At 39.5% G+C, this 72,089-nt stretch overlaps 3 protein-coding genes across 4 annotated transcripts; 2 read left to right on the top strand and 1 right to left on the bottom strand.

The window, feature by feature from the left end:
• The first annotated feature begins 6,782 nt into the window (after positions 1-6,782).
• Positions 6,783-12,189, top strand: LOC111655928 (eomesodermin-like). The gene is made up of 7 exons (XM_023407485.2): positions 6,783-6,978; positions 8,370-9,018; positions 9,195-9,349; positions 9,643-9,764; positions 10,238-10,396; positions 10,536-10,597; positions 10,847-12,189. Exons 2-7 carry the CDS (start codon positions 8,495-8,497, stop codon positions 11,631-11,633), a joined length of 1,809 nt encoding a protein of 602 aa, XP_023263253.1. The 5' UTR covers positions 6,783-6,978; positions 8,370-8,494; the 3' UTR covers positions 11,634-12,189.
• Positions 12,190-13,178: 989 nt separating this feature from the next.
• On the top strand, positions 13,179-47,211 carry LOC111655929 (ankyrin repeat and IBR domain-containing protein 1). Its single transcript, XM_023407486.2, has 20 exons — positions 13,179-13,343; positions 15,672-15,956; positions 17,073-17,373; positions 18,627-18,809; positions 20,678-20,795; positions 23,579-23,787; positions 27,964-28,052; positions 28,180-28,324; positions 29,180-29,346; positions 30,779-30,867; positions 31,724-31,854; positions 35,051-35,185; positions 35,956-36,042; positions 36,423-36,489; positions 37,000-37,145; positions 37,600-37,778; positions 37,961-38,012; positions 41,777-41,888; positions 42,891-42,934; positions 43,944-47,211. Exons 2-20 carry the CDS (start codon positions 15,769-15,771, stop codon positions 44,823-44,825), a joined length of 3,324 nt encoding a protein of 1,107 aa, XP_023263254.1. The 5' UTR covers positions 13,179-13,343; positions 15,672-15,768; the 3' UTR covers positions 44,826-47,211.
• A 330-nt stretch (positions 47,212-47,541) lies between these two features.
• Positions 47,542-55,330, bottom strand: LOC111655930 (protein lifeguard 1). Of its 2 annotated transcripts, none has more exons than XM_023407487.2 (11): positions 55,180-55,330; positions 53,921-54,029; positions 53,377-53,545; positions 52,913-52,991; positions 52,404-52,457; positions 52,016-52,106; positions 51,834-51,871; positions 51,110-51,197; positions 49,243-49,332; positions 48,558-48,605; positions 47,542-47,934 (listed from the first exon to the last, which is right to left on the bottom strand). In XM_023407487.2, exons 2-11 carry the CDS (start codon positions 54,023-54,025, stop codon positions 47,782-47,784), a joined length of 915 nt encoding a protein of 304 aa, XP_023263255.1. In that variant the 5' UTR covers positions 54,026-54,029; positions 55,180-55,330; the 3' UTR covers positions 47,542-47,781. The 2 variants fall into 2 exon arrangements, with proteins under 2 accessions (XP_023263255.1, XP_023263257.1); XM_023407489.2 differs by having other exon boundaries at positions 53,921-54,026; positions 55,180-55,284.
• Between the last annotated feature and the right edge of the window lie 16,759 nt (positions 55,331-72,089).

Raw genomic sequence — 72,089 nt, 5'->3', positions numbered from 1 at the left:
TAAGTATATGCATACAAATACACATGCACATACACATAGCCTACATACACACATAGCACAGGGAGCAAAGAAGCAGCCTCTCAATTATCAACCTCTCCTCACTGCTCTCAACACCTCATGTTTTTCTGTTAATGACTGGATTAAAGCTCTGATCAAGATGCACTTAACCTATAAACAGCAATTCCCATTCACATACCATCGAAGAGCCAATTAAAGCAAGCCGGGGACTTCAATTAAGCCTGACAAAGGCCAGACAATATCAGGGGTTTTTAGGTTTGGGGGTTGGGGGTTGGGGGGAGCAGGGACAGTGTGTCATGTTAGCTTCTGCCAAGAGCAAAAATTTGGGACAGAACATAAAAGTCAAATTATCTGATTCTGAGGTGATAATACTTTACTTCAGTTGAAAGTAATAATGTTTTTGCTTTATTTGGATGAAGAGGGCTGATTTAAGGTGCAAGCACAAGAATAAAAGCACAATGTGGGTAAGAGTACACTGTAAAATGCTTTTTGTTAAAATTATTGGAAAATACTAGGTTTTCCTTCTGCAATCTCACTGCATGTCAATTTTATAAACAATTTAGGTATTAAAGTGTTTATGTGTATTCTCAGATTGTTTGTTGTTTGGCGAGCACTGACTGGATTTTTGGATTGAATGATAACTTTTTAATGACTGTTCTGGAGTTTTTAACAAGATGCCGAAGAGTTTGTCTCCTGAAACATGACAAAATCCTGAATTTGAATTCGACAAGAAGGAAATTAAGGAAAATGCAAAACATCTAGTCCAAATCATCCAGACATAATTACGTCTGTTTACCTGCTTAGCTTTGATGTTTTGTTGTGGTTAAAGAAGAGATTCTGTCACAGAGGCTGTTGCCTTCCAAGCGGTTATCAATTCAGAGGGGCATTTCTACTTTCAAACTTCTAAACAAAGCCGATTAATTAACTCTCAGGCTTATACCTCTGAACCATAAAGAGCTTACAAATTACCTTGGGGGAAGTGATTACAACCATGGAAAACAATAAATCAATCAACAAATCTAATGAAGCCTGCGTGCCATCGCTGGCATTTCACTCTTATTCACAGTCATCTGTGGAATAACAATGGGAAAGAAGGGGATCGTAGTTAAATTGTTAATCATAATGTGATACCACAGTCAGCAGATTCCCCATATGAGAAAAATATGCTCGGGGTCCTATCTGCTCAGAGAGGGGACATAATGCAGAAAATATTCTTTCCACCCCACTGGACAAAGGGATATTCTTCAAAACAACATAAAATATGTATTTGTTCTTTGAGAGAATTGGTACATTACAGTGATTGATATACTCAGATTTATTGAAATGAATTTTTTGTTTGAATGTATCACAGAGGAGGGACAGCTGACCTACTATATCCAGTGTTGTCCTGATTATACAATGTTATGTTGTTATGAACCCTGTAGGGATTTTTCTCCAAAACCTCTTTTATACAGAGATCCCAATATTGTCATTAAGACGACCCCCTATAACAAGCCGCCATAATGCCGCCCCATTGTGTGATTTTCAGGATACACCTACACTGATGCATTTTCGTTTTAAAACACATCACTTTTTCTACACTACTGGAGTTTCAAGCCCCTAAAACTGAGACCTTTGAAAACAATGACGTAGAGACCCACGTTCGCTACCTGATGGGGTCTTATCAGCCTTGACTGCCAGAGTGAATGCAACAAATTACAAGCATTATTGATCTTGTTGTCTTTTCTAGCAGCTGTTGTGCAGTTAAATTCCGCATTTTATAACGCTACAACTGCCTTTGCTGTTACTCGTTGGTAGTATTTTTATTATTTTATGCTACTAACCAACTGCAGACTAAACAATCTGCTTCCTGTTTACACGAGCACATGCATGTCCAGTGTATGTGAATGGTTATGTGATATCTCAGGTGTGGTAGTATGGACGAAGATTGTTTTTGATACAGAGCTGAAACGGCTGCCTGGACGGAGATCGTTTTTGATTAAAATGAAAATATCATTGTGGAACTTGTTGATGCCGGTGTTCCTGAAACAGATGTGTGACGTGTAACACAACAGCATCACAATGCCGGCCTCCCCTTTTACACAGATGTCGATCTGGCTCTTTGACAACCTCTGCAGCCAGCTTATGCTCCCACCCCCTTATTGCGATGTCAGAGGTCAGCAACGACTTCTATGCAATGTATGCAATAACTTGCTCAGTAGCACTTCGGCGGAAACTGAGTTTTCTGGTTGAAAGTTGGTCATCCTAACCACTAACTGGTGAAAATGAAGCAGAAAGTGCATTAGAGTCTGGAGTCTCAAACTAGGTTTTTTAGGCTTTACACCTGCACATTTTAGAAGCTTTTGACGTGTGCTTATATCACTTGTCGATTGTTGTTTGATCTAGGAGTCATCGCTATCTTTGAAGATCAGCTTTTATCAAGGCAGTGGCTCATGACTGTGACCTGAGATCAAATTGTGATCGGGGGGCTGCTGCCACAGGCAGATTGGTGGGCAGGAATTCTTAACAGTACAGATTGGGTGATAACGAGAAAGTGCTCTAAACAGCCTTAATTGGCTTTGGCCTTAAGCTTCTACAACTTCCCAACAGATAAGTGATTTTGGGAGTCATGGCTCTTGGCTGAGGAAAGCTTCTGGGAAGATAAATCTCTCGTGTGAAGCTTGTGATCAGAGTGAGCTGAGGGCAGGCTCAGACACTCGATCATCAGTGAAATGGTATGCTCTCTTGTAGCAAATACAGATAATAAGAAACGAGAAATAAGGGGTGTTTTACTTTTGGTTTGAAAGAATTTCAAAGACTCAACTGGACCAGTTGATCACATGAAACTGTGCTTTGCCTTTGTTGAATCTCAACATAAGAGCTATACATAATATATAACATAATTGTTAGAGTTGCTCCACTAGTGAATCAAAGTGTATTGTGATACCATAAAATGGCCAATGTGCTTCCTGATCTACAAACATTTGAAAAATACAAAACTAAAAGAAGCTAAATGCCACTTACAAATACCTACAATTCTATTGTAAAAAAAAAACAAGAGTTTTTTTGAATCTGTCATTTTATGTCTGCAACATTACATTAGCATAATGCTACTGTCTCAGTCAGATCTTTCCTGCAAAAGACATCCACAATCTTAATGGGACTAGTTGGTTAATAAAGGTTAAATAAATAGAACTTAATTCGCCTTCTGTATTTGTAAAGAGATATTCAGAGAGATAGCCTTCCAGTATAAAGTCATGCAAACAGGATCTCATTAGCAAATGCAAATGAGAAAACACCAAATCTTCGCAGAGAGGCAGAAGTGTATCTCCATGGGATAGCTGGAACATGACAGCTCACCAACCGCCCCCACGCTGAGCACCAAATGTGATGGTCCGCTCCTGCTGCTACTCTTAACAGGATGTAGGACCAAACCATAAATGTAAGCGTAGGGGGGAGATTAAGGAAGAGTATCACCAGAGGCCTTCATCGCCTAACATTTGAAGCCCTGCTGTAAAAACTCTCAGTGGTTAACATTAGTTTGTGAAATAAGAATCCCGGTATTTGTTATGGCTGTATTTATCATAAAGCACAATTTGTCGCCACTATTATGGTTATATTAATTATTGATCAAGGTTCTAAGGTTCTAATGATATGTCCATTATTGTTTTCCATTTTTCTTCATATATGTGATGACCAAAGTCTTTTTTTATATGTAATAGCTACTTTTATACTCTACAAGCAAGTTAGTTTCGATCTGGCAAGAAGTCTGCTCTTTATGCAGTGGTAACTAACTACAACTATGAGCTGTAAACGTTATAATTACAAATGTACAAGTAGTGGCAGTAAGTTTTTTTTCTTTTTCTTTTTGCACAGGACAGATCGTATAAGGAAATAAGGGAATAACATTTCTGGATTTTGTCTATGATCTGTGAAGGCAGTTGATCAGTTACTATGGCAGAAAGCTGAGATCACATTCAATTAAAGCGATAATTAATTAGGTTTGTATGTCTGTAAGTTGTTGAGAGGGTATTTCCCAGGAAGTGAGAAAGGCAAACCTTCAGAGCCAATCATAACACTCCTCTGAGAGTGTGTCTGTCGTGACATCACAAGCTGTGGCGGGCAGAGTTCCTGGCATGGCTTCAGACCAACAGACCTTCTGCTACCGGCAGGGTGGCAGTGGCCTAGGGCAAGGCGGTGACGGCCAGGTCACCAGCTTTTTCCTGCCTGGCATGAGCACCGCGGGAGAGGTGACCGGCAGGATGGCAAGATGTCAGAAACAGCCCTTTAGATGTGTCAAAAAGCAGGCACAGCTAGGGGAAGCTGCTCATCGAGTGTGACAGAGTGAGAAGTGAGGCCAGTCAGAGAGGATGCCCAATAAATACGTAAAAGCCAAACAGCATTTTGGGATCTATAGAGGTGGTTTAAAAAAAAAAAAAAAAGGGATGATTTTGGCAATGAGATAAGCTGATATAAGATAGAAAATATGTTTTCATCTTTAAGGAGAGCTATAGTGAACAATCAATGGGCCCATGCCTGTATGTATTTTAAGTGAAGAGCAGGGGGAAAAGGCAAACAAGGGCAAAAGGTGTCAAAGATTCTCTCCAGACATGTTTCAATCATATACAGATACTCAGTTTTGAGTAATAATTTGTGTCTGGTATGGGTTTCCCACAGAAAGTTAAATTAACTCATTAAAAATTCTTTCAAAATCCAGATCCTCAGTGTATATGCAATCGAGGTTTCAAATTTCCACATTACACTTGTGTGACTTGCATTTTGGGCTGTGACTTATGGCACTTATGTCACGAAAAAAATCATATTCATACATAAACGTGTTAACTGAGATTTAAGGTGAGCAAAGACAAAAATTTCCCCCTTAAGTAGATGAATGTGAGAACAGCCTCTCTAGTGTCAAACTCTGCACATAAACTCTGCGCTGAATTCCAACTGAAGGAGCATTATGCAAAATAGATTTATGTGCACATTACGTCAGTAATGCGCGCTGCTGGGACAGTGTTTGTCCCTGCACTGCTGGGACAAATAAATGCTTATCTAGAAACTGCAATAGAAACTTTTCAAGACTCCACACATTCACACTTCTGAGTCACTGGTTTTACCATCAAAGCACGTGACCATATGAGTTTGCATGTCAGATGCGTGGTTTGCTAAATAAAGAGAGCGAGGGAGAGAGAGAGAGTTTAATGTGCTTGAATTGAGAGTCACCATTATAATATTTTACAGTAAATGTATGTAAATATATGTACGTATTTGTGTATTAATATACCGAAAAATGGAAACAGGCGAGCAGGGGAAAATGCTGCTTGTTCAGAGTAAATTCAGGATAAATGAAACTGCTTTGCACACCATGATCTGTGAATTCTTACTCTATATTCATGACTTCCTGAAACAATCAAACAACTCAATTAGTTTATCAGTGCAATCAACAGAAGTGTATTAGCTTTAGACTGTTTGCTGTTCAAATAGTTTACCCAAATAGTTGATTTGTCTTGTTTGATGTGCGGTGTGTTTATTTCAGAGGTGCTTCACTAATCCTCTCACTGCCTTTATCATGTAAACTTTTCTCCAAGCGAGCAGCAGCTGCAGCTGAGCATCGTCTGGTCTTGAGAGGGGAGCGGGTCTTTAAGCTGTGAAAAGGTATGCCATTAGCACCGTAATGTAGCAGTATTTTAACGTCTGTAACGGGTTTCCTTTGAACCGAAGAAGTGGGAAGTATCGAGAAACAGTCTGATATGGGCCCCTTTAAAAGCTAAAATTATCTGTGAATTCTTTGCACGTCTGTGACTAATCTTACTGTACACTGGGGCAGCGTTTGACATCAACACTGTACTCTGTGAGTTCAGGTGTTGTTGACGATGTCATGTGATCTTTAAAGTAGATCATTGTGTCTATATTTCTGTGTCTGTGAAGATAAACACAGGAACACATCTTTTTCTTCATAAAGTATTTACCTTTTTTTTCCCATCTAGTAGGGGCTCGTCACTCTTCAGCCCCATTAGCAATGATGAGTGAGATCATATTTATTGTATATCTGTACTCGTCTTTCACAGCTATAGACTGCGATGAGTTTCAGTCATAACAAGTTAAATATGTGTATAATATGTAAAATTAAAAAATCATATGTACTAATATAATGTTTGATATCTTTGTTATTATCAAAGAGGCACATTTACTTTCCCAGTTCTTACTTCACAGACACATTTTGTACATGTTATTGTAGGTAAAATATCACAATGGCTGAAGCATGAAATCTCTCTCTACTTAAAGTTGAAACCAGCAGTGATTTTCAAATTGTTGTTTTTTTTATACATTTTTGGAGCTAATTTTGTGGGTGAAGTAAATGTTTTTTTGTTTTTTTTTTAAATCCAGATCAGCACCTCCTTTCATAAATCTGAAGATGAATGTATTTTTCTCTTTGTGTTGAAATGGATTTCATGGCTTCTTAGACAAGGAGCAGTGTTCTACAAAGTCTTATATAACAATATAAGGCACAGTAAGGTCACCATAAACCGACAGACACACTCTGAGCCCTGATGGGAGTGTTATTTTGGTGATGTCTTTGTGAGGATGATAAGATGGAAACAATTCACGGATGGATTGGGAAGCAGCAGCCTCGCTCTCATGCACCTTTGGATAGATGCTGAGGATCCCCCGCCCCTCCCCTGGAGATCAGAGGAGAATCTGATAATAGGCTGCTATCTGTGCGTCATGGCCACAAGGAGAGAGCAGCGGTGAAAACGGGAGTGCGCCTCTACGCTCAGATAAGTCCGCCTCCACATGGCTCAGGTTTTATCTTCTGCTCCCTCCTCGACCTCAAACACAACATGATGTCATGTGCTGGTATGGGCTCAGCTTCGCAGGTTGTTTCGAGGGGTGCCTGAGAGAGTTTTTATTTTGTTAGAATAATTTTTTGTGCCTTGAACTTGATTTGCAAAAGGAACCAGGAGGAAGAATCGCTTGGTGAGTTTATACGTTTTGATATATTTTTTATAGGCCTATGTGATGTATGTATCTTAAGTTTTTATCACACTCTCTGATTAAATATTATTTTAAATGTAATAAATGAGAAATTAACAGATTATTTGCCACAAAATACAGCTAACAATGAATTTAGTGTTTTATATGTTGTTATTTACAGGGAATTAAGCCTCATTAAATTATTTTATTTGTCTATACACAGATGTAGGCTATTTGTAGCCAATTTCTTTATTCATTTTTCTCTATATGCCAGTTTAGATTTGTTTGTTGTCATTTGTCACATCGGACTGTCTGATCCAAGAAACATCACAGGTTTCTTCAAACGGAAAAATAATTGGCTATTTCCCTTTTTCACGTCTGGTGTCCCGGTGGGACACAGAACCGCATCAGATCTATGAATGAATGCAAATTCATTAACTCTGAATAATAACATAGGATTAAAAACATCACATCTCTTACTAAGAAAGTAACTCTACATATGTTTACAATGTGTTTTTCAAAAATATTTTTTATAAAGATAAATGGCTTGCTAAACTGATGACATGCATGTATTTTTGTAAATACTATGGGGTCAATAACTTTATGAAATGTTAAAAAATAAAATGAAATAAAACCAAATAAATAGCACGATTTGCTTTTACCGAAGAATTTGCCTTCATGAGATTCTCTCAAAATATGACACGGATTTCAAGAGTCGGGGGCGAGCTTTCACCTCACACAAAACAACCCCCAAAAATCTGTGCATTACTTCAAGTTTGTCAGATGACTTACAAGAAACTAGCTCTTAGCTGGAGGCGAATCATCTCCAATATTATCCAAATAGAACTACATTTTAAAAATTTATTTTTTAATGTTGACCAGACACGTAGCCAACTGTCCCATTCAGTTGCATTAGATAGAAAACAAATTTTTCTTGGTTTTGTTTGAACTTTTGACCTGAATCACATCGCGGATACTGTAGCCTCTGAACTCTAAAAATCAAAGTGCCTTACACTAAATTTAATTGAATAATCTCCCAAACCTAATAATCCTAATACGGAAGAAAAAGATAAGTAAAAGAAAATAAAGACCGAGGAGCCGCTTTTTAAGTTACAGTAAAGCCACAATGACCGAGGAAGAAGACAAAGACCGAAATTGAAAATTTCAAGTTTGGTATAGACTTGACAGCCATAGTCTGATACGCCCACACAGATGTGAAGCTTTGATATGACGGTCAATTTTTCCACACACATCTCTGTGCATTGTCGTGTAACTGTACGTGCACTTTCCCTGCTTGGCACTTGCATCGGGCCTTTCAAATGCTGGTGACTCAGGAAACCAGATGACTTGATATGTAGCCTATCGTCCCTAACTCTAACCTGTTTCTGTCTCAGGGACTCAGACTGCAGTGGATGCATGTTTTTAGAACAAAACATCTGAAATAAAATAGTTTCAGTGATTCCTGAGGGGGGAGAAAGCCATCAACCTGTGAATTAAGACTGAGTGAAGAACCGCAGCCATGCTTGGCGGTGAAGGAGAGAGCAGCACCTTCTCTTCTACGAAGGAGGCAGCGGATGAGAGGCGAAAGTCTCCAGCTGTGGATGGGGATGACCCGGCTGCTCGCAGCAGGTACACAGAGCACGGGATGGGTGCTGACCGGTACTACCTCCCTCCAGCAGTTTCTAAACAAAACCCAGAGGCAGCGAATCCCTGCTCTTTCCTCCCCTATACCCCTAGTGGGACGGTTTATACCCCGTCCGGCGCTGGCAGGTACGCCTCATCTCTCCACTTGGGCTCCGTGTTGCCTCCCGCGGGGTTTTCCCCCTCCACAGCCGGCCGCAGTCACTTCAGCTCGGCTTACCAGCTCGGGCAGAGCCCCGGCTGCATCTACCCGCCCTACACCGGCTCTGGTTCCGCTCTCAGCAACATGACTCTGCCCACCGGCGGCCCAGGGATGAGGGCCCAGGTCTACCTCTGCAACCGGCCGCTGTGGCTCAAGTTCCACCGGCACCAGACCGAGATGATCATCACCAAGCAGGGCAGGTGAGAAGTCTGCAATAATGCAAATGAAACTTTCCTTTCGATTCTTATTCACTTGTTTTGTTTAAATTCGCTGTCAAATTTCATTGATTTACTATAAATGCCTGCTATAATTATGTTTGAGGTGCATTATAGTTTTCAATACTGTTTGTTGATTTTATTTTGCTTTGTGTTTGCAGACGGATGTTCCCGTTTCTCAGTTTCAACATAGCTGGTCTGAGCCTGACAGCGCACTACAACGTGTTTGTGGAGGTTGTGCTGGCGGATCCGAACCACTGGAGATTTCAAGGTGGCAAGTGGGTCACCTGTGGGAAGGCGGACAACAGCAGCCAAGGTACGGAAACAGGTCAATATTTAGTTTAGTTCCATGTTGAATTTTTATTTGAGTTATTTACCTTTCAGTAAAAAAAAAAGAAAAAAAATGAAATTAGTAAAATTATCTAATTAGCACGTTTTTTATTTCCAAAATTAATTTACGCTATATATTCGAAACAAAATAAGGCCAGAGGCCTTTAGGTTATAGGTGTGCAATCTGAACCATTTTGTTTCAATGAATAACCCATTAAACTGATTACTTGAGGTTGGCTGCTGGGAGTTTGATGTCTCTAATGTCTTTCTTTATTTCAGGGAACAAAGTGTATATCCATCCAGAGTCTCCAAACACAGGGGCCCACTGGATGAGACAAGAGATCTCCTTCAGCAAACTGAAACTCACCAACAACAAAGGGACCAGTCACAATACTTCACAGGTAACTCAGAAATAAATGAAGCTAAATTAACGGCTTAAACCCTCATGGATGATTTAAATAGTCTGAATAATAGAAATATTAAAAATGATTTTCGTTGAACTGTGATTAGTTGCTTGTTTTTTGTATCAACGATATAGGCTTAGGCTTTTTGCAACTGAAGGCCATTTTCAGTTTTTATATTGTTGTTGGGAAAATCATTTGCAGGCTTTTATAAGCAGAGCTGTCAAGGAGGATATGACGCTTTTATTCTCATCAGAAGTTGTGCAATCGAATACATGAATTGAACACGTTCATCAAATAAAAAATAAAAAAAATCAAGTGCAAAATTCAATGAAGTACTAAACTCAAGACGCTGTGATAAAGTATGGCCTTTTCCAACTCTAGAAAAATAACCGTTAAGCACCAATCATTTGCTTGTTTTTAATAATTTACGGATGATTTTTTTTTTTTTTTTTTTTTTACCGTGTGTGTAGATGATTGTCCTGCAGTCGCTGCATAAGTACCAGCCCAGGCTGCACATCGTGGAGGTGACGGAAGACGGGGTGGAGGACATTAACAGTGACGTTAAGACTCAGAGCTTCACTTTTCCAGAGACCCAGTTTATTGCTGTCACTGCCTACCAGAACACGGATGTAAGCATGAAAATATATTGATTTTTTTTTTTTTTATCTTACTCAAACTTGCATGTTAAATGATCTTCTTCACAATTGTTCTCTCCGTATCTTCGCATAAAAATATGTTGCTTTTTCTTCCATTTTGCTTTTCTTTCAGATCACACAGCTGAAAATTGATCATAACCCTTTTGCCAAAGGATTCAGAGATAATTATGATTCGTGAGTATTTTACTTCAATGTCATGCAGTGCTCATAAGTTATAAATTGTGTATCAATATATTTTCACAATACATAAATGTATCAAATTAGATGTTTTATTGTATCAAGTTTATTTATTTAAAAACTTCAAATCAATTTTAAGTAGTATGAGTGTGCCAACTCCTTTCAATAGAAATTTTCACACCAGTTTTTTTCACCTATACATGGACCTTTCCTGACCTCAAGTTCATAAGAACGTGTGTTTTTCAGGATGTACACAGCACCAGAGAATGACCGACTCACCCCATCTCCAACTGACTGTCCACGTGCCCACCAGATAGTCCCTGGTGCCCGCTACACCATGCAGCCTCTCTTCCAGGACCAATTTGTCAACAACCCACCCCAGAATCGCTTCTACAACAGTGAGAGAGCAGTACCACAGACTACCAGCCTCCTCTCACCTCAGACTGAAGACGGAGCTTCGCAGAGGTGGTTTGTCACCTCCATGCAGCAAGGAGGAAACAGCACTAGCACCAGCAACAAGCTAGATCTGACACCTTATGAGGGTGAATACTCAAGCTCCCTGCTTCCTTATGGTATCAAATCCCTGTCCATGCAAACATCCCACGCTCTCAGCTACTACCCAGACTCTCCTTTCACCACCATGTCTGCAGGGTGGGGGTCCAGAGCAGCATACCAGAGAAAAGTGACTCCGAGTCTACCTTGGTCTCCCAGACCCAGTCCCACTGCTGGTTTCCCAGAAGACTCAGACAAAGTAAAACCACAGATAGAGGAGGAGGTGAATGGCAGTGGAAGCCTGATCTCCTCGTGGACAGAGACACAGGCATCAGCTCTTGGCCTTGACAAGGCTGATTCTTATTCTACAGCCTGCAAACGAAGGCGTTTGTCCCTTAATGGTCCAAGCACAGAGGACTCACCCGCTGATATCAAGTGTGAGGACTTGGCCTCAGCGGCCACCAACAGTAGCTCCTATAGCAAGGAGCCCCCTCCATCCAAAGGCATGGCAGCTTACTATTCCTTTTACACAAACCCTTGAATGATTTGTCTCTGACAGATACGGCGTCATGTTGTGATTTAGTTGTTCTTCATCTGCCACCATGAATAAGAATTATTATTTTGCGTTTTTGGTATGTGTGCACCCGGAATTTGTCTCGGTGTTGAAAAAATGTTTTTTTCCTTCTGTGGTGGCAAAGGAAATATCATGGACACATTAAAAATAATGGCATTAAGGGTTATGAGACATGTGTGGCATAATAAGCATTGCCCCCCATGAGATGTAGGCTTATTTTGTCTGTTTTCCTTGACAATATATTTTTTGAACCCCCCATTTATGTAACTCTGTATTTGCTATTCTGAAAGTGCCAAAGCATTTGTTTAAGTTTCCCCATTTTTAAGAACAGTGTTATGTATGTTCTATTGTTGCATACATTACTGTATCTGGCTTTAAACTGAGATTATGTGTTTACAGATTATTTATTGAAGGCCCGTTGATATGAAAGTTGTGCACTCTTAAATGTGAGAATAATATGCTGTATATACCTTCATTTCAATGTTCAGATATTTGATAATAAAAGGCATATGTGTTGTTTGGAGTATGTGAGTGATTATTTCAAGTTAACCTTTGCCCCTGTTTAAACATAGCATACTTTAGATATGATGGACTGGAGTGTACATTTAATCTTAAATTTTTGTTTGCTCTATGAATGTGCCACTTAAGGATTGTCTGTAATTACTCAAATTGTTATAGCCTATTTGATGCATTTATAAACTTTGATTTCATTGCACATTGGACCCAAAGCTTGCACAGGTGGAGGATAAAGCCACTTAAATTGACCTGACCCACCTTTTTAAGACTTCATTTAAATTATATTTTTTTCTTGATGAACAACAAGTGGCAAGGCACAAAACAAGTCATATTAAGAATCAATTGTTCAGGGTATATGCCACAGAGCATAACCTAATGTCCTCCCAGAAGTGTTATGTGTGTGTTCTGTGGACTATGTCGCACTCTAGTGGTCCTTTATTGTACTCACAGCCATTACAAACTAATAACGATAGCAGCCTGTTGAGTTGTGATGGAGACTGAGTGCCCCTGACATAATAGTGAGTTCTCCTCTCAATCTCCTCTTAACGATCAGCAGCCGAAAAGTGCAGAGTTTGAACTTTTTTTTATTTTGAAGAAACCCATTCCTACTCTGTCCATGGGAACCTGACTCACATTGAATAGCATAGGTTTGTCCTATATGTAACTCTTATCTCCACATAGCACCACAAATATACACAATTATTATCCTGAGCAGAGGATGAATTAGAAGACAAGAAGTAGATGAACTTTTATTTTAAAAAAAATCACGCACTTGGTTGGCCAGTGCATGTCTAGTGCATAATATTGTACGTTAGGATACCACCGATAAAACTTTTTCGTTTAAATATAACTTAATTAATGTCTGTGTCTCTGGAGTTATCATAAGCTTTAGCAGTATATGAACGTTTAGTGTTTGAGAAAAAAAAAGAATAAGCCGTCTTTCTCCGCCTGTTTTGGGGGTTGTGTTGAAACCTGGCAACCAGACTAGCAGCCAGCAGAGAGTCAACGGAGAGTTGACAGGAACAACATCACTGCTCTGAGCACACATTATTTATAGGGAAGCATTGCCTCACTCAACCACATATTCCCTAGTTTTCTTGCGCTTGCGACTGACAGTTAATTCACAAGGTCAGGCCTTCGACAGCGAGATGTACCATCTGTGTAAGTCGAAATACTTGTTACTCATTGTTTACAGCGAGTTTATCAACTGTGCTAGCTAAGTTGGCTAGAAGCACGGTTAGCTTGCTAGCTGACCCGCTAGCGTATGCACTGACGTTAGCCAACGCAAAAGCTAGCGTCATGATGTTTTTTGTTTTGAATAACATACAGCTGGCAAGCAAGATTGTGTATTATGATTAACACTAGGCCTTCCAACAAACGGGCTAGTTTGGAGCTGACGTTATCTAAGGTCAGTTGGCTGGCGAATGTTTTCACTAACCAGAAATGTAACAAAGCGTTATCGCGGACTCTTCATTAAGACAACACAACAACACTGCTATCAGCTTGAGCTAACTAGCGAAAATATAAACACCACACAACATGGAGAAAGGCCTGCATGAAGGAGTTTAGTGACAAGTGGCAACTGACAAACTGTTACATTTTTCTATTTTATAACGCAGCTGTTACCTTCTAGAGAGCTATACTCGGATATCGTTGGTTGGCGCTGATGTGGGGGAGTGTCGTTAACTATTGTCAGATAGGTTAATTAGTTATGTATTTGGAGAGTAACCTTATTGAGGAGTATATGTTACCAGGTTATATAACTCTGTTCAAAGATAAGGTGTTTACAAGTGTGGGACATTGTCTGTTGGTCTCGCCCTCTGACTATGTGGTTATGAGCGTGTCTGTCCTCACATAGCACAAGCTTGACACAAATTTATTTACAAGACAAGTTAAATTGTGCTATCTGCCTTCTCTGTTGACATGACAAATACTTTTTTGAACGTGTTAGTGGTATATTATGTAAATGTATTGGTTCCATTGCAAGGATGGCTGGATATTATGCACGATCATAATATTGGCAATTTTTTAACACATTTAAATAAATATACAGTATTTACTGTTTTAGGTAAAGAACAAATAATAAACAGTGCGTGTAAAGTGACCAATTGCAAGTCTGTTCTAGAGAGTGAGGAGGACACAAAGTCCTGTCCAGCCCCCTTTTCCCCTTACCTCCATTCTCCAATGGATTTTTTCATAGAGGGTTTCTAAAAGGCTGAAACTTGACAGTGGGAAGTTACGGTCATACTTTAAGCAGGTATCTGCCTGTGTATGTGAACCATGTTGACCACCTCAGAACTTTAAACATATATACTTATTGCTTTGGTAGAGTTAAATAACTAATGTCACCAAATGGAATCTTCATTGTCCAAATGTATTTATGCATGTAAATGTTTATTTTTTTCTTCAAAGTTTTGCTCATTGTGTCAGTGATGTTATTTGAACACTGAACATTTCCCAAATTACAGTGAATAATACCTTTTCCTGGAAAATGACTAAGGGTTATGAAAACTGCCTGGAATTAACTCCTTGTCCACTCTTATCTGTTACACACATGCACAGCCTCTTATGTAGTTTCAGATTGCTGTTATTGTGTAAAGATTGGCTGATAGGATGAGGATGAGTCAGACACTTCCATCCACACTTGACTCTGTATACATAAATGGAAAAAGGTCAGTTGTCCTGCAAGTGAAATGTTGAAATTTGCTTACCATTCCCTTTGTCATACTTGCAAACCTATAGAGAGTTGGGCATTGGGTTTGTACACTTGAGTGGTATTTTTTTCTTATTTCTTTTCTTATGTACACTGTTTGCCTACTTCAAGGCAGAAATCCTCGTGAAGAAGAATTTGCATGGTGGTATGAATGAATGAAGTAGTGCACACTGCTGTAGGAGACAATGTTGTTTTCTGTGGATTTGTGCTGTAGCTCACCAAAAATACAAAAAAGTATCACACTGGCCAAACAGTCATGACCATATGGTGCTCTGGTGGAAGCGAAATGCTGACTCGCTGCATGTTGTTCTTGAGTTGAGGATCTCTTGCTTCACAATGACTCCTGGCCTCAGTAGGATGGGCAGGATTGGCACAGAGAGGCGGAAGCACCTGGTGATGCCAGAGGAAGTCTTGTCCTTCTCTCTGTGTGAGCTTTGTTGGCATTATGTTTGGTCATACAAAACAAAAAATAAAAAGACAAACGCAGGGAGGTAGTTTACAGTTCTGTGGTGATGCTGACACAGGGGCTTGTGGCAGAGCAGCCTGAGCAACATTGGAGATGCATCTCTCATCTTAATGATACAGAGGGAGTGGAAGTAATTAAAATTCTTAAGACGCAGGGCTGCTTTTCCTTAAACAGTGATAGAAATACTGGCTTACTATATTGGAGTTTTTCAGTGACAGACGTGCTCAGTGACTATTTTTCTGCTAGTAAGGCCTTGTTGGACCCAGACAAAGCCATAAAGGAATTAAACCGATTTTTCTTCTTTTTTTAGGACCTTCAGTATGGTGGTCAGCTGGATTTGAGCAGGTTGAAGACAACTTAAGAGGCTGCTGTGTCAGTCAGAGCTTGAATCCACGGTAGGAGAAGAGATGGGAAACACAGCAACCAAATTCCGTAAAGCTCTCATCAATGGGGATGAGATGCTGGCCTGCCATCTGTATGAGAGCAACCCGCAGTTCAAGGAGGCTCTGGATCCCAACTCTACATACGGAGAGTCCTACCAGCACAACACTCCACTGCACTATGCTGCCCGGCACGCCATGACACGCCTACTCAGGTCAGGATGTGGCCTGGACAAAATCAGACAAACAAACAAGCAGATGTAATGCACACATTTGGAGTCACATCATTTTTGGACCCGCATCTGTCGCTGAGGGAAAAATGCACATCTAAGGGTTGATAGATCAAAGAATAATTCGTTGAGCTTTAGGTTGTTGCTATGATACAGATTTTTTTCATTATTATTAATTGTATTTTTTATGTGGTACCCGTTCAGATAAAAGCTGTCCTTTGAGCACTTCTCTTACTTTTTAGCAGTGTGTTTATCAACTGGTCCCATCTACTACTGTATTGCTGCATCGTAAGAGAAAAATTTTCATGTTTTATCTCTATATATCTCTGTCCCATCTGTCTCTCCACATAGCCATCTGTTAGCAGCTCTCAGGAATGCAACATGCTGGGGTGGAATAGGATGGGGCTCTAAGAGCTTCCTATCCGACAAGCTAACAATCTCGCATTTGTTTGCCTCTTCTCAGGCCCTATCCTTTCTTTGCTAATATGATCCTTGCTCACTTTTACATTCGCACATGACTTACATGCTAGGTGGATTTGTAAAATGGCAGCAAGTAACCTTAATGCCCAGTGGAAGCAAAATATATGGCTGCATAGATGGATGGATATGATTCTGATAATTCTAGTTTCCACATAAAGCACCAAAATTGTTAGACTCAAGACTGATTAACTAATTTCGATAATAAATTAGCTGATGCGCAATGTGCATTTCCACATGGGTCTTTACTGTGCAAGTCTGTACATTTGATTAAAAATTTTCTGCAATATACTTCTTAAAATGCTTTAGAATGTACAGTACAGCTCAAAACAGTTTTCTGTGATATAGGTTATTGATTATTTTCACCAATTTTTTGGTTTGTCGGATGATGAAATTATTTGGTTTTTTTTACTTTGTTTAACGTTATGGGCCCCCAATTAGGCTTACAAAATGAGACGAAAAATGCAGGGTTTAAATTGTAAACCCTAAAAGGTTAATTTGTGGACTAAAAAAAAGTAAAACTTTAACTAAAATGTGTTGGCTTTCCCCCCATACCAAGCCATTTCTGGGCCAATGAATTAAAGTTTGAAATCAACTGTTATTTCTCTCCTTGTCTTATTTTAGGTCTTTTCTCTTAAGCAAAGATGGAAATCCTAACAAGCGTAATGTGCACAATGAGACATCTCTGCACCTTCTCTGCATGGGGCCCCAGATCTTGATCTCAGAGGGGGCGCTGCAACCCTGGATCTCACGGCCATATGAGGATGAACACCGTCGGGCTGAATGTCTACAAATGATCCTGGCATGGACCGGAGCAAAGCTGGACCATGGAGAGTATGAGAGTGCTGATGTCAATGCCACTGACAACAAGAAAAACACTTGTCTGCACTATGCTGCTGCATCAGGCATGAAGACGTGTGTTGAGGTGAGATTATAAAATCCTGTGGATATAATTCAGTCTGGGTTTAAGTAAAATATTCACAAGCATGACGTTTTAGGTATAGATCAAAGGCTCCATAGATGGAAACTGAAGAGCCTCAGTAAGACAGGGAGCATTTGAGTGGAAGGAAGATAAAATAAGCCAGAGTAACCCTCATGTTAACACAAATTATTCAATATCTGCCCTTTTGTACTGTACTTATTTGTGGAATTGTGGCTGGTGTGTCGCCTTGTGTTAGATCCGGTTGTGACCCTGGTTAAGGGACAATAATTTGCAGACCCACATCCACTGTATTAAGTTTGATCAAAGCCTTCCCTGGTGAGTTTTGGGAAGATGCCGTTCAACACAGAACCTCTGTTAATCCCTGGGGCAGAATATATCACATACAAGTTACTCAGATGAATTAAGCTATCAAGAATGTGCCTTTGTTAAGACCCTTAGTTCAGTTTTGAAATGGGGCTTGTGTATAACCAAGCTGTGTAATCCCCATAATGAATAATTTAGTTTACAACATGAACAACCACAATTTTAAGTTGAATTCAACTGTGGCTACTTACCTAATTGTAGATAATCAAATTGAAATGCACTATATCATTCATTTACATGATTCATAATTATGTAATTTTCTACTGTTAAGTGTTCATTTTTTATTTTAGCATTTATAGCAAAATGCAATTTGCACCGTGTACGAAACAAAATGTTCAGTATTTGGATGTAGGCAGGTGACAGGCCTATTAGATATGGGCCTCTGTGTGATATAAAGATAGAAATCCTACATTGAAATTTGGAAAATGTAGCAAAAAGGCAAAATGGAAAATAATTAATCGGCAAAGGTTTTGGGAAGCTGAAATTACATATTCATACTTGAGAGTACAATTTTATTTGATTTTCTTAAAGTGGCTCAGCCATTGCTATTTTTTTAATTTATTTTGCTTTTAAATTTCTGATAAGATGCACAAGTGCACAAGGCCACTTATTGGTTCTGAAACAGGAGAATTGTAAATAATAATCATGATCACAGTTTATAACAAAATTATTGTGATTTGCGTTCCTTTTATAGTTGTGTAGCCTTTACCTCAAATACTATCACAGAGTTAGTGGTACTCCACTGTTTTTATAATTTAAGGTGTTTCAATGTATATACAGTATATAACAAGTGAGCTTCTGTACATGTTTCTACATACAGTGTGCGACCCATGATTCAAACACGGATTTTCCCTTTGTTTTCACTTGCTCAGTCCCTGGTGCAGAGAGAAGCGGACCTGTTTGCAGAGAACGAAAACCGCGAGACTCCATGTGACTGTGCAGAGAAGCAGCACCACAAAGAGCTGGCCCTGTGCCTGGAGTCGCAGATGGTCTTTTCAATTGCCCCTGAAGCAGAGGGTATAGAGGCAGAGTACGCAGCCCTCGACCGAAGAGAGGTAGAGAATAACATACCAAGAGGCAGTGGGTATACAGCTTTCGGTTTGTCCCCCTCAACTGGTGTCACTTAAAACATATGTCAACCAAACTTAACCTAAAGACATTCGGTCACTGTTATTGCTGTTTCAGATAAAACTCTTTTGATTAAGCGTCATGGATACACTAACCCAACCCAACCCAAACAAATCAAACCCACATAGGGGTATTATGGAACTTCCTTTCTCAATTAAAAACTCACATTTATTTAAAGCTTTAGATCCATAAGTAATGAACAGAAGAGTCATTTTTTTTTGAAACAGTTACAGTCAGTTTGTAGGTCTGTAGTTGCAAATGCTTTGGTTAGACATACACACACACACACACACACACACAATTACAAATTAGTCACACAAAATAGTCTGCCAAAAGACATGCGACTCTTATCATCATCAGTTAGCTCTTTTGGTCTGACTGAGTCATGCGTTAGTAATCATCTTTATTTGATTTACTTTTAAAGTGGATATGAAACAGTCAATCAAGTTAATATGATTTACTAAATTGATTTTCTTAACAACTACATAACAAACATGACAAATGTAAGCATATGAAAGCAAAAAGAAGACCTGTTACATCTTTTCCCAGCAAAGGTCCTTTCAATTTCACTGCCTAAAACGTGCTTTACTGACCGCCCAACATACTCGCGACAACAGTGGTGCAGAGGCATTGGTCTGCTGCAGGGAAAGGGCACTAAAACACACCAGGCAGGCAGGGAAGAGACGACATTTAGCAAATTGCAAAAGTCGGCAGGTACTAAGACATCAACTGTGCCCTTACCAGCATTCACCAATAATTTAAATACTATGCAAACAGCACTGGAGCCCTCTGTTGGTCCTGCACGGCAATGATGTACAACAGTTACCTCATGAAAAATACAATCAGCTGATAATCAATCTCTAAAAAGTAGTACAAGTAACTATTACCTATCACAGCAACTAATACAGACAAAAAAAAATCTAAGTAAAGACCAGAATATGAACAAGACATTAATAAAAAGATACTAGATAGATAGAGCACTTTCAATCCCAAAGGGAAATTAGTGTGACAGCAGCCACTTGATAGACAGACACACACACACACACACACACACACACACACACACACACACACACACACACACACGAAATTCATGAAAAAATGAATCAAATACAAAAAGATGGCGGTAGGTTAAAGACACCAATACAATTAAAGGCTTAATTATATACAAAGAAGTAGAGGAACTTGAATGTGAAAAAATAAATAGTATAGATAAGACTGGAGATATAACCATAACTAGAATATACTATTTACTGAGTATATACTGTTTGATGATCTTAATATGCTAAAATACACTGTACATTAGTGAAAGTCAGGTCCATAAAACTGTAGTAAGATGTATGATTGTCCATGGATGTTAGAAATTGCCTACAGAACCAACCAACCCCGTGACATAGGCAATGACATCAATCCAAAATGGCAGCTAGCTAGATAGATTGCTAGGTAGAAATTAAAAATATATAAAAACATTAATTTGTCATATTTGTGTTTTTAACAACTTTTTTTAAATCAGATTTTAGGCCAGGTGGCTTTTATAAGATAGTAATACTTATATTCTCTTCTCCCCTTTGTTCCATCTTTCTTTCTATTCCCACCCTCATTCCTTCCCCTTCTATTCCCCTCATCTCACATCTATCTCCCTCTGCTCTTTCATTACTTTTCTCTGCCAACCTGGCCTGGCCTGATTTTTTTTTTCCCCTTACTTTAATTCCTTCCTCTGTTATTCTCCTTGTCATCCTCCTCCCTTCCTCCTGTGCTTACCCTGTCCTTTCCTCTCCCCTGCCCTTTTCTTTAGCTCTACGAGGGCCTGCGGCCTCAGGATCTACGGAGGCTGAAGGACATGCTGATAGTGGAGACAGCTGACATGCTGCAGGCCCCGCTCTTCACCGCAGAGGCACTGCTACGTGCCCATGGTACTATTGAACACACAGAGATATAAACTCAGTCACTCACATGGTAGTATCTGCTGGTTCTTAAAAATACTGGCACAGGGAATGTCCTAGTTACCTAGTGGTTAAATCAAATATCATGTAACTGCAACAGGGACCAAGGCTCTGCACAAATACTGCTTTTTCATCTGAGAGATGCTTTGAAGAATCTTTTTTACTTTGCACATATTGTTCTGCTGTTTACTTGTGAAAAAAGCATTTGTTGTTAAATTTGTCTAATGTTTTATGTATTTGGGGATTAGAGAGGCCTTGCCTCATATAAACTTCTTGCCATACTCCAGTGATTTCCGTGCAGTCAGGATGTGAACAGCCTCTGTTATCCAAAAGAATTTCACTTGTATTTCGCTCAGTGGAGAGTGCCATTGTCACATGCTCTAAATGCTGTTTTTAGTGGGTTTGTCCTCTCCACCAAATATGTGAGCAAAATCCTGGCACATTCACAAACGAGCTGTGAACCCTCTTTTATTTTATGCTATTTTGCCCATATTGTTGTCACTAATATACTGTAAGTTTGTGGAGTTGTATTCTCCACATTTGTACCTTTTTTTTTGCTCTCATTCTATTCTTACTAAAACAATAGTGTGCAGAGGAAAGTTGCTCGCTTGAGCTCTGTCATTGCAAAAAGTATATATTACTTGTTGCTGTATATTTCTAAATATAAGCTGGCAGCTTAATTTCTGTCCACAATTAAGAAATGGCATCCTGACATTGAGGTTGTCAAGTCATAAAAAATGTTAGCAAAGCAATGCAATATCTGTGAAACTAATTGCTTGCTATTTTGTCACTCACAAGATTTCTTTCATCTAAACTGTGTGTTTTCCGTGTAGATTTAATGCCATAAGGAGAATGATATTAGAGTCTAGAGTGACTAGGTATCAAATTTTAGTTTCCTTATTTAATCTATTGGTGTGATGTAATGGTAGCTATGGATTAAAAGCCAAGTTACATGCAGACACAGTTCATGTTGTAGAAAAGTACAGTACATATGATTCTGCCCAGTCAGTTTGAAGTCCTTAATTTGATCCTACACCCCTAACAACCAATACCAATAGGCCAAATCACTGAAAGCAATTTAACATTAGTAGATAGAAGGAATTTCATTTTGCCCACAAACATCAGATACTTTCTCTTGAATTACTCCACTGATGTTCTTGTAACGTAGGCTTGGCCAAATGCTGAGAAAGTGTATCACAGTTTTGATTTGATTTGCACCTTTAAGCCACCAATTCACAAACTACTGTGACTAACATAATATGTGTGAAGAATTTTATTTTTTCAGAAAGTTTTGTTATTTGATTTTAAACCTTTGAAAACCTTCACCTTAATTTAAATGTGTCAGTAGAGTAAACTTCAAACAAATGTGTCATAGTTTTGCCTTATTTTCAGTCTTTAAATACCCTATTCTGTAATTCATTGGGCCGAGTGGCTGGTTGTAGAGCTGTGTGCTACATATTAGACATACTTTTGGGAGCTTAGAGGGGAGAAAGTGACCTCAGAATGGTGCTATATTTATTCACCTCTCTCATGGGAATGCTGTCTGTGTGTTTAATAGGGATGGAACATTTTAGGATTTTTGTTAATCTCTAGGAGAAGGGCTTTTTGACTTATGTATCATTAATTTCTTGTAAAAACCTTAACAAATTTCCACACTCCTTACTTTTATATTTCCATATTAGACATTTTCAGCTTTCTTATCACAATGGTGAAGCTGCAAGCTTGTCAATCTTTCTGTACTACTGACAATTTGTATTTCTCAGCTAATTTTTGATATTTAAGACTTTTAATTTCAGACCCCTTTTTAAGGGCCAAAGGCATGAAGATAGGGTCATACTCATTGATGAGTTTTAATTGAATGGGGCTGTGGGAAATTGTTGCAATATTCATTATCTAAACGAGGCCATTTAGAGTCGGAGGCATTTGATTGGTGGTGAAACGTGTCTTGAGGCTGATAATGGCCTAATTGCACAGTTGACCGGGTCATGTTCCTTATTTTAGGAAAGGACTTTTTTGTCAGAGTATTTGCACTCCGGCAAAGTCCACAAGTCATTCAATATTTATACTGAAAAGCTCTCAAAGCTGTTCCTGTGCTAATGTGAAATCGAACAGCTATTCTAAAACAGAAAACCAGATGGCAGCAGGTCTATGTTCTTGGCTGTTTGTAAGGCTTAGGTGGTAGTGTTGCCACTGGAGTGGGATTTGTGTGGGCTTTGGTCGGTTCGACATTGTGCTTACCAAAGCTTACACTCTTAAATATAAGACAGGATGGACTGAAACAAACTTTTTATGTGAATTAATTTTGTGCGGATAAAATGGGAGTTTAGCTGAGAACAAGGAGTCTTGTTGAATGGAAATTCTGCCATATGTTGTCTTTTATGTTTATCCACATGTGCTACTTTTAGAAGCTTTGTGTAACTGTTTGTGTATAACATGGGTGAAAAAAGTTATGGTAAAATAAGTTGTTGTTGAGAGTTTTTGCTGTTTTAAAAGACCAACTCAACTGGCCATTCTAACTTAATGCTCAACTTTTTTAAATAAACACTGGCCTTTACTACAATGTTCACTTCCCTTACAGTAATAGTCACCTATTTACCCTCTCTCAGCTTATTTATTTTGTGGACTGTAGTTCTCCTTAACTCATTGTCTTATGCTCATAACAAAACTAATAGGGTTCTCTTTTACGTTTATGCTTCTGTGTGTTAACATTTCTTTCTCTTCACTTATGTCACTGTTCACTACTTTTGCAACAGATTGGGACAGAGAGAAGCTCTTAGAGGCCTGGATGATGAATGCGGAGGAATGCTGCCAACGCTCAGGGGTACAGATGCCCAACCCGCCTCCAAGTGGCTGCAATGCCTGGGACACCTTGCCCTCACCCCGGACGCCACGCACCACCCGCTCCTCCGTCACCTCCCCAGACCAAATCAGCCTAATGCCTGCCGATGATGACTCTTCTCTGGTGAGTGATGTCGTCAGATTCCCTGTCACCACTGTTTGCCAAATTAATTCAATAAGAGGGCAGGAGAGAAACTGAAATGGGTACTTTTTTTTACCAGTCAAATCAGTCTTGAGCCGCATAAGTCAGACAATCCTGCAAATGAAAAAGAAGGTTGTAGTTCCTCCGTAGGGAACTAGCTTCCAAGGTTTCAACACTTCTATAGAGGAAATGATTCATAACACTTTACTCATTTATCAAAATAGATGGCGCGTCCTCTGTCCGCCACCTGTGCCTGACATCAGGCAGGATCCTGACCTCTGTTTGTCGAAGCAGAACATTTTTCCTGAGTCTTTCTTGAGACTCCCACCACAGTTAACCTTCAGTCTAGACCCAGGCATTGATCAGCAGAACTGTTAACTCTTAGTTCACCTCACAACTTTAACACAGAGTCACATAGGTATCAACAAATTAATACATTCATTACTCAATCAAAAACGTTCACGATGGTTCACAGTGCACTAGATTCAAGTTTGACTAAGAAGAGTTGTTACACAAAAAAATTGTTTTTTTCCAGAAATTTTGAGTTAAAAGGTTTAAGAAAACTTTAAATGACAGTAGCAGATGTGGTATTGAGAACATGATTTTAGTGAAGTCTGTCGTGTAACTGTACTCATCAGCAAAGAGCTATCAGATGAAATTAAACAACAGAACAAGCAGCCTCAGGGAGCAGCATGTTTTCTTGGCCAAGAAGCTGCTACAGCAGCAAAGGATAAAGTTAGCATGGAACTGCACTAAAAGTAACTGGCAGTGTACCCATAAAAACTGTACTCCAATGTTTATTTAAATTGAGTCCCTACGGTGCCACAGATTTCCTGTGTTTCTGCTGAATTCTTTAAATTTTCACCAGCACACCTGTCTTTCTGCATAATGTTGCATTATTTCCCAGCCTTGTATTGCTAGAAATCATTAGTATTCATCTCACTGATCTCCCCCACGAACATAAACACAAGCAAGACTTCCTCTACTCCTAGGAAAGTCGGTGGATTGTTAATTATGGTGTGGCAAATTCTGAAAAGAGTATTAAAATACTTCCTAGAAATGTTATTAGTGTATGTCCACTGCCCAGTGGGGCAGACAGACAGTAGAAAGGACATTATATTGCAACCTCCTGCATCAAACATGAAAGAATTGGTAATCAAAGGAATTATTGGTACATAGGGAGATACTGACATGGCTAAGGTATGTGTTTGCAAGGCTGCAGTGGAAGTGATACTGTGGCTGTCTGCTATTTGTTTTCACTTTACAGTGAACATGAACAGCTATCAAATGTGATCTGCAATGTTACATTTTAGCACCTTGTAATTTTAAAAAGACTAAACAAATATTTAGTTAGATTTCAACAACCGCAGGTCCCATGAGTCATAGAAATGTAAGTGTGACATCTCTACATCATGTAAGCTGTAGTTTCCACTGCTGTTTGTAAATCTGCATGTCTGCAAGGTCATCATAGAACCTTATTGCCCCCAGCTGTGAGAGGGTTGGCACACCCCTGTTTAATTGCCCTACCCTTATCCTGACCTTGTCTGGGATTTCCCTATCATTATCAAACATGCAGGAGATTTTCTCAGCAGTCCTCTTTGTGAGGAGTTGTCAAGATGACAATTACGCCAGGTAATTAGAGCCAAAGGCACCTGGCCTTTAGCTAATTTTATGCTGTTGGCAATTTGTCTTGTTTGACCACTCACTATGTAAGACTGTGAATAAAGGTATCAAGTGTCTTGGATAACAATCAGTGTCCCAGAGGAGGTCAGCAGCATAGAAGCGCAAAGTCAGCTGTCCTGTCATCTAATTAGTGCTTAGCCTAAAGATAAAATCGTGCACATTTAGATTTCATTGTTGAAAACTGTATTATGAGCTTTTTTTAACATGCTAAAGGTCAACAAAAAAATACTATTCACGCTTGTTGTGTCTCAGCAACTCTGTACACAGCTGAGTGTTTGCAATGAATAATATGGCTTGTATTGTAATTATATACTCACCAAGCATTTTATTTGGAATACCTGTACACCTGCTTATTCATGCAATTCTCCAATCAGCCAATCATGTGGCAGCAGTACAATGCATTAAATCGTGCTGGTACAGTTTGGGAGCTTCAGTTAATGTTCACATCAAATGTCGGAATAAGGACAGAAAATGTGATCTCAGTGACTTTGAGTCTGATTGTTGGTGTCTAGTATTTCTGAAGCTGCTGATCTCCTGTGATTTTCACACAATAGTCTCACTCAGAATGGTGTGAAAAATAAAAAACAATCAATGAGTGGCAGTTCTGCGGACAGAAAAGTCTTGTTGATAGAGGTCAGAGGAGAATGGCCAGACTGATTCCAGCTAACTGAAAGGCTACAGTAACTCAAATAACCACTCTCTACAACTGTGGTGAGCATAAAAGCATCTCAACATGTCGAACCTTGAGAGGGATGGGCTATAACAGGACCACGTCAGGTTTCACTCCGGTCAGCCAAGAACAGAAATCTGAGGCTACAGTCGGCACAGGCTCACCAAATCTGGATAGATGAAGACTAGAAAAATGTAGTCTGGATTAATCTGGATTTATTCTGAGGCATGCAGATGGTAGGGTCAGAATTTGGTGCCAACATTATGAATCCATTGACCCAATCTGCCTTGTTTCAACAATCCAGGCTGCTGGTGGTTGTGGTGTAATGGTGTGGGTAATGTTTTCTTGGCGAACTTTTGGCCCCTCAATCAATCAGGGTTTGAACGCCACAGCCTGTCTGTTTATTGTTGCTGACCGTGTGCATCCCTTTGTGGCCACAATTTACCATCTTCTAAAAGCTACTTTCAGCATGATAATGCACCATGTCTCAAACTGGTTTCATGACCATGACAATGAACTTCATTGGTCGTTCCAGTCATCAGATCTGAATCCAGTTTAACACCTTTGAGATGTGGTGGAACGGGAGATTCATAGCATGAATGTGCAGCTGACAAATCTACAGAAATGATGTGATTCTGTCATGACAACATGGACCAGAATCTCATAGGACTGTTTCCAGCATCTTGTGGAATCCAGGCCAAGCAAAGAAAGGCTCTATACAGTATTGCTATGGTGTTGCTAAGTGCTCAGCAAGTGTTTTTTGGAACTTCACTGTAAGCATAAAAGTGGCATTTCCTTGGACGTTGTATGTACTTTAGAATTTATATATGACATTGACATTTGACATTGTTGATCAGGGTCTTTTAAGCTTTTGAAATGACATTGCTGCCTGTGCGGAAAATCAGATGTGTCAGAGGGTGTCAGAAGACGTAATCCTTTTGGATGATGATTTATCCTTAAGTGGACATTTCAATCCAGTGTTTCAGTGTGTGAACTAGACTGTTGATAGCTGAAGTTGACAGACTTGATTTATCAGTTACTTTATGAGAAATTATAGGTTGCATTTGTCTGACAGGATCTTTTGTTGTGGCTCTGAGTAGGCGTGCATTGAAGTGCACTGTGCCAATCGACCGGGTCTACTTAAGGGCCTGTTTAAAGGTTACAGTTGATTATATCACATTTTGCTCTTTCACAAATCAATACTTACATCGTTGAAGTACACTATGTCCTTTGTCTTTTGTGAGGGTCAGTCTTTCACTGTAACAAGGCCTGTGTGTGTGAGTGAGTGTGTTTGTCCCTATTTGTATCTGTGTGTGTCTCAAGTTTGTGGGTGTGAGAAAATACATCTGATGACAGAACAGTAATCAATAAGCCACATGCTAAGGAGAGGTCATCATTCTGGCCTTGGCTAGCAAATTTTTTTCATACATCAAGAACTGCCATTGTGTGTAGTTATGCACATTGACATATCATCTTATTATGGCATAATATTCTCTGCCTAGTAAAACAATTTAATATTAAAATTAGGCCACCCATCAGCACATTTTGAGAAGATTGCCCAGTCGACTTATTCTCAAGAATTTTAGGCAAAAACCTGTGAGGGATTTTCTCAAAGGCTGCTTGGGTTTTCATTCAGTGTGACATAAAATAATGATGGATTGTAATGGAGGGCCTTTTGAAATTGCCACTACAGAGTTTACTCAGAAGCTTTGTTTTTATGGCAGGCTTTATTTATCTAGATGGACTTGAAACAATTTGTATCATGGCCTTAAAACAGATTGCATCTCTTTTCTTTTGTCTTACAGTGTGGTATCTGCATGTCTTCCATCTCCATTTTTGAGGAACCTGTTGACATGTCCTGTGGCCACGAGTTCTGCAGAGCATGCTGGGAAGGGTATGCTGTATTTTGGCTTGTACTGCAGATTCTGTAGATTAACTTGGGATGTCCTTAATTTCCTTCCACGGATCTGTGCTTTTCTGTTAAGTTAATGGCTCCCTGCAATGCATGTATGCTTCCTCAGGTTTCTAAATCTGAAGATCCAAGAGGGTGAAGCCCATAACATCTTCTGCCCGGCCTTTGACTGCTACCAGCTTGTGCCTGTGGAAGTCATAGAGAGTGTGGTGTCTAGAGAGATGGACAGGCGCTACCTGCAGTTTGACATCAAGGTAAACTAAATGAAAAACACAGATGTGTACACACTAAACACCTTTCTTTTAACTATCAGCCTTCTACACAGAATATTGAAATTGTAGATGAATGAATGAATGAATATAGATGCCAATTGGAAGCGCACAAAGGGGCAAAGACTGATGAAAGAGAGATGGACATGAAAGGTAAGCCATGAAGTTCAGTTGAACTCAATAAATTAGAAATCAATTCTTGGAAACAGGATTTTTTATGTGAGCAAACTGCCTGATTTCTTACTTTGACAGGACACACAGCAAGGTACAGATCAGTGTGAACTTCAGTAACACAAAACATGTCTTGCAATGCTTCTCCAGTGTACCATGCTTCATTCACCACAATGTTATTGTTTATCTCGCCTTCAACAGATTGTTAGATGTAACTATCAACCAATGACTGTCATAGAAACATTAACATTTTCTCATTTAGGTTACACAGGCACAGTCATCATATTTGGGCGATTATTTTCCTTGTTGGGTAAAGAATTACTCAAAAAAATTGAGCAGCACTTAAGAAACGTTATAGAAAAGGAAAACGTGCACAGTGTAGGGGATTATTGGAGCGTAAATCAACATGTTTTTATCAGCTTCATTTGTTATGTTTCAGATTCTTAAGCCACTTGTGTGTGCACCATTTCAAACCTGAAAAAAATAAATTCACACCAAGTGGAAAAATCAGTGATCTTTTAAGGCAGAAACCTTCAAACTTGTAACTGACATGTTGTGGTAGAGTTGTAATGTAAAGTGTAATACAGTCACCGTCACTAAAATACCTATACTTCAACAATAGATTGTTGAATTGCCAATTAATTTAAATCTTTGCTTCTTCTGTTACAGGCATTTGTGGAGAACAATCCAGCAATCCGCTGGTGTCCTGTGGCAGGGTGTGAAAGGGCTGTGCGACTAAACACTCAGGGTCCAGGGACCTCCACCTCAGACCCTCTTAGCTTTCCCCTCCTTCAGGCCCCTGCAGTAGATTGTGGCAAAGGCCACCTCTTCTGCTGGTCAGTACTCAGTACCATACCTTTATATTTGAAACGTAAACATTTCTGGAATTGTGTGTATTATTTTTTAATTGTTGACTTCAACTTTCAGTATTCTAATATAATAGTAATAATAGAGATTACTGAGAACAAAACTTTTGAAAGCCAAGAATGTTGATGTTTTTAACAGTTTGAGTAGGAGTCAAAAAGGCTCTTTATTACAATAGAAAAGAACTAGAAACATCAGAAGTGTCTGTCTGTCTTGATGTTTATGTGTAAACAGATGCATCTGCATGTTTTGCCATTACACACACTACCCCAAAATTACAAAGTGGAAACACATTTGTTTTTTCATTTTAAAATCAAGTTCTCCAGTGTTCTATCACTGTGAAACAAAAAAAGTTTGAAATCACTCATACGTATCTGAGAGTTGAGTATCAAGTCAAACCCAGTATCTAGGAAGGAATGGAGCCAACCAAGAATTTAGTGGCCTCTGCAACAGAAGGCTCTGATGCTCTGTTGGTAACAGCACTCCACCGATATTTCCAAATGATAGAGTGGCTAGATAGAAGCCGTTCTGAGTGAAAGCCATATGACAGCCTGCCTGGGGTTTGCCAAACAGCAGTTTAAGAAATCTGAGAGTATCATCGGATAGGACAGAAAATGGACTGTTCAGAACAGAACAGGTCAGAACAACAAGCACTTTGGTAAAAAGCATCTACTACTCATTATCTGGCCGTTACTAGTCTTTATGCCAAGCTAGGCTAACCTCCTTCCATCAATCTTCATAATTAACAAACAGACACGGATTGATATTGAAATGATCTATATTTACTAAAATGTTTGTTAAGATGTGAGGAAGTATGTATGTATAGAAGTTTTTCACAACAAAGCTACTCAATATGCTCATATGTGTGGTGTGAACATGCATGGTCTTTGCTCTTGAACGCCAAATTCCAGCATCTATGCTGTTTGTATGTGTTTGTTCGCATGGGTATCGATTCATTTTTTGTGTACACACATTTGTAACTACAGATTTTATCTCTCTTAGTCTCTTAGCTTAGTAGCATGCTCAAGTGCAGAAGAGCTCAGATGCTGTGTAGTTCTCCACCTTCTGTCCTTTGTATTCATACTCCCAGAGCCCTGCAGAATGCCCTCACAGCTACACCAACGTCATATCTTGACTCAATCCCCTCTGTCAGGTTCACTCAAGAGTCCAGTTGACATGACATTTAGTAATGGAACTGGATGTAACACAGGTCCAACTTCTATAGTTCCCCTGGCATGAGGAAGGCAGAAATCGCCAATTGATGATGGTTTGACGGTTTTGACAGCACTGTGCGATTGGTGTGTTCATCATTTGACCTGATTTCACGTATAGGCAAGAGCCAGATGTTTGCATCGAATAGTTAATTTCAACTCCAATCTTCATCTTTGTTTATTTGTATTCCAGGGAGTGTCAAGGTGAGGCCCATGAGCCCTGTGACTGTGAGACCTGGAAGTTGTGGCTACATAAAGTCACTGAGATGAGGCCTAAGGAATGTGAGTATTGACAGGCATTGACTTAGTTTAGTTTTTGGGTGTTTTCAGACATATTAATACACCTGAATTTACAAAACGTACAGTGTTCTGACTTAAACCTCTAAGTTCATGCTGTTTTTACAGATGTAATTTAAAATGGCTTTAAGGAATAATTGCAGAATATTTACATTTTTATTTTTATCTATTCCTACATCACCTAACTCGTTATACCAGTAGAATTATATTCAGCTACCTTGTGGTAAATTGTAAAAACAGTTTAGTTTATTAGCCATTGCCCTTACTTGCCTGGAATTTCTTGGTTCGCAGTCAAGTGATTGATTTGGAGTTAAATTGTCTGGAACTCAACCATAGTAATTACAAACAGTTTAGCACTAAGACAATTAAAATCCACCATGCTGATGATAAATTATTAATTAAAATGAACAACCCACTCGTTGAAAGTATGGAATGTTAAGAAGCAGTAATTGGCTTGTGGGCAATCTAATAGATGATTTAAGATGGCCCAAGCTGCTCAACCAAGCCACTTCGTTGACGAGACAGTTGAAAGATAAAAGCAATTCTTTTACTTTGGAACTATCTTCCCCTTCGATTTCCCCAGATTCTGTTTTATCTTGGCATTTCAAACGGCACATCAGAGGTGCTTTGATAATAGCCAATTATTCTGTCTGTGTGTGTGGGTGGGGGCATGAGCATCTTGGGAGATGTTAGCAAAATATTAAAGGAATACACATTAGTCAGGCAGGACAGTTTCCCACTCAGTGCAGTGGACTGTTTAGATGCTGTGGTAATAACCATTCTCACTCTGTCTCATTATGCCTTTATTTGTTCTGTTTACCTCCCCCTCCTCCTCTTGAAGTGGCTGGTGTGAGCGAAGCTTATGAGGATGCAGCTAACTGCTTATGGTTGCTCAGTAACTCCAAACCCTGTGCCAATTGCAAGTCCCCGATACAGAAAAATGAGGGCTGCAACCACATGCAGTGTGCAAAGGTAAGTTGTGCAGTATATGATCAGGTGACTATTTTATCTCAGGTGCTATCCTGGTTACTGTGTTTTCAATTCATAATGAGTAGATGGTTTATTAATTGGGAAAACTACCTGAATGAAGAATTCACAAGTGTTACATGTGTGTTCGACTGTTTACATTTAAACTAATAAAATAAGCAAAAGAATCAAAGTCTGAGATAGAAAACATTGCAAAGTTGCAGAATTACAGACACATTTCAGTCTTAGGTCTTGCTGATTGGTTTGTAATTTACTTAGAGCTCAGCATTGGGATTTGATCAGCTAAATGTGCTAAATTATAATTAGAGTAAAACAGATAAGTAGCTTCAGTAAAATTGGTTGTTTTATAAAAACTGTAAAATGTAGTTTTGACATCAAATTAAAATAAATCGGGTGCATTCTAGCATTTTCTGCTTTATTAAAAAGTATATTAGTAGAGAGACAGGAAAGGTAGGGGATAGATAGGTGATGACATGCAACAAAGTGCCTGGGTCGGATTTCGCTACGTTAAGGACACTCTACCAGCTGAGCTACCGGGCACCCAGAAACTGTATTTTCATTAATATTGGACGTCTTGACCATTCTCTGTGGGTGCAGCCAGGGCTGCGTTGTCAGGTGCTACTATTAAGTTACATTTGGCTACAGTTTTGTAGATGACGTTGCTCTATTTTATGTAGGCATAGTGACATCAAAAAGCCAAGGTCAATAATAGGTGGACCACAGTCCAGGTCTAGACACTTTCGCGTCCAGACCTGGAACCTATAACCTATAAATTATTGAGAGTTATTACATTTTGACAGAGTGTTTCTGTTTTAACCAGCACAGCTTTTCTAGCCTTTACATCACTGATCACGTGATGCACACACACACGCACGCACGCACACAGGGGATAGTCGAGATGGTAGACCACAGTCAGAAAAATAAGTGCAGAAAGTTGGGGAGAGGGATATAAGAAGGAAAGAAGGAGAAAAGGATGTGTTAAAGCTGTTCAGTTATTCAGATTTATTAAGATTGCTTATTATAAAATGGCTGGGACTGTTAAGATGTTAAGTTAACAAAAAAGAAAAAGGGAAACTGAAGCTACATTTTTTTATTCTAGTTTTCTAAAAGTAAGCACTTTACTTTAAGATACACATTTTACAAAAACTCTGTTATATACTTGTGACTTATTAGAGTGCTTATTTTCCTTAAAATGAAAAAATAGCATTTAATTATTAGTAGAGTAGTTATTATTTATAATCCCTCCAGTCCCCCCAGTCCCAGAACATACTCACAGCACGCTCTCATGCGCAACAATAAAGAAACTGCCAGGGAGCGTAAAATCTTTATGGGGTTTTCGACGGTCCGGTGGGCCACTATTTATCCCATTGGGCCTGATGGCCAGTCCGACACTGATAAGTTAAGATACATTATTTTCTTTTAGCAGCATACAGATGACTTTCTCAGAAACTTGGTGAATAGTTGCTACCTTCAAACTTCAGAAGCCTTATGGAAACAAAAGATCTAAAGTAATGGCTAATTAGATATTTTCCTGTAGGGCAGGCTTTGTTGTGTTGTAGCACTATTTTGGATTCTTGTGATGATACGCCTTATTTAACTTTCAAATATCTCACCACACTCTTGATGAATTTGCTCTTGGTTATTCACTTTTAGGCAATCTTTCTTCGCTCATTACACAAGATTTTCCAGTGGCTGTGTTATTTTTTCATCAGTTTGTTGGATTATCATCTACACCTTGGACTCTTGTATTATAATGATTAAATAATTGAGTATGAAGCAATTCTTCTGTTGAATTACTGAAAGCGTTATGCTATAGACATGAGCAAGTAAGATTCTCTCTTGTATTAATGATTTTGTAATGTAATTGCAAAAGTGAAAATGTACCTGATCACATTAAAGCTGCTATCTGGCAAGTTTGCAATCATTCTAAAAGTTTACTTTTACATCTGGTAGCTTATGTCACGCTCACAAACAATCCATCAAACAGCCGGGAAGCCAGTAAGACCTGCAATCAGCAGCTTCTGTCTTACTGAGATGGACAAAGGAGAGTAACACACAGTTGATGGAGATAAAAAAAAAAAAAAAGACTGAGTGAGTGGTGGAGTCAGAGCGTGTGACACTGATAATCACACAGTCATGTTGCCTGACTGTGTCTCTGTTACTACCACTGTTGCTGGAGGGCAGGCCATGAAAGGAGCCCAGTGCAGTCACATAACCAAACTCCTTCTGTCTTTGTGACAGCCCTGTCACTGTCTCCATTCTAGTTAAAGAGACTGACTAGAGATAGAGATTAGTTTGGGAGGAATGGAGCAGCTTTCGCAAGCCAAGAGGCGACAGAGGGCTCAGCCTGTTGACCTCTTATTACCTGGTAAGAAATGGCTCTACCCCTGTTGCTTGGAAACACAGGACTCTGTTGCCACTGAACATTTCTTTGTCTTTTTTGCTGCCATTTCCTTCCCTCCGGTGTGGCCTCACACTTTTTTATATTAAGTCTCTCACTGTCTTTTTGTGTATCTCTGTCCTTCCATTCATGTATCCCCCCACTCTTTCATTTTGTATTGATTTTTCTGAAGTGTCATGTAAGCAGTGTTTCCAGGACAGCAGAGGTCTCAGCCTTTAGGGTTTTGTATTACGCTGGCTAACTTGTCACTCACAGAAGTACTTGTGGCATGGGGAAAGAAATCCCTTACACTCAAATAGGCTGCGGATTGGAGTGTTTTGATGTTCTATAGTGCCCAATGGGAATTGCTGATCTCAAATTTAGAGTGCCTTCTAGTGGCAGCAGGCTAAGGGTTCACAGCTATGTTCAAATAACTGTTGTACCATTTGTAGAAGAAAAAAAAAAGAGAAGATTGAGATAGAGGAAAGACAAAGATGGGTAAGTAGATCTTGAGTTCCAGGTTTACTGGGTTTAGGGGCTCTCAAGAATATGCTTCACCTTTAATTATAATTTTGTTCTGATTTTGAGAGCAGTAAAAGGATATACAGTTTTTTTTATTTAAGACTTTTAAGGTTTTTAAATTCTCACAGGTCCATACTTGATAATGTTATGAGGTACACCACATCAGCTGAGTTGTGAAGTTCAGTAGCTGGATTGGAATTTGTAATTGGCAACCCAATTTCTGCTGTTAAAGCTGAGCAGAGCAGATTTAAGTCTAATATTTCCATCCTGTCCCTCTAGTGTAAGTATGACTTCTGCTGGATCTGTCTGGAGGAGTGGAAAAAGCACAGCTCATCAACAGGAGGCTACTATCGCTGCACTCGCTATGAGGTCATCCAGCAGGTGGAGGAGCAGTCAAAGGAGATGACTGATGAGGTATAGAGAGAGAGACACACACACACACACACACACACACACACACACACACACACACACACACACACACACACACACACACACACACACACACACCTAAACTAGAGCTGGGCATTTTATTTTTAGATTGTCCTATTGCTGGTGTGTTTGTTTGCCAACAGCCAATTTGATTGGTGGCACATTGCACTACCACAAATTAACAAAATCAAGAGGCAGAGCTGCTTCAGTTGATTAACATCACATTCATCATGCGTTTCAGCCCAGTTAACTGTCCCTTTTCCAAAATGTGAGGTCAAAGCGGTATGTGACATGAACCCCCTGCTGTGCAAAGGTACTGACATACAGGCTTTTTTTTATATTATAGTTTAGTTCTAAATGTTAAGAGTACTCGACTGATTTTGCATTATACTTCTATTACTGGACTCACAATAGGCAGTCTTTTTTATTCCACACATTCTTCCTCCATATCAAAACCTGTACATTACCAGGAAAACAGTTCAGTCTGTGGATTAAATAAGTATGAAGAAAAACAACCAACCTATGTCTAGACTCTTTACCATGGAGCATGCACAATCAATCTGAACTGCCTTCATCAAAATTTATTTGCAGTCTTCACCAGCATTCCTCTCAATCACAAGTACTGATTTCACCTGTGGACTCACTTTTGTACTACTCTCAACCAGAGTACCTACCCACTCCTCTGTGAGGGGGAACAACATGCTCAGGAGTTTATTATTCACTGTGACTCATGTTTCATCATGGCTTTACAGGCAGAGAAGAAGCACAAGAGCTTTCAGGAACTCGACCGTTTTATGCACTACTACACACGCTTCAAGAACCATGAACACAGCTATCAGGTAAACAGGTCTGGCTTTGCCTTCCATTGATGTGTGCTTTGTATCCATGTCAGCCATGCAGTTGTTGAGGTAGTGGATGTAGCAAGAGTGAACTTGTCAGCTAATGTAAAGCTGGCACATGGCCTTGTAGATGGGTGTTATAGTGTAAAATGATGAAGGTACAGTATTTCTGTTGTCTACACTTCTCTAATATTATTGCAGGCTGTCCTACTTTTTTGGTGATTGGAGGTTGTTGAGGCAGCAATAATCAGACATTACAATACCTTGATTAAAAAAGTCTACAGCTCCCGCTTTTTTTTTTTCATTGTTTGGTCAGACAGTCTTCTCAAGATGTTTTTACCTAACAATAAAACCTAACAGTTTCTGTCTTCCCGCAATAGCTGGAGCAGCGTTTGTTAAAAACAGCCAAAGAGAAGATGGAGCAGCTCAGTCGAGCCCTGAGTGGAAGTGAGTGAGCAATCTGCCATAACAGTGTCACTCTTTATTAGACATTTAGACACATCTTAATCTAGTCCTTTGATAATGAGCTTTGGGAAGAAGGCAGGAGGGAGAAAAAAAACACAAAGGTGTATTAATAATGTATTAACAACAGTGGGTATTGTTATTATTCAGCAGTCTCGTCTAAGTTACAACAAAACAAAGCTGTATATTGTGAATAAGCTTTGTCTAGAGTCCTTTAAACCACCATCTCTATAGGCAATTTCCACCTGTTAAGCATAGTCAAGTTTTATATTGGTAGACAACGCTCATATATAACAGTCATATATAACAGTTTCTACAATACGTTTCATACAACGGAGCTTTTCTTTCATAGGCTTAGTTTTGGAATTTCTCATCATTTAGTTCTGATCTGCTTAGAAGTGAAGGTAATTTAGGCTGGAATGAGGGATGTATTCTACAAAAGTAAAGTAGATATTCATTTTGTTATCTAACACTCTCTTTCACTCTCTTTCCCAGGGGAAGGAGGCCCACCTGACACTACATTCATTGAAGATGCGGTCCTAGAACTACTAAAGACTCGCCGCATCCTCAAGTGCTCTTATCCTTATGGGTTCTTTCTGGAGCCCAAAAGCACAAAGAAAGAGATCTACGAGCTTATGCAGGTTTCAGTTCTACTTGTTAAGAAAAAAGACAACTGTTCAGCCAGTCTTAAATGAGCCATTAGACATGTGGGACTAAAGCTTTCAACCTCATGATCTTGACAGTCTGCCTCAGTTGTACCTGCACATCTCAGCTTTTAGTTTCAAGATCTAGTGTTATGTAATTTGTCATCACTGGCATAACAACATGACAGAAAACATACTTGCCTACCATCTTTTATGTTGTGGCCTTTTAGATACTGCAAAATTAATGCGCAAGGCTCCCATAGGTCTTAGAATTTCTTAAAGGCTTTTAAAATTAATACATTTTTAAAGTAGATAAATACTGCTTCTAGAGTTATTTTTTCCTTGAAAATCCCAGTTGGGAACAGATTATTTTATAAGACCATTAGGTTATTTGAAATTGTGGATTCATAAACTAAAAAAATTTCTCAGCCAGTTCTCTTTCTGTCCTCAGACCGACTTGGAGATGGTGACTGAAGACTTGGCACAAAAGGTTAACCGGCCTTACCTACGGACACCGCGCCACAAGATCATCCGTGCGGCGTGTCTGGTACAGCAGAAGAGGCAGGAGTTCCTGGCCTCAGTTGCCAGAGGAGTGGCCCCCAATGACTCTCCAGAGGCTCCCAGGCGCAGGTAACACACAGACATGACACACTGAATGTGTCAAACTATTCTATACAGAAGAGAGAAACTGTATTACAATATAACAGAAATGTTCAACTTAAAATGATCAGAGAGACTAATTAGTTAAGTAATTTCAGTAATTAACCACATTCTTATTCTAACAAAAACTTCTGTCTCTTGCTCAATTGCAGTTTCGCTGGCGGAACATGGGACTGGGAATATTTAGGCTTTGCATCACCTGAGGTAACAGAACAAGCCTTCATTAAGTTCCAGTGTGCTTGTTAGTTAAAATGTCAGCTGTGCTGCTTGATCCCAACAGTTAGACAAAATGTGAAAGTGTCTTTTGACACTTTCACATATTGTAGCCTGACAGATATCAGATTTTGCTCCAAATGCTTATTCTCAAATTTGAGATCTTAAATTCCTGATGACATATGAACAGGTTAAAGGTGCCTGGTCAAAACTAAAATGATCATCATTGTTTTACTAAATACTTAGATAATTCAGTCATTAATCATTATTCTAGATGAAACATGTTAAAACAAAAAAATTGAATTGCACTTCAGCATGCAAATAAAGACTCTCTACTGACTTTGTTCGTAGAGAGTTATTGTTAACAAAACCAGATTTGGTAATAACACTGCCACCACAGTATGCAGCCAAATGAATGGATTAATCCTTACAGAAGATAACCTTACACAACCACACCCATGTTTGCAGCTGAAGGTGGTTAATTGGTGCTTGAAACAGTTAGCCGATCTGTGACATCAGTATGTATGTATAAATCTTTATTGGTGCTGGTTGACTTAGGCTGTGTTATTAGAACTGACAAACCATGATGACCCAAAGATTACCGTGTTATTCAACACACTGGGGAAGCCAGATGGTTCATTGTTCCCCTGTGCATATAGTTGGAATGATTAAAGCACAGAGCTCTGGCAAACACCTAAGCAGGTTGTTCCTGATCATTGCGCATTAGTAACAGACGTCTGTACTTAACACTTAGGCTCATAAAACTAACGACCACATAATGGTTTGATTGTTGACCTGTCTGCTTTTCCTGCACAGCTTGATGCATGCACTCGATTGTGGTACATAAGTCAATACACTGCATTTACTACTCTTAAGTTTGTATTATTGTTCAGTTACCACACTGCGGCAGCTTTCAAACATACAGGGCTTTCATCTGGAACAAATTCACTCAGCTCAACAGCTCCATCACTCCTCAGGCTTTGTGGCGCTTTCTTCTGAAGTGTTAAAAACACAACACAAATATGCAAATCTTACATCAAACCTAAGCCTCTCAGGTTACTGTGCACATCTTTCAACAGCATAAACCAGACTTTTCTCTATTGCCAAGCAAACAAATGACAAGGTCAGTCTCGTCTGCCAGTGTGATACATTCATTTTGAAACTCCTTATCTTCTTCCTGGTCAGCACCATGCAGTGGGGCGTAGGTAAATCTCTTGTTTACTTAAGGTTTACAGAGTTAACAGCTACTGCTGGACAAATACTTTTATATTCAAACCTGGACCCACTGTGTTAATTATGCTTTTAAATTATAAAATATTGAGCCACATGACGTGAGGTTATCTGCTGTCTTGCTGGTTGCTAGTTTAATCACACTGGAAAAGTGAAGCTATCCGTTTCTTATGCTGACTGATCTCTGCCAGACCTTAATGCACATGTTTGTTTACTGTACTGTATTATTGATTTTTCATTATTGACGAATATGTATAATATATAAAAGTCAATTGAAGCGCAAACAACTACACAAGCCACAAGAGCAGATTTATATTAAATCTGTTCTCGTGGGTGTGTGTGCCTAGTTTAATTAAATCATTTAATTAAGCTAGGCACACACTAAAAAAATGTGGCTTATCTTCAAAAGAACAAATTATCAATGTAAATTCAGGTGAGATGCTCATCTCACCTCCACCCACATTTCTCATACAGGATTTAAATCGCAAACAAGCCTGCCAATATTCTATCATTGTCAACAAATTATTTTGGTCACGTGTATCTATGAGGAAGTTCACAGTAAATGCTGCCACCAGAAGCCGAACACCATACCATTCTAAAGAAAATGGTATTTTATTTTTTCCCCTACTTAAAGAGCCTCTGTCTCTCAGCTGCAGTAGTTAATGGGAACACCATAGTAATAATCAAAGCCTGGTGACACTGCCTCTCAGGCACAGCTACAGATGGTCTGCTCCATGGTTCTTATAATGTCTCCAGATCACTTTATAGTGGGCTATTTTTAGAGTGGTGGAAACATGAAAGATAGAGTTTGGGTGACAGGCTTTTGATTATAAAAATATGACTTGATGACTTGTGCAAATGTATGAGATGATTGAATGGAGAATGCAGAATGATTATTTCCCAAAGTATTGATATGCAGATGTGCAAGTTCATTATATGAAACCTTTTCATGTTGGTCCACAGCCAGAGAGCAGCCTTGCATTTATCACTAGCTTGGCATTGAACATTTCATTCAGTTGACAATTGACCAGTACAATCTGATTGAACCAGAACTCTGAAACTATGACTCCTACTTTGTAGAAATATTATTTGTAAATCAACTGCACCCTAAGTTAAACTAAGATCACATTTTACACTTTACTGTTTTCAGTTTGAGAAAATATATAGTGTCTAAACTAGAGATATACTTCCTGTAAAACTCAGAAGACTCCATTAGGCTGCATTATATCATTCATCTCCTGATGCCATCATATCATTGGATCGTAATAATTGGATCTCAGTCTATTGATACATATCAGTCACTGTTGTCAACATTGTTTAAGTGATACAAAGAACCCTGATATGCACATACACTGAGAAGCCACAAAATTAAAACCACTTACCTGTTTTAATGTCGTGGCTTATTGGTGCATTATTGGCATGTAGGCTTATAAAATGGTGAGCTTTTAAATACATTATAAATACAGTATCACCTAATATTGGCCTTGCCTAAGTGTCATAGCTTACAATATGTGCACTTACATACCGATCAGCCATGACATTAAAACAGTTAACTGGTTTTAATGTTGTGGCTGAGTGGTTCAGGTGGCTCAGGTGTTATCTATTATCTATATATAATATATCTATTGACATCCTATAGTTAGAAACATGCCTATGCATACACACCTATAACACCATCATGTTTTTGTAATTTCATTTGCAACAGTCTGTATCAATTGATTCTATGTGATTTAAACTCCCACTAGTGACAATGTGCCAGAAATATCATATTGTATCAATATATTTTGTTTGTCATAATAATAATAGATATATTTCAACATTTGTCTCACTACCTTTAATGCAGAGCATGCAGTACTGTAAAACTGCATCTGGGGTGGGGTCATTATTTCATAGCCATTATAGCTAAACCTGGACAAAATATGTATTTCAATTCATTCTGACTTTTTTTTTTTTTTTTTTTTTTAAACTTGCTAGTAAATAAATATTTAATTTACTTTCTTTTTTATTAACATCACTTTCATCTTTGATAAGGTATTCTGGTTGCCTTTGAGATTAGTCGGGCATACACACATAGTATTTTAAACATCTGAACCTCAGTCCTCCTGTTGCTTAATTTCCAATTCCCTACGAGTGAGTGTGTGTTCTAATTGGATTCAGTCTAGACTGGAGCCTAGGGGTTGAAGGTCTGGAGATGAAAGGTTTTGAGGCAGTCTCTGGGTGCTGATCTTTCCTGGAACGGAAGACTCAGACCAGATTTTGAAGGAAAGTACTTCACCACTTGAATCAAAGTTACTAGTTTACATATTCACGTATTAATTGTTTGTAACAAAAAGCCTGGACATGAATCAAGGAAAATGTGCTGTAGCTCCAGATCAGCAATATACGTCAATTTTCTTTCTGGTCAGAAAGTGGTATGTTCATGACAAGAGTTAGGGACATAGTGACTGGATGAACTGCATGATTAGTGTGTTTGTAGACTTAGTGTTACTTATTTTTAAAACGCAATTTTTTGCTGTTGTTTTAAGGAGTATGCAGAATTCCAGTATAGACGGAGACATAGGCAGCGGAGGAGAGGCGACATGTCCAGTCTGCGTAGCAACACACCCGACCCCGATGACCCCAGCGACAGCACTTTAGGTACGGTAGTGGGCAAACTTTTTAGCACAGTTAAACTCTCCATTAAAGCTACAATAATAGAGTTCAGGAAAGCAAATTGCTCCTCCCAGCCTTTCAGCTTCATCCTCATTGTGTATGCTGTCTCAGCTAATGCAGGAAGCAGGAGCATGCCAGCCTGTGACTCAGCCAGAGCAACATCTTTCGGCAGCTAGTAATAGTTTGACGCCTTGGTGCAACAGTAGTACTAGACCAGAAACACCTTCATGTATTGATTGACAGCTGTGAGCTCCCACCCATGACTTCAGCCTTTTCTGATTGGTTGGAAAGGTGAAGCTCACTCAGGCTTTTCAATAAGTCTGGGTCACAGAAGCCTGTGACAGCGCGTCTCTACATTAAGATATGTTTTGGGCTATAATTAAACAAAACAATATGAGAAAAAAGTTACACCCTGTACCTTTAAACAATTTTATAACCTGATGATATCATACACGTGGACAGTTCCTGGTGTTTTGCCTTTTTATGATAGTGACTGAGAGAAATGTTTGGAAATGAGAGGAGTGAGGACAAAAGCAACAAACATGGGTCTATCAATATACATTAAGTTAAAGTACATTGATCCACTATTCTGCTCTCAGTTTTTGATACACTAATATGTACTGGAGCCAAATTAGAGTACTGGCCCAAACTTTGGAAAATCACAACTGCTCAAGTTCAACAAGCCAATATTTCTAATCCATCAATGTCATCCATCACAGTGCTGCTTTGTTTATGGCCGTGTGGAGTGAAAGTTGGACCGAAATTGCAGTTTTCAAGACAACTAATAGGTTCTGTTTTGCCAAGGCACATGCTCTGTCAGGTTGCTTATTATGTGATCATCTTGCAGTGTTCTCTAAAATAAAGATGATTTTCCTAAATGGGGTGATTAGCAATGTGTTAAATTGCTATCCCAGTGCTGCTGTAAAGATTCAATTTAATGACAGTGTTTCGACTGTTGGCATTTTGTCCATTTCTTTTTCTCCAAAGACACACAGGATGTCGGAGGTGGACGACGACAAGGTCCTCTAATGGTGAGTCTACATTTATTTCAATCCAAGGCCTTCAGCCTGTGAAACGTTTAAGATGATATGAAAAAAAAATGTACAACATTAGTTCCAGTGTAGAAGAATTTATATCGGGGGCTTTTTTCTCTCATAGTCATTGTGGCTTGATGTTGCCACGATAATAAAGTTTAACTGTACCAGTTTTAAGTTTTATTTTTGGTTTTTCTAAAGGCATTCTTAAAAAAAAAACTTTTTTTTTTTAAAGTCTAATGTGCTTCTTCCCCCTGTAGTTTTGCACACTGTTAAATTATACAAAAGATAGAATATTAAATCCAGAGTCAATATTCAGAGAAAATTGGGCTATAGAATCCAAATGAAAGATGGTGCAAGTACATTACAGGACAAATTTTGATGACTAGTATATATATGGTTGGTGTCAGTCTTCCAAATATCTTGTGCTTTCTGACTGGTAAAATAAACAGATGAAATACATGCACATAATGTACAAAGCAAGGTAAAATTTTCTGTCATTTTAGACATGAAAGCTTCTATTGCTGTTCAAAAACGATGAAAAACACATCACACTGTTATACCAGGTGACATCTTCATTCATCACAATGAATGTGGCAATGACAGCCACAGACTGACTGGAGAAGTTGGAACGTACTGAGAGAGATTAAATTACTGTTATTTCATGGAATTTGTTGACAGCGAAAATATACAATGTCGCCAGCCTTGTCCTTTACAATTTTGGAGTTGTGAAATGTAAAATCTCCAAAACACGCAGCACAAAGCAGCACAGCGGCTGTAAAAAAAGAAAGAAAAAGAATGCAATTGCCAGTAGGTGAAAACCATCATTTTTCTTGCCTGTAGATGGTGCACAGCAAGTTAGAAGCTGCTGCTGCTTCTACTACTTTCCTCACAAAAAGGTGGTGCAGCTCTGAAACTGCTGCTGCTCTGTAACTAGATGAGATCAGTGTGGCCTGGGTATTAAGTACTTTGCATCACTGACACTTTATCCTTTATTTTCTTGCAGGGTCTTGGTTCCTTGGATGACGATGACCCTAACATTCTCCTGGCCATTCAGCTGTCACTTCAGGACTCTGGGATGGCAGGGATTGGGTCCGGCCATGAGGTCCTTGCCAAAGAAGCGTCACTTGGCGCTATTGGCACCTCCCTGCCTTCTAGGCTTGAACAGAGTGCTCCTGGTGTAGAGGTCCTCCCCAGAGCTTCCCTAAGCAGCTCAGAACTGCTGGAGCTCGGAGATAACTTGGCAAGACTTAGCAACATCAACATCAGCAGCCAGTACTCTGCTGCTACTTCGGTTTCCACCTCTGTACAGCACTGTGACAGTCGCCACCGGGCCTACGGGGCCTCCATGCCAATACCAGTGGCTCCAGTTGGCAGCAACTCATCAACAGGCCTCTTCTCCTCTTCTAGTGACACAGTAGACTCGACCACATGCAGCAGCCATGACCCATCCTCATCCTCTGCATTAGCCGCAAATGCTAACCTCCTAGGCAACATCATGGCCTGGTTCCACGACATGAATCCTCAAGGTATCACCCTGCTTCCATCAACCTCCTCAGACACCGATTCAAACCCAGGTGCACTCCATGCAGGTGGAGGCGGCTGCCTGCAAGATGATGAAAAGGAAATGATGGCGGATGTGGGTTTCTGCTCTCAGAGACTGAGTGACATGGAGGAAAAGGATTGTGCCGTCGCTGAGAGGCCGACCCAGTTAGACCTAGTCACCATGCCACTACCTTACATGGCCACCCTTGACCCGAGTGGAGACCGTGCTGAGCGTGGAGGCTCGAAGGTCTGCCATGTCGACACTCCATGCTGTGACTCTGTATCCGACCAGCTGCCCAGCACCAGCTCCTCTGAGTGGGAGGAGCAAGTGCACCTGGTATGATCTGATTGGCTGAGATTGGAAGGAGTTTTTTTCTGAAAGGCCAAAAACCACTAGAGATTGCAAATTAATCAGAGTTGAGGAGTAGTAGCTATTCAGGTGGAATGTATACAGAATGAAGAATGTGTCAGTTCATACTTGGTTGGAAAGTGGGGGAAGATGTTTTTAGACACTTAGGTTAGTCTACCATTGCAGTCAGATCAGTTTCCTGTGTTGAGTGTATTATCAGACCCCCATCAACAAGCCCTCCTGAAACGAAACCACTAAGTGAAGGAGAGATTAAATTTGATCACGAATTTCAGTGATATGTTTCCTAAAAGTATTCTGTGCGGATAGATATAAGAGTAAGTTGCTTTTTCTGAAATCATTTTTTTAGAAGAGAAAAGAGATTTAGAGACTTTAGCCTTGTGCTGGTATTATTTTTCCACTGGAGTAAAAGCCTACTGTATGTGTCGTACATAGGGAGCAGATTAATAACCAATATTGAATCTGTAGGGTACCGGCTGAGAAATTGTTCTCACTGTCCATATCTGCCTACTTTATAGGTGCCAAACACTGACTAGCAAAAGCACAGTTTGCAGTCACCAAGTGGATTCCTCAAAGCAAATTGTGCCTGCCCATTACAATCTCAAAACCAGTCAGCTAAACTTTAATGTGAAAGTCTCAAGCCATATTTTTCTTTGAGATTACAGCTGAGTGAAATTTTCTAATCTCACTTTTTAAAAGCTGTAGTGCGCTCTGTAAAACTGTAGTTTAAGACCATAATGGTTGTGTACTTAATTATGTGAAACATTCACATTCATTTTTGATTAATTATTCAAATGAACAGGAGGAGGCCCAAAAAACATTTCAAAATGGTAATTCATCTCAAAGCCTCTATCTTATAACACTTTCAATAGGAAATGTCTTTTGAGCTTCAACAACAACAGCCGCTGACAGGCCCAGAGGGCTGCTCAGCATCATTCACTTCATACCTTTGTAACAGCGTATTCTGAATTCCACTGCAGCTTATCTTAAATTAATGTTTGAGTACTGCAGCTGAATGAGGAGCGTGATGGACTAAGTAGACAGTGAGTAGTCTTGTTTATACATAACAGCAAAGGCCGGTGAAGAGAGATAATCAAGCAATCACATTCAGATTTTGGTGAATTAATCAATCAAGCCCAAGTCACTGTAATGAATCTCTGGGTCTTATTTAAGTGTAACATGAGCAAAGCCTCCTTAGAGCTCTGTATATGTCCCGGACTGCAGGGTAATGCATGGAGAAAATGTGAATGTGTATTGCATCTCGAACACATGGAGAGTCCATGTTTTTGAAACGGTTCTCTACACAGTTAGAGATACAGTGCCTTTATGTCAATCACCGTTATTTAATCCTTTTTTCACATATTTTTTCTGAGTGCTAATTACACAGTATTTACAGTGTAAGCAAAACAAACACCTGTTACCTTAAAGTTATTTCTCTAACATAAACTTTGTAGTGTGCAGACATGAGCTCTTGATTTTTTTTCATCAAAATATTTGTAGCATGAGGCTTTTTGTTGGTTCTAGTAGTATTATGTTTATGGATAACACTGACTTTATATGATTTGGTATAATGGGTAATGGGTAATGTCATACTTTCAAATCTTGTTCCCAAATATTTTGAAAAAAGGTTTAATTTCTCCTGCTTTTTGTGCAGTAGGGCTTCTTGCCCTACATTTGGAAACAGTTGGTTTTTCTGTGGTTTAGAAAATAAAAATTACTGTATTGACTTTGGAATGAGTTGACCTACTGTATGTGTATCTATATCTTACCTGAAGACACTAAAATGGAGTAAAGTTGCAATATAAAGTAGGTATTTATTTCAAGTGAAACTGATCCATGAAGAAAAATGGATTGTGAATAACCAATATGTAATGAGCACGTCAGTGTTTTACATTTAAGACCTAATGGTGTTTTTGCACAGACTAATGTCTGACTGAAGTAAATGACCTTTCTTATCCAACAGATGTATAGAGCCACATTAAATCTAAAAGTAGTGATTGCTTTGACAAGTGTCTTGAAGTTGTGAAACTGAGTGCCATGTGATTAGTGGGCTAACTTGGTTAATGTAAGTGGGTTAAACAGCAGATAACATGAGTTGCCCTTTTTGTGTAACAGTATGCTGTGCATGAAGTGGGTACAAGTCTAAATGGAATTTGTACTTCCTTTGTATTTCACCTCTAATGTCCAGGTGATTTATTTTAAAATGGCATATAACATTTTGTAACACATGGAGATTTTCTATTGTAAAGCAACTAATCCTTGAAATGCTATTTGCACTTTCATAGTCTATACTTGATACATTCCCTCTTTATATAAAAAATGTTTGATGTGTGATGCCAATAAACTATGTGTTGAGTTTTAATTTGTGTTTTTTTTTTATTCATACAGCCGAGACGGGTGCTGTTGAATTTGGTCATTTAGACACCTACATTCTGAACAAACATGTCACAGAGCAACCAGCTGGTTTTATGGGAGTGCTAAAGCTAACAGATTCTGTTCTTTAATCGAGTTTAAGCTTCATTTAAATTGATTAGCTCAACAGTGATCATAAGTTTAGCAAGACTTTTTGTATATTTTGTAAACTGCAGCACAGATCAGAGTAGGTGAATACTGTAAATTACTTGTTAAGTGACTGTTTAGTTACTGTAAATCTGCTGTAAATTTCACTTCCTTGTTACAGAACACTAAAAACAATAGTTAAGTTAAATTTAATAGAAATGAATATTAAGCGAAGAACTTTATCTTGAATACATCATAGCCATCTTTTCATACTTAAATATGAGTGCACGTGTTGTGAGCCTCAATTGGGTTGTCAATCTTAATTCAGTACGAGTCTACATACATGTCGAACTTTTGTTGTACAGTTGGATATTTAAATGGAGTAGGAGTCTTTCAGTGCGGCTTTTGTGATGTCTGTCATGGAGGTGCTGTGTCAGCGGCAGAGGCCGATGAGCTGGAGCAGGAGCAGGAACAGAGAGACAATGTCCAAATAGAGGTTCAGAGCAGCAAACACATACTCCTCAGGAGACACTTCATACTTCCTGTGTTTCCCACCCAGGATAAGCTGTGTATCAAACACCAAGTACTGCAGAGAGACACAGAGAGATGAGACACTTCAACACGTCCAACTATGACATCTGAAGTGCAGCGTGTTTGTGTCACACACACAAAAAAAAAAAATAGACAGAGCACCGGTTACAGGAATCGGTCCGAAAGAAAACACGGGCAGTATTTCTTATCTTTGAGAGAGCGGACTGTGCTGATAAACAGGCCATATAAATAATCGTGTAGTCAGAGTTATGCAGCTGAAAATAAGTTGTGACTTGCTGCTGACAGCCTGTTCAGCCCTGTGTGCAGTCGCAGTTTGTTCCACCAGCTGACGGGAAGGGTCACAACATTTGCTGTTAATGCCAAAGGCACACAGAGAGGTGGCTGTGAAAATGAAGCCCACTGCTGTTATGTGGTGCATAATTGAAATTAAAGGGCACAAGGAAATCAGCGTCTTGCTCTTTACACTAACTACTGTGACAAACACTGGTGGCAGGCTGATTGGCCCTGGGATCAAATCTTACATCACTTACACTCACTTAACATTAAGCTGTCTTTGGTGATGTTTTTTTTAAAAGAAAAAAAAACTGTCACTGTCACTTTCACACTGTTTTTATTTCAACCAGTGTTGAAGAAGACCATATGAAAGTTTGTACTTACTAAGGAAAACAGCAAGGTTCCCAGGCAGGCGTACATGATGTTAAGATACTGTTGAAAGAATCAGACACAAAATCATCAGAGGCATTCAGCAACAAACAGGACTTTATACTGCTTTGTGATTATTTCTGCCACAAATGAAAGTAATATGCAGTTAAAAAAAGACTCTTAATAGACTCTTATAAAATGTATGTTAGTTTCGGTCTTACTGGTGCTTGCTAGATACACAGTCTTATCCATTAACTCGTAGCTGAAAATTTAGCATACTTTTATCCCTTTTTCCTTTCCAGTTGTTCTGTACAGTAATTATGATGGTTAAGGCTGATAGAGGGCGGAAACAATATCCTTTAAGACAGCGGTGTTTATTTTCTTTTCCGGTTCATTTATTGCGTTTAAAAATAGTTTACTTCTGTAGATTCCCTGCTTTAGGCTTAAATACCAACAGCTGTCACAGTTAACAGCTGTGTACATTTAAATGCATCGGTCTGAGATCAGTGTAACTCCTGAGAGGTTTGAGAGCGCACTCTCTTCTTTATAGTCTGCTCAGCACACAGGTCAGTGCAAGTACATCCAGGGAATAAAAGCTATGAGGCTGTATGTCTGCCTCTTAACTGCACACTGCTGCAATGCATTTCAAATCTGTTCTCACTGCAAACACAGGTGTTAACACAACGACTCCTTGATTTACCTGAGATCGGAGGATTGCACAAAGTAATGCAAATGAAACGAGGGTCCAGGCAAACACCCACAGGCTCCCATTTGCTGCAGTGAAGTCCCACTGGTGCCAGAAAGGGGGGAGAAGAGCAACACTGAATGTGACGAGCCTCTCAAACAGAAAACTGTAGACACAACATCTCTCGTTTAAACTCATCATTGCCATAAGAGCCAGGGCAGTCAGGATTGTCTGCATTGCAGCTGTGCTGTGATGCACCGCAGATTACTCAGTGATGATGACATATTGCAGTTCAAGACAAGAAAACGATTCTGGATACAATGATCCTGGATAACTAATCAACAAGATGTCATGCAGGCATAGAGGAGGGCAGTGGAGGTGGCCTTTTGGCCCTCATCCCGCTCAGATCGACAGCAAAAAGATGGCAGTCACTACAGGAGAACTGCTTCCACTGATCACCCGAGGAGCTACGGCAAAACATGCAAGGCAGCCTGCATGACATTTATATGACAGCGACAGAAACAACAACAAACAAGAAAAGCTCTGTGCACAGCGTGAACTCCAGGGCAAGAGATGCTGGAAGCTGCAAGATGAATGTGAACGTAAAGTTAAAAAAAATAAACTAAAAGTGTTTGTGGTAGTGACTGCTCACTCCGGTAAAACTACAGTATGTCTTTTATGGGATGAGGGTGTATTTATATCAAAGTATTACCTTCCATATGCATATGCCTTCAAGCTACAGATGAATAATGAGCAAAGAGCATTTAAAACTGGATATATTCTCACTATAATCATTAGACACCTGCTTGCTCATTTTATCAAATCTAATCAGAAAGAATAAATGTGTGCAGATGTAATCTGTTGCAAAATGTGTGAAGTGCCAAAATGCATTTAAAAGCAATTATGAGGGACTTAAAACACAATTTGAATTTGGCCACGTCTATTTCACTTGTCTAATTTTTCATCCCACTGGTTGTAAAATAACTTTTGTTCTGAATATGAGCCATTTACTGAAGCAGCGAGCCAAGCTGCCAGTGTGGTGATTCTCAAAGGGTCTCCTCACATGTGCACATTCACTCTTACTAATAAAACATTCACAACTTGAAATGAAACTTTTAAATGTTACTTACAGGAGCTAGTTAATATAAAACAAGTGACATCTTTGTGCAAGATTAATACTGTTAAAGTACCTAAAGTACACACTGACACAATATACAAATAAAAAGAGAAAACTCTCATATCAGAGTTCTTCACATTCAACGACTGTATTATTGTAAGTGTTAGATGAGATAGTGGGTGAGAGATCATGAATGCAAGTCACTTATATTTTCTTATCCTAAAGTGCTTGCACATAACACACCAGAAATGACCTTTTCAATATTAAAATATATCTCGCTGGAGGAGCATCATGTCTCCCAGCGTGTACCTGAAAGGGCCTTTTTAAAGATTCATTCCAGAGTGTGTTTGCTTTATTAGACAGTTCTTGGTGAAAGGAGACAGACAAAAAAGAAAGAGGGTGGATTTAGTAAATAACAAAAGGCTCCAGGCCTTTTCTGAACACAAGATTTATGGTGGGAGGCTCTGCCAGCCCAGGCAGAGGTTTAACTCTGTCCCACCACTGGACACAAGGAATTAACTTGATTGGCAAATACACTGATCTCAGCAATAATCATACTTCTGCCTGGACAGCAAACCCATCAGAGTTCTAAGCCTGTGCTGGTGACTGCATGTAGAAAATATTGCCAACAGCTCAGCTTAACACTTTTTTTCAGCTCAGTATATGGAAATTTACCAGCGACCGCATAGCAAAGTCGCCGCAGTTTATGAAATTTCACTTTCGACTACACTGCAAACTGAGCTCAGAGTGTGTGACAGATCTTACCTTCGACTGCATAGCAAACAGACTCAAGGCAAAGGACACCACCGCTGTTGCCCCCACAGCCCACAGAACTGCCTCGGCATCAAAGTTCCTGCAGACAGAAATATCATACAGATATGGGGTTGGAAAGGCACCCCATACTATCATGTCTAACTAGTCGGCAGGCAGAGTGGATACATGAACAGTGGGGTTCTGTTTTATCCTAAAAGGGAAACATTTCTTTCTTGTAAGAAATGTGGCATTTTCTCCATTTAATATTCAGTATTATACATCTCAGAGAGTGATGGCAGAGACCCCCACTGGATATGCATTGCATAATGTATTGCCCATGTTCATTTCATTTATGGCAATATCCTATAAATATGATAATTTGAATGTATTATTGATAGTCAGGCCTCAGCTGATGCCTTTTCTGACAGAGTGACATGAAGCTAAAAAAGAAATGTCTCCCAGATAGAAAAGGTAACGTGTGTTTACACGGACACTGGTACAGAAAAATTGGTTTGGAACCGTTTGTGATGCTTCTGATTTATCTTCTGCCAAAAACCTGCAAAATATATTTCCATATGCTTTTTAATTTGTTAAACCAGCAATGATAACATCTTATCAGGTTTGATGGCTTCATTACTGGCATCGAATACACTAACAGATATGGATCAAATAGGGCTGTTATTGTGTAAATGAGTCGGCATCAGGTGGGGATTCATCCTTGGAATCAAATACTCACGCTGCCACAGATCCAAGCATCAGGCCCTCTGCGACAGTCTGAGACAGGGAGGGAAAGAAAGAGAGAAAGAGGGAGAGAGAGAGAAATGGATAGTAAATACAAGACAAAGAAGAAAAAAACTGAAATAGAGCAGGTGTGGTGGAGGTTTAATTTGATGCCTGGCTGGCACTGCTTCTACTCACAAACAGGCCCAGGGCGATGAAATTGAGGGGAACTTGACGACGGAGGTTGTCACAGCAGGACAAGGCCACGATGAGCACCATCACCGCTGCCCTATTTCACAGAGAATATAGAGTGTATCGTAAATAGCAAATAAACAGGCTATAAAAAGAAAAAAAGAACTGTGTTCGATGGGAGAATTCACTGAGTGCATTATTTATGCATGGCGTAGCTAGCAGTTTCTGGATTCAGACTGGGGTGACAGTTTGTGACTTACTTCTATGGATTTCCATGAGCAACAATTTCATTCAAGTAACTCACCGAACTGGAGATTTGCAGATGGTCAAACTGGTTAAAACAACAAAGTGTGCAGCATCTAGACAATCAAACTGAATGTTTAGGAAAGCTTACATCATGCAGTAGGAGAACCAGTTGTTGTGCCATACCCATTCCCTGAGAGTGTCCCTGTTATTTGATAAAAAAAGAGGATTTTTTAATAGAGGCATCATTTATTTGATAGGAGCAGTAGAATGATTTTATTAAATATTAACAGAGGACAGAGCATTGTGCACACGGGGGCTGAATACAATTTATGAAAAGAAATTACTGTAGCAGCGTTCTACCACATCCATTATACAAAACATATAAAGCTTTCACACTACTGCCAGCAAAAATATTATGTGGTAGGAATGCTCTTTTATTCTCTACCAACTTGTCTCAAGTCTCATATTCATGATGATCTGAGCAGTGCTGTGCTGCATGCTCAAAGTGTTTGTGGGGACAACAATTGTACTTGTGCTACTCTGATGTTGGGTGCTCCTAAATATTGACAGACTACACTAAATGTGGAAAGATGGATAGGTGCCTGTCATGGATTCCTCTCTTTTAGGAAGGAATTCCCTTGTGTGATGGAGCCTCACCAGAAAAGAAAAGCACAGATGATCCCGACAGTCACCAGCAGCTGAATCATCAAGGTCAAGTAAACTTTCCTTATGAAACCTGTTCAGAAAATACAGACAGACACGTAGTGAGACACGACAGACAGACAGGGTAAACAGACAGATAATAATGACAAAAACATCTGCCAGGGCGAAGCAGACGGGCAGGTGGGGTTGTTTATGCTGCACCACATTTCAAAATGGTTGTTTTCACCCAACCTGCATTTCATCCTCTCATTTAAAATGATTGTGTTGTGTGGGAGGTGGAGAGCTGAGGCAGGCTACACCACAGATCAGGGAACAATTTGCAATTCCAAATCAATTTTAAGAAAACACTGCAAAGTAAATTAAGGAGTAAATATTGTTTATCCCTTTTCAGCTCTGACCATGGAAACAAAAACATTAATTTCTCTCACTTTCTGTTCCTCCCTTCTTTTAGCCCTCACCTCTTCTTATGGCAGCGTCACTGAAGCCGCTATCCTCTGAGCCATAAGAGTAGACAGGTGGAGCTTCACCATACTGCTGGTTTCCTCCGGCCGCTGCCGCTCCCTCGGGATTCACCATGTTGCTATAGGTGCCAGGGGGCGAGACCACTGCAACATTGCCTTTCCCCACCTGGGTCACCCAAACAAATGACATGACAGCTCAAACTAAACCTCTAGAGAATTCTACCTTTGAACAAAGAAAAAAAAAAAAAAAACATAAAATAATTTGAACAGCGGTCTGAGTTTTCTTTTTAAAATGAATTAATGAAAGAAAATCCATCATTTCTGTGTAATCAAATGTGCAAACAGTGCTTATGGACATTTTTATAATTAAGGTTTTATAATGATCCTATGATCAAAGCCAGGTAATGTGGGATTTTTTCTGATGCTGTACTAATAGCTGGACATTCAATCTAAAAACAGGACAGAAACAAACTTCAACTTACTTCCTCGTTCCCCTCTCTTTTGTGATATAAATTAAATACGTTTTAATATTATTACTAACCTGATAGCTCACCCCTGTGTAAGCACTCTCTCCATGGTCGTGAGGGTTGTATGGAGGAGGGTGAGACACATATCCACCATTGCTGCTGCCATTAGTTTTGTCCATTCTACTAAAAGGTAGAAGATCGTTTCATTGACTGAGGCACCAAACTGACAGAGAAGAGATGTCAGACCAATAGGTAAGTTAAGGTCATGGCTGAGACACAAACACATCCTTTTGAACAGTGTCAGTGCTTTCATCAGGGATGCAAAATTGGCAAATGGGGCAATGTCACTGTGGAACAAATAAATGGGTAATTACAAAATGATGCATCACGCAAACACTGAGAGCCATCCATGACTAACATCCATAATTATGGCCTTAAGCCTCCATTTAATAGAGCTGTATGTATATTTAATGGCCAAATAGGTTGTGGTTAATTGATCTCAGAGGAAATTCAGTTATCATCAAGAGGGACAGACAGACAGTAAACTCTGGGATTAATTTTGCATATACAAACCACCATTCCCAATGGGAGAGTGGTCTCAGACTTCTGGGCCGACTTTATACTAAAGACATGAGAATTTAAGGTCCCTTGGTTTGCATTAATTATAAAAGAAATGCAGTTATTATTAGCTACACAATGACCAACTCTGTACTACATAAAACGGCAGTAAAGCAATGATCACACTAAGTGCAGATAGGAAATAATTACTGAGGCCACAACACAGTTTCAGTTTTCAGCACTGCATATATACATCTATACTGCATTTATGTCCATATATTGATGTAGGGTTTATATACAGGATCTCTGGAGCTCGGCCAGTGACAGGGGGGTTTTTGCTCAGTTTGGCTGGGTGGCCAGCTCTAGAGAGTCCTGGTTGTTCCAAACTTTTATGAGGCCAGAATGTTTCTGTAGCCTTCCCCAGATCTGTGCCTCGACACAATCCTGTCTCTGAGCTCTGCAGGCAGGCAGTTCCCTCCTCATTTTGACTTTTGTTTCTTATTTCAGTTTCCTCAACTCAGACTGGACAGAGCAAAGTAACAAATATACTTAAACAAATTTTCTAGGATTTGAATGAGAGGACGTGGACTTTGTTTCTGTTCACTTACATAGACCAAAACAGTTGAACATCACTTGCGACATATGATGAATAAAGCGCTTTCCAAAGTACGCCTCATGTGTTTCAAGTCTTCAAAAAGTCATCAATTGCTGTTTGACTTTAAGTCTGTTCACATAAATCAATTAATTACAGCTCTAATCCATTCTAACGTCTTACCTCTGCTGTGACGGCCAGGAATCTGCTCTGCTGCTCTTCCTGTAGCGTTGGTTCCCCTTCAGGGCAAAGTCTACCTGCTATCAGTCGGTTCCCACAGAGACAGGACTTTAGCTCCAGGGGAAAGGATGTATCCCTCATTAGGCTCAATGGGATATTCAGATGAAGTTATTAAAATGTCTGCCAGGCTGGCACTTTGTCAGAGCAAATCATGTCTTTACGATTTTCTTTCAGTGACACCGATTCACACAGGCCTTTAGAATAAGTTAATAGTGGTGCTGTCACACACTTTGAAAAAAAGGCATGTTTTAAATTTGAATTTCCCAGAATGATGATGAGTCTGTTACATTTCATCCTGCACTATACAAAGAGGAAAATGCAGTACAATGGCTCCCTGTGAAATCCTGTGAGTCATGTGACCTTCCTGGCTTACCTTGGTTACACATTGATAGCAGGCTGCCTGTGGAGACCGTCCAGTGACAGAGAGACGAATGCAAGATCAATCCAGCCTACACAAAGGGATTATGGATATTGAGTCACATCAAGGAAGAATGGCTGAGGACATACCATATGCTGAAAATACATGAACCAATGTAGGTCAATACAGTTTTAGGGCTTCTCCATGGAGAATTGCCACAGAAAGGGATATAGTGAAGACATTCATCCATGAATGAGAAACCAGTCCAGGATGAAGCTCAAGGAAATTGTAATTTCCACTTCTTAGCATTGATTAAATTTGATTAGACTACACATTAAGTATTTAATGTAATATTCAAAGTGATTATGTCTTGGATAGATAACAATTCGATATTTAACCTCTAGATGGCATTTCAGCCTCTTTTTAAGTCATGGATGAACAAGCAGAGTCTGGTGGACCTCCTGCCTCACGTACAAACACTCAGGAAGTCCAGCTTTTCATTTGAGAGATGGTGATTCTGCAGAAAACACAAACAAATCAAAATTATTATATCAGCATTTTGGGTGAAAGGTTTGATGGTATATTGGTATCAAAAAACATTAATTCCAAATTCACTGGATTAGTGTACATTACCAAAAAAAAGACTTTCTACTGAGTGAGAGTTTTTAATCCAAACATTTCACATCAGTTTTATGGAAACTATTCATATATCAAGCAAACACTGGGGGGCACTAGTTTCCTTTGCTTCTTCCACTAATTGCATTGATTTGGTTGTGACTCTCCCCCTTCTCATGCTGCCACCTCCCCAACCAACCAGCAGCACCAAATCCTCCAGAGAGCTCCCTCGAACCGGCCACCTCTTCATTTTAACTGTTGGATCAAATTGTTCATTTCTTTCACTTACCAGAGAAACTAATTGCGTGTTATGGTTTCGTTTATATCAGAGTGTTGCTAAAACAAAAGGAAGTATTATTTTTCCTATTTAGACAACAATATGTAAAGATTAACAGACTTGTTACATGGTGGCATATGCACCACATTTGAAGGCACAGGCTGTTTTTCTGTCATAAATCCAGACTCTCACTGTTCTCTTCTGATTGGTGTGTCAACATGGGCGAGAGTAACACTGCCTGCTCAAATCTGATGAGCCTGCTTTCACCTATTCATGAGATCTGAGTCGGATTTGAATGGGTGGCACAACAAACAAAGTCACATTTGAGCAGGCAGTTGAAATCCGGCCTGTGTTGACATAACAATCAGTGCGGAGCCCACTGTGAGGCCGCATTTAACACAGATCTGATTGCCTCTGCATTGTCCAAACAGGAGCAACACATGAGGCTCAAGCCGCATGGAGCAGAGTGTGTGCAGAGCAGAGAGCTGTGTCCACACCATGAGACACAGGATAAGTGGAGGGAAAAAAGTATGTATGTATGTATGTATGTACGTATGTATGTATGGATAGATAGCTAGATAGATAGCTAGATAGATAGCTAGATAGATAGATAGATAGATAGATAGATAGATAGATAGATAGATAGATAGATAGATAGATAGATTGATAGTGTGTCCTCGGTCTCGATGCAGACGGACTGTGACAGCTCTGTTTTGTCAGACTGCTATGATGCACTTTAGGGCTTCTGGGACTGAGGATCACAGATGTGAGTGTTCTGGTGTCACTGGAGAAGGAGAAATGTAGTCATCATGTGAGTCTCTCTTTCCACCATATAGAGCTGTGAATTAATGCTTCCCGGCCGTTCAGGCCACAGTAGGATTTTTTTTCGAGAACTGAAATGGTGGTTTGTGGGACCTCAGAGAGCCCCAGTGCAGGTCTGGAGGTCTGTGTCACTAGTTGCTGCTTCATTTCTAATTTACCACTGTCCCGGAGAAATTCAGCAGGATGTATGGCTGATGAGAGAGCTCTACAATGGCTTGCACTTCACTGCAGGACTACATGTTTTCCTGTAAGTAATGAGACAGCTTGCACTGTGTTCTATTCAATAATAGTCAAGTAAGGAATAATATTTCAGTGAAATAAAAAATCCTGACATAACATTTTGACTTACTATGATGGCCAAATCAGTGTTGTATTATCTTGGTTAGTAAATGAGTGTGATACAAAAGGCACAGCTGCAAAGTAACTCCATGGATATAATTAAGTGAATAAATGACTGTTATCCATAGTTGATTTAATATATTACCGTACCGCAGCAGAAAGCACAAAACTGTAGATGAATTTATCCTTATTAGAGTCAGAGTTTACATTAGCTGTGTCTGCAATGAACACTCCATTACTGAATTATAAATAATCTCCAACAAACTTCTGTCTAAACATATTCAATGAGGAGCTTAATTGATTGATTATCATCAACTGTGCTACAGACACACCTAAACTACAGTTACTGAAATGGACCAGGATAATACAGCTATTTTCATCTGTGGCTCTGTCACAATTTATCTTAAAAATAACTGTATTAAAGGGAAATAAAAAAAAGTCTATTCTGACATCATTTTGGATCTATCAAAAAAAAAAAAAGAGGTCAGTTTGAAGAGTTTTGAATAATGCATTTACACCTAATGCAGCATATGTTTAAAAAAAAAAGTGTGAAAAGTCAAATTATTTGAAAAATTTATAGTGCATTTCCTTTAAAAGCAACCATAGCAATACATAACTTTAGGTTACGTGCATAGCACCAGTTTCTTGAGTAGCATGAGTGAGCTGTCAGAAGCTAAGCCAATCTTTACATGTGTTGTATTGAAATGTATTCCCCCTTCAGACCCGTTACAATTATTTTTCCCTCTATGGTTGCGGTTGAGGTTTACCTTAGGTTACGGTTGGTGTAGCAGAAATAACTGAGCAACATAAATGATGACTGGTTGGGGTTTGGGATAAGGTTTGGTTCAGGTTTAGGCAAGGGAAACACATACTGATGGGGAAACCGACTTTGACAATGCACCCATTAACCATGGGTGGATTTTTGTGCCACTCTGGTTTGTCTCCAAGGAGTGTATTGTTGCTTCTTGCAGTTACCTCAGTGTCTACTCCCCATAAGAACTACATAGGCCGACAGTTACACAGGCCAGTGTACACAGGCGAGTGCCTGTGTACTGGTTGGAATAAAAGTTTTGGGTAATGATTGTGTGACATCAGAACCAGTGCTATGAAAGCGAACTTCATAAGAAATCTAAGTAGTTTATGGTGGGTCTTATGGTTAATCATTGTATATCTATCCGGTAATGCTAACATAATCAGTGCTAACATAAGTCCTACCAACTCCAAATGCTGTTGACGTTTGGCAATACTGTATATCTAACTCTCTATTGTAACTCTTCACGCCGGTCACAGCTGTGGCCAGAGGCATTATGTTTAGGCGTTGTCTGTTTGTCTGACTCATACTCTAGGATGCAATATCTCAGGAATGCCTTGACGTCCACTTGGACTCCTGACTGAACTGATAGAGTTTGTAGAATTTGTAGCTTCTTTTCAGCAACATGCATATTTGAAGCATTGTGTACCGTCATAACTACAACTACAACTGACAGACTGTCTGTCTATCAGAATCAACTTTATTGGCCATGTAGGTGAACACATACAAGGAATCTGACTCTGTTTTTTGTTTCTCTGTCATAACCTGGCCCAGTAGGCCACGGTAAAATGGGAAAGGACACAAAATGCTATTCGCTAAACTAAACTGAAGCTATTCATTTTAACAGAAAATTAAACCGCAACAGATGAGATGTGTTTAGTCAGTGGCATCAGTACTGTCTGTGGGGATGTGTGTGAAAAGTGTAGTGTATGGTGATGTGGAGTAAAACGAAAGCAAAGCAAAAAAGATGCAGGCGCTGGCAGGGAAGAGGGAGAGAGGAAGCCACTCTGGGAGCTGAGGCTTTTATATCCTGTGGAGCACTGGGCCCAAGTGCTCTGGATCTGGCTGGATACTGCAATCAGCTCCACCTCAAAGAGTAGTAACTGACACACCGCACATGCAAGGAGACAGAACCCCCCCCCCCCCAAATAAAGTCATTGTCCCAAAGGCAATCAAGGGCATTCTATCACAGACCCACAAACACAAAACATAATCACTTCAATTACTCAAAGCCAATGAAGGAAGAAAAAGTATATACACATAACCTTCCTCCTTTCCTCGGACTACTGTTTAATCCCGCCCATCCCGAGAAGCAGATTAAGAAAACAGGCAGACCAAGAGCAAGTCAAAAAGGCTGTGAGAAATGGCATTACAGTAGGCTTAGAGATCACCGAGGCAAGAGCTCAAAGCAAAAGGGGCATGTGCTATGACACTGTTCCTTTACTGCGTCTAATGTCAAGGTCACAGGCCTTCAAAAACAGAGACCATCTCATTAGTCTCTGATTTGGGCATCTAAGAGACTGTAGAAAGGTCAGAGGATGTGATCCATATAGACCACAATAGGCGCAACCACTAGCCTTACACACACCTCCAAATGCTGCAAAGCCCCAATGAGTGCCTTCTCTATTAACAAGTAATTAAGCTGATAGTGGTTAAACTTCTTCAGAAAGAAGCTGACTGATCTCACCACCCCCTGGTCATTCCCCCGCAGTAAGAAAGGCACCTGCTCTCACATGGCCGGCCATCTACATGGAGCTGCCAGCAGGGGAAGCACACAATAGAGACTTCATATTATCAAAGGCTTGCTGACATTCAAATGACCAAAAGGATTTTGCTTTGGCTTTCAGCAACTCAATCAGGGGAAACACAACAGTGGAAAAATAATAACCTACTAAACCCGAAAAACTCTGGAGTTCCTTTTGTTGTAGGCCGCGGATCCCTGTCAACTGCCGTAGCCTTGACCTGGACTGGACCGGAGCCAGACATCCATGCCCCACCACATGGCCAAGATATCTCATATGTCATATGTCTTTATAATTTACTTAAGATACAACGCATCAAACAAACAACCAAATCCATCTTTGAAAACCAAACGGAGCAAAACGCGCAGCCAGTTACCAAATGCCAGGGAGCTACAGACCAGACTGAACAAGCCTACAAATGCTTTGACTGAATTGTGTGGCACAAATAGAAACTAAATGGACAAGACCACATAATCTGGCCCAGTAGGCCATGACAAAAATGGGAAAGGACAGCAAAATATCAATAAATAAAGCTGAGTACTGGGCCAAGGTTATCTGGATCTGGTTGAATACCGTCACGTTTCAGTGAACTTACACACTAAAGCGGTAGACATAGCCTACAGCAGAAAAAGAACAACAAAGCCTAACAAAATCATGTCAAATCAATTTTATTTATATAACCATATAGCACAAATCAAAAAATACACCTAATACATTTTGTTAAATTCCTTCAAAGTCTTCGCTACATATATTATGGGTCTTCTAGTAACTTTAAAAGACTCCACTAAATCAACTTCTTATTTTTCTCAACATAAAACTGCCACACCACTGTGGCACCTTTGCCAAGAAAAGCTCAACTTTATAACAACATCAGCGCTAATAATGAAAGCCGGTTTTGCATTATTCACACTGCAAACTTATAAAACAGCACTCCTCTAATTTTCACAAGATTCAACAATACCCAGACAGCTGAGTAAGCAAATTGAATTTTCAAGTTGTTTCAAGTTAATTCAGTCATAACAAATATAGCTGACAAAGACCAAACGCTGTGTGACAGTTTTTAGGGAATCACAGACATCGAGTCTGCAATTACGCTCCCATCATTTGACCTCAGTGTTACTTGCATAGATTTGTAAATGCTTTGAGATCTTATTTCCAATAATGAAAGAGTTGTTAAAATGAGGGAATACAACTTCAAAATAGCTGAGTTAATTAACTGAAGTTAAATAAGACATATTGTTTTGGTAAAGATTTAAGCTTATGAAATAAAGCTTGCTCAGTTTAACTTACAGCTGATATTATTACCCCGTTCTGTGTGCTTCTCTTTTTTAACATGAAAAAAAAAAGACTGCAAAAGCTCAGCCAGTTAATTAGAGTCCATAGGCTTCAGATCTGACCATCCCAGATGTCTGAACACATTCTGACTGCTCACTTGACGATGTTAGGATGCTGAGTTTGGGATGTTGGGGCTGATTCAGAGTGGAGTGGAGTGTCAGGATGCTGTAAAAGGATTGAGGGAAAGTTTCTTCAAAGCCATGGCAGTGTCTGACAGGCTGGGTACATGCTGCCAGGTCAAATATAGGTTGGAGCTCTATGAAATCCCCGAGGGCCGAGAGCAATTGTCGTCATGGAAAAGTCTCTCCCTCCTAATGTATTTCTGCTGCAGACATAGCTAATGCTAACGCTGAGATTTCATGCGGAATGTGCATCACCAAATCAGGATCAAATTAGTGGTTTATAACTGTGAAAGTGGCAGCAGTTGCGTCATATATGTACAAATAAATAAATCTATCATAATTTCTCTCTCATCCTGCAAGGCATATACAGAACATACAGAGCAGGACCTATTTATGCATTTGTACATCTAAGAAACATCCAGAAATCTAGGGCAATTCTTGTACCGTTAAATTATTTGTAATATAGAATACAGAAACAATGTTCTTATTTATGGAGTGTATGGCTGCCTGAGATCTCACCGTGACAGTCTCCACTGCAAAGTGTCACATGATCAAGGCAATAGGAGTAAAGAAACTGTAAACTAGTGCAAAGAAAATGAAGCCATTGTGAAAGACAACAGGCAGTCCAAGGACAGATGGATGTCTCATCTGTGAAAAGGCCATGCAGCCATTTGCTGTCAGATGTTCCCTGTCAAAACTGGGCAGAGAAGATTTGAGTTTGGGTCTTTTCTTTCATGACAGAATGTATTCAAACAGAGAAAATGGATTTCACATAAGCCATGACAACCGCAGAACAATAACTGACAGTGGCATTTCACTGCTGTTATGGCTCTAACGAGAGGAACCACTGCTGCCACCATCCTGTGGTCAAATGTCAGCCTGTTCCTCTCTCGGCCACACGACACAGCCTGCTTGGTTAATGATCTCAAATATGGAAGTTCATACAGCATCATTAGCTGAGCACTACTGCTGAATGAAAAATCTGCATTATGAATTATTTTTTAATACACTCAATTTGTTGGAACTCCTGCAAGAATTATTTGTGTAGAGGATATGGTATAAATTAAACATAAACATATGCACATTGTTTTATCATTATATAAATTATGTATTGTATTTTGCCTTATAATGTATCTGCAGGGATGCAAGGAAAGATCTCAGGGCCAATCGGGCTTTGTAATTCAAACAACACTTAAACATTCCTCATGTGATCACCAGTAAACTGTCTGAGCTATTGTTTCCTTCTGCACAGGGTCATGATGCAAAACGTTGCAGCAGTTCAATCCAAAGGCCTTGAAAACCTATTGTCTCAATATCTCCTTATTCTAAGATCAGTTTAGCTTGTTTCAAGTGAGAGGATGTGGTGTTCTCAAACCCAGCCAAGTTTTGCTTGCTCTTAATATGTAATAACAAATGTTTTTGGGTTTTTTTTTTCTGAAAATTGACTGTTGCTCATTTAGTCATGAATATTTAATCTTACATGATACTAAAGATTTGAAACAAAGTGTTTAGGGGCTTTAACTCTGATTGTCCAATGACCGTTTGAAGCGTGACACATTACAAATCACTGAGATGCTTACCATGGAATTACTACATACAACACTCTAATGAAACCATATGAGTGTGTATTATTTGTTTTGTTTGGTTTAAAGAAAAATAAATAATAATAAATCATATGGCATGTTAGTGTGCAGTGCTGCAGTTTTTGCCTAATCGTTGTTGTAAAAAACACATTACGACTCATCCTGTGAGGATCTTGATTATTGTCAGCAATGTTCATTGAAATCTAACTATTTTACAATCACAGTGTAAAACACAATAATATCAAAATATTTGGTAGACTGGAAATTCTGTCCTAATCATGGCAGCAGACAAAATATCAGATGATCAACAAAATCATTAGGAATGGGGACAAAGAATACCCACAGTAAACTCCATGGCTGCCTGACCTGTAGTTGTAGAGAATCTTGACTGGACTGATAAAGAGGTGGACAGATGTAGGAGCTGACGGAGCAATTACCTAAGCCCCTGCATTACCAGGGCAAAAGCACTGCAATGCTCCTTCTGATTCAAAATTAACATCATGATTTATTACTCCCAGAGGAATAGTATTTTTTACACTAAGCATTACATGTCTTCGATGCACCCTCAAAACTACTTTAGGCTGCCTTAGCCAATTAACATGTACACAGCAGACTACACTTTTCAACCGGTTATATCAGGTGTGCTTCTCCCTGCTTGGACTGGAGTTCAGCAACAGGACGAGGAATAAAGGAAGGATAAATGCACTAATGACAAGAGGAATGCTGGTCTGCAGCACAGCAGAGGATGAAAGTCAGTGCAGCTATGGAGCAACTTCAGTTTTTAGATACTTTTGTACCAAGAGTACGTGCCAACTGTGAGGTAACAAAAGCATCCCTCCTACAGTGTCGGAGTAAAAAAATCATGGACTGTATTTTAAATTTTTGGCTCTTGGAACTATTATGTTTTTTTTCCCCGTGCTTACAAGAAGCTTCATACAGAATGACACACTGGCTCTCCAGTAGCCTATATTGCACCTAATATTAGTCATGGTATGAGGCAAGCTACCAAATAATCTAATCAAGACATTCCTGTCTGCATATGTAAAGGACACGTTGAGAAAGTGCACAGTTTGTACAGTAAAGGTGTCACTTGCTGAAAATACAAGGTTAGTTTTGCACCTACTTACCATATTTTATATGTATATATTTCCTGTCTTGTGGTATATCATATCATTTTCAAACGTACTGTATTATGCAACTTGATCTTTTTCTCAGTACATGTTTTGCAGTTTTTTTCCCCACACTCTACTATAACACAATTGAGAATATTCCACCAGAAAAAAGTGGTTCTGTATCCGTACAATAATTTCATCCTGTAGCTAGAAGCATTTAGAAGCACCACCACTCAGTCATGGAATTTTGTGCTCAGACGCCATGTGTTTAGGAACAGGGAAAAGACACAAAAAAAAAGACTAACTTTAGTCACAGCCAACCAAATCTTTCTTTCAATTTTGTGAATGTTATATGGTCTACAGCCAAAGGAGACAAAAGTACAAGCCAAGAGGAATCCTGTGTCCTTCTGTATGATTTAAAAGGACTGCCATAATACATGGCACCCTCATTTAAATGAGAGTGGGAGAGGACAACACATGTTCTTAGAATGTTGCTCTGGTCCGAAGAGGCGGTTCAACAAAAAGAGCCAAACAGAAGTGGCAGCAAACTGCATGGACAGATGGGGTCATTCATCATCAGGAGAATGTAGCCGCCTCCATACTCCTCACTCCCCACTTTATGCATTATGTTGCATACAAGCACCATAATACACTCCTCTAATCTACAGTAAACAGCTAGAATGAAGTCTGAGTCTGTTTTACTACGAGTGATTTCAATTTATAAATTACCAATAAAATCTGATAAATTATCCACAAAAAGAGTGTAAGCTGAGGTGTTCTTGAATCCCAGAATGCAGCTGTGCTGCTGTGTTTTTGCCCTTTTGACATGATGCGGGTAGGAGGGCGTCCAAAAACACACACATCCAGTGATCCTTGACACCAAAATTACATGTCACCCCTTAATAGCTACTCACACACCACTTCTGGTGCCTCTCCCCGGGGCATAGTCAAGTTCACAGTTAGTCACCAAAACACTGAATGGAGCAACAGAAAGAAAAAAAAAACTAAATAAGTAAATAAATAAACCTGTACTTAGACCTGTCAGTAAACTGACACAAATCCCTGGCATGCACAGCCATGGGTTTTCTCTGTGTGCTGTTTAATGGACAACTTAAGCCGTTTTTTTTGAGAAGGCGCTGCAGGCACCACTGTGGCACATTAAGATCAGCAGAAGACCATGTGATTATTCCTCGCAGGACAAATAAGCTCAATCATATGCTTAGATAGCATCATATGTGACACACTTTCCCCACCCTTTCAGTTTAATGCTGAAATGAGTTCCACTTCCTGCAGAGCATGCATGATAATAAATCCAAAGTGTCAGCATTCTATGATTTATAATATAGTCCTTAACTGAGTGGTTATATATCATTGCCCAAACATTTCATTGACTGAAGCTGAAATGTCAAATATTAATTCATGGCTCATAACAGGAGCTTTTTTTCTCCTCCATGTGTCTCTCAAAATGTTGCAGTATACATATTGTGATCAGTGCACAGAGGCACCATCCCTCTCTCTCAATGAGTGTCATGTGTTTCAGACAGGTGGAATCTAAAAAACATACTGTCTCATATTCAGAAAAAGCAAAACATCTGTTGACGTCTTCAGAAGACAGACAACACAGACAGAGCACAGCAGACTGTGTTGAATAAATCTGAATGGTTTATTGATTGCACTTGCCATAATGTTCTTGGCTTCTATATATAAATTGTAGAACTGTGCATACTGTACAAATGTAGCACTAAACATCACAATAAAGCCAAGCTCCTTGTAGCACATTATGCAAAATAAAAATTTGTATTTTCCAGATGCTTCTTGCTGTGTGAAATGACTTTGTTAATGTTGTGCATAAAGCCAATGAGAGATGTTTTTGGTTTGTCCAAGAAAACAGAGGGAGAGTAGAAATACTGCTCAGTAATTCTGGCCCTCTGAATAAAATATTAAATGTGCTGTTTCAGTGATGAAGCTGAATTACTCACTCACAAGCTGCAGTGATCAAAGGCAGGCTCCTCTGTTGTGTTTCGGGCTTTCTTTTCTCTAGATTTTCCTGAGGGGAATTTTTGGAGAGCGTAGGAGGTTTTTATGACTGCTGTGATTGAGGTTTTGAGAGCTGATGAAATTACAATAATGCGCTGTGTGTTTTTTAAACCGCACTCATGTCCTTCGTAAGGCTCATCCTCCATACAGCGGAGCACATTACCAGCTTCAGTTTGATGTCTTAAGGATATGTCTTCTGGGAGAAGTGATTTTCTGTCTTGAAAAACGCCATATGTGACAGATGTGATTGGCTGGGCAAAAGCATTTTTTTTTTCAAAGAATAAGAAAAAGAAAAAATCTGTTGTGTGCAGCCGCTTATTTGACATTAGACTGGATCTGCTTCCTTCAGGAGTGTGTCACAAGGCATTAGAAGCTAATTTAGAAAAGTTCCACAATTAATTGCTAGAGACAGGGGGGCTATTAAGTTGGACACCCTGTGAGCAATTAGATCGAAGTTGTCATGTGCCGAGAAGAGCTTTGGTGTTCACACCGGGTAGGTATAGTATATCAAGGTCATATGGATCCAGCAGGCTTTTGTAATTCTGTTCACAGGTATTCTGTGATCTGCATCTCCAGGAAAGAGTGGATAACGAGCTATGAACAGGAGGCACTTGTTTGTTTGTTTTTTACTGTTTTCACATTGTGTTCTACAGTTTTTTGAAACACATTGTTAGCATGTTATGACCTAATCAAGTATTTAGCCATTATGTTGTATTTTGAAACACTAACAGAGAAAAAGTCGCCATGAGAGGAGGGAACAAGTTTTGCTCCCAGATCAGTGAACTGATTGAGTTAAAGAGAAATGGTTTTAAGATGCTCAGTGGTATGCCTACTGGAATCAGTAAATTAAAGGAATAGTTTGACATTTTGACAAATGCACTTATTCACTTTCTTGCAGACAGCCAGATTAGAGGATAGATGCCACTTTCATATCTGTGTGCTAAATATCTAGCTGCAGCAAGTAGGTGGTTAGCTTAGCTTAACATAAAGTCCAGCAGCTCTGAAGCTCACTGACCAACAAAACCCAAGTTGGTGTTTTTGGTAAATTATGTGTCAGACTACTTCTTGGCTAGCTACAGAAAACTTGCTGGTGTGTCTGCTAGTTGCATTGCAACCTCACAGTGACAACGAGAAAAAAAATATGAGACTGATATCGTCTCATCTAACTCTCAAAAAGAAAGAGGAAAAGTGTATTTCCCCAAAATGTCACACCATTCCTCTAAGGTTCTTTGAGAAACCTTTCTTTTAAGTTCAGGAAGAAATAAAAGCAGCACATTGAGTATGGTGCCACTGTTTTAGGCACAAAAAGTAAAGTGAGGGTGCTTTCAAAAATAACAGTTTTTATTTCTTGTCACTGAAAATACAGTGGCTTCAGAAAGTATTCAGACCCCTATATTTTTTGCACACTGTTCTGTGTTGTAGATTCAACTTTAAATGGATAAAATGTTTTGCCTATCAATCTACACTCAATAACTCATAATGACAAAGTGAAAACATGTTTTTATGAAATTTTATGCAAATATGTTAAAAATCAGAGACTGAAATCTCTGTTTTACAAAATCATTCAGGCCTGTAAATTCAGCGTCTTTGGCAGCAATTACCACTTTGAGTCTTCTCCGGTAAAGTCTCTACAAGATTTGCACAACTGGATTTGGGCAGTTTATCCCATTCTCACTGGCAGATCCTCTCAAGCTCTATCAGCATTCATCCTTTCCTCACTTCTGACCACTCTCCCTGTCACTGTCGCTGAGAAGCATAGCATGATGCTGCCACCACCATGCTTCACCGTAGGGATGATATTAGCCAGGTGATGAGCGGTGCTTAGTGTTCACCAGACATAGTGTTCTGAGTTCAGCTGGAGTTCAATTTTTGTTTCATCAGACCAGAGAATCTTTTCTCTCATGCTCTCATGCTCCTTTAAATGCCGGGCTGTCATATGCGTTTTACTCAAAGTGGCTTCTGCCTAGTCGTGCTACTATAAAGGTCTGATTGACAGATTGCTGCTGAGATGGTTACCCTTCTGGCAGGTTCTTACATCACTGCAGAGGAACTCTGAAGCTCTGTGTGAGTGGCAGTTAGGTTCTTGGTCACCGCCCCACTTGACCGGTTACTCAGTTTGGTGGACTGTAGGAACAGTCCGGTTGGCCTTTCCCTGATCTCAGCCCATAATTTCATCTACAGAGGTCCTTGGATTTCATGGTTTGCTTTTGTCCTGACATGCAGTGTGAACTGTGGGACTTATGGACTTGCCTTTCTAAACTATGTCCAGTCAATTCAATTTCCAACACATGGACTCCAATGAAATTCTGGACACATCTCATGAATAATTAAAGAGGATGCACCTGAGGGCAGTTTGGAGTGCTACAGAAAAGGGTCTCAATACTTTTGTAAATGGGAGATTTTAACTTTTTGATTTCTAATAAATTGGCTAAAAGTCCTAAAAACACGTTTTCATTGTGTCATTATGTGTTATTGCGTGTAGATTGGTGGGCAAAAAACGTAAAATTTTATCAATTCAAAATTAAATCTACAACACATTAAAGTGTGCAAAAAGTGAAGCGGTCTGAACACTTGGTGAAGTCACTGCACTCCTTTATGGCCGGTTGTATGTAACTAACCCTATGAATTTGGGACCTATCTGACATCTCCCTGATGGTTTTGTGTGAAGAACCTGAACGTCTAAAGTGCCTAAAATGTTTGCACAGTACTGTATGCATCTGAAAATTACCATTATTCTAATCAAATGTATAGTATCCTAGTAATGTCAGGTGCTCAGTGGGAATATCCTGCTACATTATGGATCCTGCTCATGATTTATGATGGGAACTGCCTAATAATTAATCATTTTGCTGGAATCTGCAAAACCCTCCCTGTGTTCAGCCTCAGTGAGAATAAACGTGCCCCTCCACCAGAGACACACACACTGCTGCCCTCTCAGTTGCTCTCTTGATCATGTTGATAGTGATCATTGACCTCAGTGTAATAATCAATTCATATCAACCAGACTTCCTCAATCTACTGTAAGCTATTTCCCAAAGCCCGTGTGATTTAAATGCGGGTTAAAAATTTATTTTGCTGAAATGGTTATGGAGTAATTTACATTATTCATCCACTTTAAGATTAAAAACAGTGTATTAAACTATATAACTTTTCTAGGTCCTGCTCTCTGAAACCACAGAATCTTAAATCCCAGTCTATTTTCCAAGACATAACCTTCACATGAATTTCACTGTTAGGAGAAGGGAAAATGCTGCCAGTATGCGCATCATTAGGAACCTGGGCTCTTTAAAATCTGGAAGATCATTAGGTGGTTTGGGGTTTGACTGCTTGATTTAAAACATGTAGATGAAAATGTTGAGCTACAATAATAAGAAATGTTTTTCAGACTTGAGACAACAAAGACACAACATTCAGATAGCTTTACCTGTATTTAAATGTGTCTCCAATTGGTATTTTTGGGGGGGTTTTCCTTTCTCAACAGCTTCCCATCTGAATCAAGAACAGCCCACCACCATGAGGACATCTGGCCAATGAGAGCAGAGTGGTTGAAAATGGCTCATTAGTGAAAGACTGGAATATGCGGGGAGAGAGAGAGAGAGAGAGAGAGAGAGAGAGACAGGCTAGTTAGTCAACTGACAAAATCCAGCACATTAGAGCCAAAAGATCCATGAAAGCAAACACAACTCATTATGCGTCGACACGCGCGACGGAAGAAAACCAACAACTTCACCGACTTGTGCCTCTCTTGGTACACACAAGACATTATGCTAAGCAGGCTAGGAAGTGAAACACTCTGCCTGTTAGAGGATTCTATCAACAGTGCTCCTTCAGATCAATAAGAGTTCCCGTTGTTTCATGCTGGTGAGAAAACCAGTGTTATGTACAAATCCGCAAGTACTTCCATCTATCATGCGATGTGTCAATATTGCAGGCTGGCGAAGTTGTGGGGTGTGATTTCATGGTACACATTCAACCCTGTGATGAAAGTGGAGGAACGCCAAGGGGTATCGAGACATCAGAGGGAGCCAGGAACATCCCTTCATTGTACCCCTGCATGCACCTCTGCAAATTGATTTCCTCTAGCAGGCACATGTCTTCGCCACAAGACCACAAATGCCTCCACGAACAGGACAGTGAAATCAGCTTACTGCACTAACCTGCTCAGTCACCAGATCTCAATTGAGCATTTGTAAGGATGACACGGTACAAACTGCTGCAGAAGCTCGCCGCTGAACACGGGAGAGGCTCCTCAAGGGATTCTCCGACACAGAAACCAGAGCTCTAATGAAGCTGTGCTGCTCTAACAGCAAATGGGGGGTCAAGTCAGTGTTTAGACAGTGTTACTATTAGTGTATTACACTGAGCGTACACCCATATTGAACAAACACCCTGAGCCTATTTGGCATCTCGGCGTAGCACCAGCTTATATTGCATCATTACCCTATGGGTAAAATCTGCTTGATGAAGCTTCGGAGAAACTTCAGTGGAAAATCCTTCTGGCAAATATTTCTAATCCATACACAAATCCCCGGCTTAGACTTTAAAGTATATGCTTAACCTGGGTCTGAAATCAAACCAGTTCCTGCCAGTCAGATGCATGTTGTTTGATTTTATGGGGCTTCTTCATACTTTCTTTATTGAGTGTTCTGTGATCTCTGTCACTCTCCTCTGCAGATCATCTCTGCTTTGATTGCTGCAATTAGCTTCATCCTAGTTCATTACAAAATATCCTGAGAAACTGCCAAGTCTGTGGCAGGTATCCACCTCTTTCAATCCAGTCTGTCGCTAAGGGATGTTAGAAGGCCAAAGTTTTGCCCCCGTCTATAATTACTGATACTCTACTTTGTTCAACTTTAAATGAAATAAAAAAAGCTAACATCAACAAACTCTCTTCAGGCATACATGTCTTGATAAATCCTGCTCTTTGTGCAAAAACAGGGTCATGTTTCCCTCAAGTGCTTAAAGAGTCATGTAAAAAATTATTATTATAATTTTTTTTTTTGCCAGCTCTTCGTGTACCAGGCAGTCCATCAATGGTCAATCATAGAAATCGCCCACTTGGAAGATTTGCAAAAAACAAAAAAAAATTCCCTCTGTAAAACATCGTAGATGCAAAGTAAAGTACATTTAAATGTCATTTCATTCTGTGGAACAGCTCTTATCTTTTTAGAGTAAATTTAAGCTATTTGTAAGCACTGATAGTGACAGAGAGAAGGGCAGGCTAAATGAGACTCAGATCACAGCGGAGACAAGGGACGCTCAGAGTAGCTAATGCAGCAGTTTTACTGCTCTTCCATGTGTGGATGGATGATGCGCCTGATGGAAAGTCAAACTGCACTACAATTTCACTTCTTTTAAAATGTTTTTTTTTTAAGTTGAGACTGAATTTCTGCTCAAACCAGATGGAAATGTTAACAAGGATTACTGGCTGCTAAAGGCAGTCTATAAGGATCTACAGTGTTCCTTCAGCAGAGATAATATCAGTGCTAAGCTTATTTTTGCTAAACCAAGCAGTGGTCGTTAACTAGAAAACTCATTAAAAAAACTCTAAAGGTGCAACGGAGAGAAGAAGCAGACAACAATAAACATAAAACAACCACAGCAACTTTCTGCTTAGTATGCTCCGACAACCTTCCTTACATTGCAAATACACTGGCAAAGTGTATTGTTTCACCATGTAGGCAAAACCAATCCATTACA

This window comes from Seriola lalandi, unplaced genomic scaffold (assembly GCF_002814215.2).
Source record: "Seriola lalandi dorsalis isolate HSWRI2012SDOR001 ecotype SW California unplaced genomic scaffold, Sedor1 jcf7180002054336, whole genome shotgun sequence".
NCBI lineage: Eukaryota > Metazoa > Chordata > Actinopteri > Carangiformes > Carangidae > Seriola > Seriola lalandi.
The sequence above is the reverse complement of the archived record's forward strand: the minus strand, read 5'-3'. Positions and strand labels throughout refer to the sequence as shown.

Coding starts and splice junctions, on each gene's coding strand:
- LOC111655929 (XM_023407486.2), top strand. CDS start 15,769: ATGGGAAACACAGCAACCAAATTCCGTAAAGCTCTCATCAATGGGGAT. Junction 20,796..23,578: donor GGCACTGCTACGTGCCCATG/GTACTATTGAAC, acceptor CTTTTGCAACAG/ATTGGGACAGAGAGAAGCTC. Junction 23,788..27,963: donor CCGATGATGACTCTTCTCTG/GTGAGTGATGTC, acceptor TTTGTCTTACAG/TGTGGTATCTGCATGTCTTC.
- LOC111655930 (XM_023407487.2), bottom strand. CDS start 54,025: ATGGACAAAACTAATGGCAGCAGCAATGGTGGATATGTGTCTCACCCT. Junction 53,546..53,920: donor ACACAGGGGTGAGCTATCAG/GTTAGTAATAAT, acceptor TGGGTGACCCAG/GTGGGGAAAGGCAATGTTGC. Junction 49,333..51,109: donor TGTTTGCTATGCAGTCGAAG/GTAAGATCTGTC, acceptor TTCTGGCACCAG/TGGGACTTCACTGCAGCAAA.
- LOC111655928 (XM_023407485.2), top strand. CDS start 8,495: ATGCTTGGCGGTGAAGGAGAGAGCAGCACCTTCTCTTCTACGAAGGAG. Junction 9,350..9,642: donor GGCGGACAACAGCAGCCAAG/GTACGGAAACAG, acceptor TCTTTATTTCAG/GGAACAAAGTGTATATCCAT. Junction 10,397..10,535: donor CTGCCTACCAGAACACGGAT/GTAAGCATGAAA, acceptor CTTTTCTTTCAG/ATCACACAGCTGAAAATTGA.